The 72,089-nt window shown below is 32.9% G+C and overlaps 1 protein-coding gene and 2 long non-coding RNA genes across 4 annotated transcripts; 1 reads left to right on the top strand and 2 right to left on the bottom strand.

Annotated features, from left to right (window-relative positions):
• Positions 1–5,596: 5,596 nt before the first annotated feature.
• On the bottom strand, positions 5,597–27,284 carry LOC133188375 (uncharacterized). 2 transcript variants are annotated; one of them, XR_009721284.1, is made up of 5 exons: positions 27,228–27,284; positions 19,265–19,423; positions 7,639–7,766; positions 7,430–7,533; positions 5,597–6,752 (listed from the first exon to the last, which is right to left on the bottom strand). It is a non-coding gene; the product is annotated as an uncharacterized LOC133188375 (long non-coding RNA). The 2 variants fall into 2 exon arrangements; XR_009721285.1 differs by lacking the exon at positions 27,228–27,284 and adding an exon at positions 24,878–24,912.
• A 15,539-nt stretch (positions 27,285–42,823) lies between these two features.
• Positions 42,824–43,527, top strand: LOC133188839 (uncharacterized). Its single transcript, XR_009721326.1, has 3 exons — positions 42,824–42,922; positions 43,211–43,304; positions 43,463–43,527. It is a non-coding gene; the product is annotated as an uncharacterized LOC133188839 (long non-coding RNA).
• A 10,468-nt stretch (positions 43,528–53,995) lies between these two features.
• On the bottom strand, positions 53,996–61,119 carry LOC133188754 (cholinesterase-like). Its single transcript, XM_061324241.1, has 5 exons — positions 60,999–61,119; positions 60,646–60,831; positions 58,266–58,459; positions 56,332–56,519; positions 53,996–54,191 (listed from the first exon to the last, which is right to left on the bottom strand). The coding sequence occupies exons 1-5, from the start codon at positions 61,117–61,119 to the stop codon at positions 53,996–53,998; spliced, it is 885 nt and encodes a 294-aa protein (XP_061180225.1).
• Between the last annotated feature and the right edge of the window lie 10,970 nt (positions 61,120–72,089).

The following is a 72,089-nucleotide window of genomic DNA, read 5'->3' on the forward strand; positions in this document are numbered from 1 at the left end:
AAATATATAGATATATATATATATATATATATATATATATATATATATATATATATATATATAATCCTGATTTCTGGGTTAGGGGACCAATGCCATGAAATCTGGCTTAAGTAGACAAAATTTATCTTTTCCCCCTATGCTTTGAAATAAAAACCAAATGCATTTTTGTTGGTACTTGGGCTTATTAATTACCATTTTAACGCTAAATTTTGCAGAAAACTTGTAGGTAAAAATATACAAAAAAATTGGTCTCCCTAATATTTTGTAACCCTTTCACGTGAGTTAAGGTGACCAGTGTATATTTTCGTAAGTACTAAATCTGGCTTATGTGGACATTTTTTTTTCTTACAGTTGTAAGGTTATAGTGAACTAAAATTTAACAGAGAATAGTTAAATGATTCAATTTAAGAATAATATACCGTGGCAGCACAAAATACTTGAAATCTTGCAAGGCACGATAAACAGGAACGCCAGTTACAATATGTACAGCTTCTTGTTGAAGTTTATCAGGCCTTTCAGAGCAGCTGCGGAGATGCTGTTCCATGCTTCTAATGCATATTCCAAAAGTGGTATCGGTCTTACATGTATAAACGTAATACTAGAATACATTTAAGCTAAGAAGTCACGATACGTGACCCTTTTAATTTACGAAAAACTGCAATTTCTTTGGAAGCCTTTTGTATAATACTGTCAGTGTGGTTTTTCCACTCCCCAGGGTTTGAGAATGTAAGTCTAAGATGATAGTGACCAAGAGAAGGATCGATTTGCTGATTATTCAACACTAAGTGCAATTATATATTTTATCTTCATTGCTGAAAAATATTAATAATTTTAGCTTGGTAATTGGGATTAAATTTCACAAGTCGTTTTTAGCCATTCTTCATTTATAAGTCGTGATTGCTCAGCCTTTCTAAGTTCTGCACGTTTTGAAAGGTGTTTGACACGAACATGCATCATATGACAATATCCTAGAGGTACCCAATAGACCACCTGGTAGGTCTTGTATATCAAGTAAGAAAAGTTGAAGTCCAAGAATAGAGCCCTGGGGAACTCCAGCTTCCGTCCTTCTCACTAAATATACTGAAAATTTATTTTCGATCTGTTGCGATTGATTGAAAAGATAATTAGTCAACAAGGTACCAGGGTAAGAACTTCACCCGCAAATCTATGCTGTCTCTTGTTCTTTTAAACAAACCGTATTGAATGTCTTGCTGTTATCACAAAATGCAAAACAAGTTAATTCGAATTCTTTATTGTTAAACACAAACCATTTATTATGATAAATTTCTTTTAACTGGGTGACTGTTTAATGATTTCTTAAAACCCACATAGGCGCGTAGCTGCCTATACGCAAATATGCAAGTGCATACACATAATTGTAAAAAAATAAACAAATAAATATAATAGATGAATAAATAAAATAAAATCTATGGGAGAGAGAGAGAGTTATTCGAAAAAAAAAAATCTCAGTACCATCCAACAAATATTCGGATTTCGAATTATTTTGTGTCACACTGCTGAAGAGCGCTTTGAATTTTATATAATCATGACTATATAATAAAATTTGAAGTCCTTTATTAAATCATTGCCAAATTTAAATAAAGCATTCATGAACTTGTATTCGTTCTTTGATACATTGATAATTTTTGATATTTTTTAAAGATCTTTTGAGAAATAAAATTTCAGACACATCCTTGAATGTCATGATCTACTACATGTAGTATATGATTTAAAATACGATATTTTTTGTTAATAATTAACATTAAGTATACAAGTTGTTGAACGATAGAAAAGAGTATGATACCAAATATCGATTAGATATTTAGCCTAAACTACATGTACACTAAGTTTCCGTAGAAGTATTAACTTTGCGTTAAAACAATAAATATTATGTCTTCTATTTCTAAACAAAAGATAAATAACATAATTTTTATTTTGCAAGAAAATGAATGATATACATGTATTTGGTAAAACTCAGAAACTTCTGGGCCTTCACCAGCAGGCATGTAGTATGGGGGGGGGGGGGGGAGGAGGGTTCCCTGCCTATTCTTTTCCAAACCTAACTTTTGACTATTGAAAATGTTCACTGAAAGGGTGGTTGCCCCCATCCACTTTTTGTTGTAGCATAGTTCATGGGCGGATACAGGATTTCTGATTAGGGGGGGCGTGGATAATTTCGTTCAGGCAGGGGGTCTGGGGGCCGCCTTAAGGCCCCCAGTGGGTCCAGGGGGCGAAGCCCCCGGAAGCTCCTGGTTTTTCGTGAGTTTTAAGAGTAAAACCTGGCACAGAAATAGTGGTATTGATTAGTTATCAGTCTGACTAAAGCCAGCCCCTACTATTTCACTTCGTTCGAACGAAGTGAAATAGTAGGGTTCGAACGAAGTGAAATAGTAGGGGCTGGCTTTAGTCAGACTGGATTAGTTATGTACACATGATATTTCACTTTTTAAAAGAAAAAAATCAAACACAAAAAAAACAACCAAAAAAAAACAACGAACAAACAAGATCAGATTTTAAAAATAGCATTTTACCTAGATATACAAGAAGTCACAGAATGTTTTTCAAAGTACCGTGGTGTAATTTCGACCGATTATTTTTTTTTATATTTAGATTTGTTCAAGTATGTCACTGCCTATTACATGTATTACGCTCAAGTTTACTGGATCCATTTTGCTTCGGAATACCTTTTATTGTTCAGATTACATTGTATTATATGTATTATTCGTCATGATATAAAATAAATGTGTTCGATTTACAAGATATGTGTGTTGGGTAACTTTGACCGCACACGGGGTATTTTCGATCGATGTGCAAATATAAACGAAATTATTCGCGTCATCTCTAATTTAAAAATATATTAATATATTAATTTAAATTATTCTGTTGTAAAACATGAAAGATTGTGAAAAAATGCTGACAAAAAAGAAGTTATTTTCAAAATGTACCTAATTTGAAGACATTAAGTGCACCAGGTGTCTAGAGACTGATTTACCGATTTGTCAAGGCATGCTACAAATGTATATCTAAACCGCATGTAAACAGAACAGATGATTTTGTCACTGTTATAGAACTAGTTTCTACGGAGTATTCTTGTACATAATATTTATCCTAATAATTTTTTAATACGGACGGTGGTCATGATTTTTTTTTTCTGGTAACAAATAGCATTGCGTCATTTTCATTGGTGGAACTGGGTTACCCGCTGAGCCGTATTCTTCGACCGATTTCTGTTCAGCTGATTTGCATTTTATTTGTGAAAACTAAATACTATAAATTAAAAAGGTATGAATTTAATTTGCAAATTAAATATAGTTGATAAATTTCACGCCAGGAATATCCACTGTGTCTTTCTATATATACAAGATATTTTCAGAGGTGATTAACTGATAATTCCCCGCAATGGTTTAAAAATACTCGTCCGTAATTTTTCGGGCGATAAAGTTTCTTCTTGGATGTAATTTTCCAGTGAAGAAATTAATTTATTATCGACATTGATTTGTATATGAAAAATACATTTTCTTTCTGCATAAAATAGATGTGTACACTATAATGGGTTATAAACAAATTATTTTGAGGTATTTATGAACGGTCGAAATTAACCAGGTGGTCGAAGTTACACCATCCTAACCTATATCCTGACGTTAAATTTATTTAAATCCATTTATATGGAAAGATTATGAGATGTGTGTAATTAAAAAAGTTTGTATCCATGTTAGTAAATTACTGCATAGTTACACCATTTGATAAATAAATACATCAATCAGTGGACGGGTTTGTAACGTAGACCGTCTGATTTTAAATTCATTTATTTACCTTCGACCAGCCTTTAGATATTGCAGTATTTTTCCTTGCATCATGATAGGAAATTGACAAGTGCAGTCTACCCTTCAAACGAAATCGGTAGACGTTTTCCGGTTTGAATAATTATGAGATAATATTCATAGCCTAGGGAATGCAAGGTTTTCAGACTTGATTTTTAAAAAAAACCGATACTTGGTCATTAAATAAAATTACCATTTTTTAATTGACCATTAATTATAAAACCAAAGTATGGCATTATTAATATTAGTCATGTCATACTTTGAAAATTTTAGGGGGGGCGTGCGCCCCCCACGCCCCCCCCCCCCTTAAATCCGCCAGTGTAGTTAAACCATGCTAATTTGATAATATTTTTAATATAGTTTTTTGTGAAAACTGGAAATTAACCCCCACCCCACCCCCGTCGTCATCTACGTATACTTCACTTTTATTTGGCTACCCACCTGCCATAATGTAGTTTGTATAACAATTTACAAAGTATTTGAACATTATATTCTTTCAAAGATTTTTCCTATGCAGCATAATAAGGATACCGGTATGTAATTAACTTGATAAATTTGTTTTAAAGACAGAAATCACATGAGTATGTTTCCAAACACCAGGGAATTGTCCGATACGCAAAAATGTTTCAAATAAAATTTTTAGCAAAACTGCAATTTTATTTCTAGTTTTTAAAAACAAAATATGGCTGAATATGTCGAGAAAAGGCTTTTAGGGATCTAAAATTTTAATGTCAATAGTTTGATACACACAAATAACTTTTTAAAGTCGTGGAGCGATGACCTGGAGATAGCAAATGTATAGAAAAACGTGTGTAAATAAAATTTTGTAACAAATTCAAGGTAAATTTTAGTAAAACAACACACAATATCTGGAAAAAAAATTCCCTTTCCTATATCCAAAGAACCCAATTCAACAGTACGTGCTGGATCTAATTCAAAAGCGCTATTGGTCTTTATAATTTTGAAATGTATAATATATAATAATGGGTATTTTTAGAGGTACACAATTATCTAACAGTTGCAAATAGTAGTTTCACATGCGCTAGTTTACTTATGGGCCCCCCATAAGTAAACTAAGTTAAAAATGGCCTAGCGGTTCCTGAGAAGTCGAATGTGAAAAGTTTACAGACAAGTGGATAGTCAGATGGGCAGACACTGGACAACAGGTGATAATAAAAGCTCACTTGAGCTTTCAGCTCATGTGAGATAAAAATCATTAAAGCTCACTTAACTCATAAATTTTTTTAAAAAGAAAAATGCCACTGTCATCACAAAATTTGGGGCACAAATTTTGATTTTACTCTACAACTTTGCAATTTTTAATGTCAACTTCAGACCATATGGTCAGCTGTATAATGTACATGTATATAATTACAAAATTCTCTTGGTCCTTTCCAACATACATCTATCTATATTAGTTGACAAACCATTTGAAATTTGCATTCATATGTTGATTAAAATAGACTATTAGATGTCTCTAGCAGGCCCGTAGAAGGTGGGGGGTGGGGGTTATAGTATTTTGCTATAGTAAGTTTCCCTTTAGATGCTGGATGCCCCCCCCCCCCCCCCCCCACACACACACTTTTTGATGTTGTAAGGTCCAGCACTGGCAAATTCCAGGATTTGGACAGTAAATCACCTTTTCTTTTTTGCTTGTTAGATAATTTCGGGAAGTCCCCCCCCCCCCCCACTTTTGGTCAGTTTGGTTTTTTTTTCTTTTGAAACTGTTGCTACGAGCCTGCTCTAGATAACTCACGAAAACAAAGAGTCAAATAATAGTTTTTAACCTTTATTCATTTGATCTAAAATTGACAGGTTAACGAAATAATAATATAGTACATGTACCAAAACTGAAAAAAAAAAATTCTTGTCTTTTGCCACCACAGTATTTTTAAGGTCATATGCAATGTACATGCACTTTACAGTGAACCTTCCAACTGATAATTTTCAGAGAAAATATAATTGAAAATCATGATACCATTAGGTGTTCTTTGACAAAAAAATCAGCATACATTACATGTATCAGGAGTTTTGAAAAAATATCAAATGATGAAAACCCTTGCATTTTTTAAAAGAAAAATCCCCCCCCCCCAAAAAAAAAAATGTTTTATGTGGTATTTTCTTCAAAATTTGATTCAGATAAGGTGTGCAAGCATTACCAGGTATCATAAAATTGCACAAAGATCTTTCAATTACTGGATTTCTTAAATTATAGAGAGAATAAGAAAATATAGTTCAAACTATACTGCGCATATCCTTAAGCCATATCATGTTAAAGACATGAAAGTCAAACACAAATTTCAGCAAACAGGAAGTCTGTGAGCCAATGCTCACTAGTAATACCCCCGCTCTGATGTGAATATACACTCTCATGAATCCCACAATATGGCATGCCTAGTCAAAGAGAGTGTCAAAATTTCAAGCATCTTTGATGAGTAGTTGCTGAGAAAACTGCAACAAAAAATTGTTACAGACAGACACACAAGGGTAAATGAGTATACCCCCCTACTTCAGAGTGGGGGTATAATTATAAAAACTGTTGCTTACTACTGCAAATGATCAATAAAAGATCTCTCATTACAAATTTTACCTGTTATTAATCTACAAAAATTTTCTTGATTAATATCTTTTAAAAAATAATTTTTATATAATTTCACATCTACATCCCTACTGATACAAAAGCTTCCAGACATTGAAAGTTGCTATTCAAATTCATAATAAAGTTGTTGAATAAAATCCACATATTCCTGGTACTTGACAACAGATAGCTTGAAATGGACAAAGTCTTTTTCACATCCTCTGTTTCTCAAATGCTTTTCCAAATTAAATAAATAACTTTAACTTTATAATATTTAGACAGTACTGTGACTGAATGTCTTGAATTTAAACACTCTTTTTGAAGTGTATCTCTCAAAGGTTGGCAGCCTTGAACTGTAAAAAAAAAAAAAGAAAAGAAAAATCTCTATTAATCTCTAAAACTTAGAACAATCATAATTGAAAAATTTACTTTGCTATAAAATAATTACAAAATAACTTACGCACATGTATAAAAAACAAATCTCCCTAAATGACACATTTCTTAACCAACATAAAATCTTAAATGAATGGAATCTTTGATAATGATGTTCAACACACTCAGTTGTCAAAGCTGAATTAAGCATCTAAGTTAAAAAAAAAAAAATCAAGGCTTAAATAGTACATGCAGAATCATATGATCCTGTCCACAAGTTTTGATGAACTAAAGTAGATGTTAACATTCAGTTGAAGTTACCCCAACATATGTACGTATTTTTTTAAATCAAGAACACAGTCAATGTCAGCTATTTAACATAGAGAAATAAAATTGTTTATCTAGATGCACCCCCTTTCTTCTCTTATGTAGATTTTCCTTATATACATGTATATGCATACAAGTTATTAATCCTAAATCACTTTTTGACCCGAGAACAGCTGCAAGATAATTTTCAATAGGTTGCTTCCCCTTATGTGCATGTGCTCCTTTTCATGAAGTTTTCTTTAGTTAAATTTCTCAAGATTTTTCAGATTAATTTTTTGGTTAACAAATAGTACTGTGTCATACAAAACTCACAACTCCTCTCATATTTTACCTTATCTTCCTTTTGTTAACAAAATCCACTTTCCCAACTTCTCTCTCTGCAGTGAGTCTATCATTAAGTCATTAACTTGTCTTGTCTCCAATACAAAAGTTTTCCTACACAACAGGTATATAAAAAAATAACAACCTTCATACATGTAAGTTGATATGAAAATATTAAATGTACATACATTGTAATTTATTGAAAAAAATAATTCTAACCTGGACAACTTTTAGCTTGGTTGGCATTGTTATCATCTCTGTTGGCATAATGTAATCTGAACTTTCTAATTTACCCTTCTATCAGTTGGCTATAGTTGCTCGACACATACCAATTTTTTATCCATTTCCTGAAAAAAATGAAATTCTAATTTACTATGTGTATCAAAATGTTATTCCTTTTAAAAAGAAACTTACACTAGTGATGCAGGGGACCTAGGTTAAATCCTGGTTTGGTCCATCCCATATTTATTTGGTGCCATTGATCACCCCTCGACTTGCAGGTAAAAGGCTTGCCAGGGGTAAAAAGAACTTGAGTTGTGTCTTCAAGGGCAAATACAATTTAAGGAGGGAGGAATTTGGCAATCAGACAGGCTTGATCCCCATCGCCAGATCACTCAGTTAATAAACATGCTAAAGCACCTGATTAGTGATACAGAGGGCTGGGTTCAAATCCTGTTCTTGCTTATGCAGCATTTTCCTGTTACACACCTAATGTCAATGGCAGAGAAATTCAAGAACTTTCCTGTCATCAATAGACATATATTTTGGTGACTAATTGTCTGAGTTCAGCTATATGGTACATGTTAAATTAAACTTTTTACCTCAAAGGCTAAGAACATAAAAATTACAGTTTTCTTAGAGACAGTATACTAGGCAATCTGGATACATTTCCTTTGTCTGACATGGAAAAAAACTCCCATATTCATGACAGGTTTTCTTAATTTTTCACTGAAAATAACAGCTTAAAATATGATTTTTTTAAATTTTGTTTACCTAAAAGTTATGCCCCAATACACCTTATTTGACCAAGTTATAGTCATTAAAGGAATCTATTTCTCAAATTAAAGAAATTGTAGGCTCCTTTCATTTACTAATTCTTGACCTTAAGAAAAAACCGCAACAAATATGTTTCAAAAATTGACAGAAAAAGCGATGTCGGCCATCCGTATGGAACAGCGTCCAATCATAAAATTATGTATTATCTAAAATATGGTTGAAACGATGTCAGAGACAAACTAATTATTCATTGACAAACATCTAAAAATTATTAGAATATATTTAGGTCATTGATTTGAAATTGGTATATATGATTTTTCAAAGGAGAGTACAATTTGAAAGACAGTACAAAAAGTGGAAAACTACTGTTACTGTTATTTGATGAAAATAAAATTATGACATGATTATATAATAGTGTTGTAATTTGCATGCACTATGCCTAAATAGTAGTCAGGGTTTGACACATGGTGCACGAGCCGGAGGCGAGTGCACTATGTGTCAAACCCTGACTACTATTTAGGCATAGTGCATGCAAAGTACAACACTATTGTTATTATTATGCTGACTGCTGTACAAAAACGACAACATCTTCTCCATTTCCAATGTTTCATCACTTCTTACATTCATGTTAGTACACCCCTATCATGACATCACATTGTGCTACATATACATTATCTTTTTTCTTTAATTTTGAATGATCCATGTACAGATACATGTAGTTTCAGAGAATTTTAGTTGAGTGAAGGGGAAAAAATTGCAAGAAACTATTTTAGAAAATTAATTTCTTTATTTTTTTTTCTTTAAGTGTAAAATATTTGAAACTAAGTTTTTATATATTATAATACAGTGCTTTAGACAATGTCGTCTGTGGCGTAATCGGTAGCGAGTCAGACTGATGATGTCGGGGTCGTGAGTTCGATCCATGGCGTGGGAGCTGTTGGATTTTTTTCAGAAAAAGAAGCCACACACTAGCTATTTCGGCATAGTATGTTTACGATATATAATTCCTTAGAACACTATGCGAAAATAGTTGGGTATTGATTATATAGAGACAAACTGAAAGGAAGCATAATAATGTGTAATAAATAAAACGCAACATCGGACTGGGCTCTGCAGCTATATACAGGAAGTGTGCATACTGATGATACTCTTAAATTATCGTTTATTGAATTTTAAAAATTTACTCCATTATGGTCTATATGTAAATATCACACACACACTAGCAGTGCATGTGGCTAAATCAAGAAAAAATTGTATGTGCACCACAAATACTTGATAATCATAGGTAATAAGAGATAACAGAGCTCACCTCAACGAATGTTGTCTTTAAGTAAGGCAAAGTCCCACACTAAACTAATAATCTAGTAGTCTGCATCCCTACATGTAACATTTATGCAATTTTAGTCTAATAGGGCTTGCAGTTACTTGGGAATGGACTTAACTAAAAAATTTAAACTAGTCACTCATCCAGAAAATGTAAGTCAAATCCACCATCTGAAGCAAGTTTGAGAGTGTTTATCCCATGATGCATCATCATGCAAGTTTGGTCCAGATTGCCCTTATAATTTCTTGGTAATGGACCTGTTAAAAATCTTTAAACCTGGTCACTTATCTGGAAAATGTAGGTCAGATCCAACATCTGAAGCAAGTCCAGTAATGTGCATCCTTAGATGTATCATCCATGCAAGTTTGGTTAACACCAGGCTTATAGTTACTATGAAATGAAATCTGCTCCAAAAACTTTATCCTGGTCACTCATCCGGAAGGAAAATGTAGGTCATATTCAGCATCTGAAGGAAGTCAAGTATAGTGTGCATCCTAAGATGTATCATTTGTACAAGTTTGTTCAACCTAGGGCTTATAGTTACTTGGAAATGAAACCTGCTTAAAAAACTTTAATCTGGTCACTCATCTGGAAAATGTAGGTCAGATCCAGCAATTGAAGCAAGTCCGGTAGTGTGCATCCTTATGTGTATTATCCATGCAAGTCTGGTCAATATAGGGCTTATAGTTACTTGGAAATGCTCCTTTTAGCTGAATTTGCAGCATCTGAAATCTTGACTGGTGTAATGAAACATACTAGAAGCATCCTTCATGCATCTCTGATTAATATAGGGCATAGAAGTACAGCTGACCTTCTGTTTTTTGAACACGGATATATCTCAAATACCATGGATATGTCGAAGTTATATTTTGAAGTCCCATCTGCTTTCAACGTTTTTGGAAATTCTATTTTTGGGAGGCGGGGTGAAGATTCTCTAAGTTTCCAGAATTACCCTGAATATCTTAAATCCTTGGTTATCTCAAAGTATTTTCTTTGTCCCTTTGAGTTCGAGATAATGAGGTTTGACTGTACTTGAAAAGAAATCTGCTCCAAAAACTTTAACCTGGGATGCGGACGCCTGCACTGACGGTATTACATAAGCTCCCCAACTTCGTTGAGGTGAGCTAAAAATTCAAAATCCATATTCTTGACATTATCATGAAACTAACTTAATGTCATACTGGGCTGTGTAGCTTGTATATACAATCTATTCACACCTATAATTTTTGTGAAATAGTGTATATTGTTTAATTTTTATATATTTACTAAATCATGGTCTATATTAAAATTATGTTGTAAACATTTGGCAGAGTGGTCAATATCAAGAAAATTATGGCATTTGTCTAAGAACTTTCTGGACAACCCTCATACAAGTACTCGTTTAACTCAAAAATCTTTATTAAGGTCATAAAATACCCAATTTTCATCTAGAATGTCACAATGATCTGCAAAACTCGAAAGGAAAAAAATTGGTGGTACAATTTGGTGAATGAAAATGTATCAAACAAAAATCTAGCATAAAACCCATTATTAAGGTGACCAGAGATATATATATATGATCCTTGAAATTTAAAATCTTTATTAAGGTGACCAGGTATTCAGGGTTGTCCATAAGAACTGAAATAGAAAGAGGACATTTTAAAAGTGGAAGGCTGTCTTGGATTCCTCTGCTAGTGAGGGTTGAGGGGGCAATGCAAGAATAACTGGGGGGATTATGTCATTACGGGCGGCGAATTTACCTGGCCCCTGAATCTTGAGAACAACCTTGGGTATTCTGCATTTAAGCAACATGATTCCTCACTATTCCTTAACATTGAAGAATAAAACATCCTTAAAAATAAAAAATCTAGCTTACATGCATTAACCCATCATTAAGGGGACCAGAGATATATGCATGATTCTTGAACTTTAAAATCTTTATTAAGGTGACCAGGTATTCAGGTTTGTCCATAAGAACTGAAATAGAAAGGGACATTTCAAAAGTGGAAGGGTGTCTTGGATTCCTCCTCTAGTGGGGTTTGAGGAAGCAATGCCAGAATGACAGGGGGATTAAGTAATTACAGATGGGGAATTTCCCTGGCCCCCACATCTTGAGCACAACCTTGGATATTCTATATTTAAGCAATTACATTTAAGCAATTATTCCTCACTTTTTCTTAAAACTGATGAATAAACTAATCCTATAAATCAAAAATCTAGCTTACATCCATGAAACTATCATTAAAGCTGACATGAATTCTTAAAAGCGCAACATTTGCATCAATGTATGACTTGTTTCATACCAACTAGCCGTATTCTGCCATATTTCTTTCAGATACCTTGTCTTATTGTAACAATATATACCCCAATGCCCTCGTTACACTTGAGTGAGTTTTTGGTTTGGCTATCGACGCGTGCACATCTCCGACAGTAAAGTATCTGGGAACACATGAATTGATGAAAACATTTCAAAACCACAGCAGATATAAAAACAGTCATAAAGATATTTATAAGTATTGTTTTGAATAATATAAATGCAAGTTTGGAAGAAAAAAACATAGTTGTGCATGTTTTTTAAAAGCATGCCAATATACAGATATATAGCATAATTAACTTGGAATAATTCACAGTAAAAATTGTACAAACAATTTGCAATTATCTATTGTAAGAATGGAACAAACAACCAGCATATTTGATATGCATGTCCATATGCAAATATAATGGTGCATACCGAGAGAATGCGTTGAACGCTGTAAACTTATTCATACCTGGAAAATAGACCACTGTACCCGTTCGAAGATGTGCACATGCCGAGTGATTTACACCTTGTATTTCATTGAAATATGCATCGCAGAAAAGTAATAAACTCTATAAATACTCAACAGTAAAGACGTTGTCATGTCATCATACAGCCTAGCACTCAAATACACTTAGTCCGTGCTGATCAGATTTTGGTCAGCTAGGGAAAATATCAAAAGTGAGAAGGGGAATTAGTATTTACGTGACTGAATAAAAAAATAAGAAATCATTAAAAGAAAGTCTGATTGCTGTTCATGAAGTGAAACTGAAAATTGTCTAGATCTAATAAACATACAAACATTCTTTGTGTGTTATATATTGCATTACAGGCTTCATATATAATTTTTTAATTATGAAACAAGTCCTACATTGATGCAAATGTTGCGCTTTTAAGAATTCATGTCAGCTTTAATGATAGCTTCATGCATGTAAGCCAGATTTTCGTAATTATCTAAAAACTAAACTGAGTAGTTTGGTATGAGAAAATTATTTAGAATACAACATCAAAGCATCTAACCAAAACACAAATTAACAAATATACACACACGTGGGGAGTAGGGGGGGGGAGAGATACTCCCTTTTTTGAGAGTGTCTTTCAGACACGTAGCATTGTTTTTGAAAGGGGACAGCCGGAAGAAATAATTGACACTTTACTGAAAAATCTTTGACAAGCTAAAAAAATGCTCTGGAAAAATGGGAGGGGGCATCCCCAATCCCCGCGTTCTACAGGCCTGTCTTTAATGGTTAATTTTGTAAGGATTTTTTTTTTAAAGAATGGCTGGTTCTCCCCACTCTCATCCAACGATACTGTAGTGAATACTCAAATATTTTTCTTCTGAAAATGATAGTATGAATGGAATCTGTCCTCCCCCTGACTACGGATTTTTTTCAATCCCTTTTTTCCTTTTTCATTTTTCCCCCAAGTATTTCGGCATTTTTCTGAACCCCTCCAAATTTTTAAGTGCCGAAAGTTTTGTTTTTGTTTTTTTGGCTTATCAATCATTTTACTGCACCCTGCTCCCCATCGCATATACACATTTTGAGAAACAGTGCTACATGCCTGTTTTATATGTATGTATAGGAAGCCCATCCAGTTTGAAAATTTTCCCTAGGTAGTATAAAATTTGATACCTATACAATTTCTTGTATTTTAAGAGAATCTGTAAGGATTACTTGAAACCCTACCCGCAAGATTGTGGATAAATACTTTTTTGCATTTTCATACAAGTATACACACACACATTCTCTCTCTCTCTCCCCCTCTCATGTAAGCATACATGAGTGGTTTCAAGAATCTCCTCACTTTACATTTGGGTACACGGTTAGAACTATTTCAATTACCAATGTTACTTTCATATATACTAGGGATGTCAATTTTATTCGAACAGCTTAGTCGAATAGTTGGAGGCTTTAGTTGAATGATAGTCGAATATTCGTTGAAATTTAAATTAATTTTTCATGTCATTTTCACTATTTGTCTTTTATAGACTAGTTGTACAATATTTAACCTACGCTATCACCATTATACAACGAATTTCTGATTTGTAAACATTTACGTAGTACAATAAATACTATACATCTACATTTATCCAATGCATTTGATTTCAAAATTGATATAATATTTACTGCACATTTTATCTAAAAGCAGGATATCAAATGCTTGCATTTGTCCTTTCTTGTCATAACGAGACTACATGTACCCGTTAATTGAAGCCATTTCTACGTGTCGTGTCAGTGACCTTTGACTGGTTAAAAATTTAAGCGTGCCTCTTATAAAAACAGAGAGAACTTTTAATTATGAGATTTTGTGCAAATTATCAATACAATCTTAACAAGAGGCCCAGGGGCCACATCGCTCACCTGAGCACTATGGCTAGGAAAAAGCAGAAATCAGTTCAGTCTTGAAAGGTTGAAAAGTTTAAATATAAAAGTGGTTTGGGGGGGGGGGGGGATGAATTGAACAAATTTGAATGTACATTACCTGAGGATGCTTCCAATTAAATATGACCAATCATGGCTTTGCTGTTCTTGAGTAGAAGATTTTTACAGATTTTTCCTATGTATTCCTATGTAAAACTTAAATAACCCATTGTGGCCCCATCCTACCCCCAGGGGTCATGATTTGAACAAACTTGAACCAATATCACCTGAGGATGCTTCCAAATAAATATGACCAATCAAAAGTTTGCTGTTCTCGAGAAGAAGATTTTTGAAGATTTTTCCTATATACTCATATGTAAAACTTTGATCGTCCATTGTGGCCCAACCCTATCCCCGGGGGTCATGATTTGAACACTACCTGAGGATGCTCCATTGTGAATATGACCAATGATAGCTTTGCTGTTCTTGAGAAAAAGATTTTTGAAGATTTTTCCTATATATTCCTACGTAAAACTTTGATCGTCCATTGTGGCCCCACCCTACCCCCAGGGGTCATGATTTGAACAAACTTGAATCTACACCACCAGATTATGCTTCCAAATAAATATGACCAATCAAAAGTTGGCTGTTCTCGAGAAGAAGATTTTTGAATATTTTTCCTATATACTCCTATTTAAAACTTTGATCATCCATTGTGGCCCCATCCAACCCCCAGGGGTCATGATTTGAACAAATTTGAATCTACACCACCTACAGATGCTTCCATATAAATATTACTAATCATAGCTTTGCTGTTTTTGAGAAGAAGATTTTTGAAGATTTTTCCTATATACTTTTATGTTAATTAAAACTTTAATCTTCCATTGTGGCCCCACCCTACCCCGGGGTCATGATTTGAACAAACTTGAACCAATATCACCTGAGGATGCTTCCATATAAATATGACCAATCATAGCTTTGCTGTTCTTGAGAAGAAGATTTTTGAAGATTTTTCCTATATACACCTAATAGATGTTAAACTTTGATCGTCCATTGTGACCCCACCCTACCCCTGGGGGTCATGATTTGAACAAACTTGAATCTACACCCCCTGAGGATGCTTCCATATAAATATTACCAATCACTGCTTTGCTGTTCTTGAGAAGAAGATTTTTGAAGATTTTTCCTATATATTCCTACGTAAAACTTTGATCGTCCATTGTGGCCCCACCCTAACCCCAGGGGTCATGATTTGTACAAACTTGAAACTACACCACCTGAGGATGCTTCCATATAAATATGACCAATCATAGCTTTGCTGTTCTTGAGAAGAAGATTTTTGAAGATTTTTCCTCTATATCCCTATGTAAAACTTTGATCGTCCATTGGGGCCCCACCTTACCCCCGGGGGTCATGATTTGAACAAATTTGAGTCTACACTACCTGACAATAATTCCACATGAGTTTCATCTTTCCTGGCCCATTGGTTCTTGAGAAGAAGATTTTTCAATAATGCCATTAATTTTTTGCTATTTCGTAATTATCTCCCCTTGGAGGGGGGCGTGGCCCTTCATTTGAACAAACTTGAATCCCCTTCACCCAATGATACTTTGTTTGATTGAAATTGGCCCAGTAGATCTAGAGAAGAAGATGAAAATGTGAAAAGTTTACGACAACGCCAACGACGACAGACAACGGACAAATTTCGATCAGAAAAGCTCACTTGAGCCTTCGGCTCAGGTGAGCTAAAAAGACTGCATGATATTAATATCCATTTAATTACACTCATAACTGTCCCCCAGTTTACATGTATTTACAATTTTGTAACAGCTGTTTAATATTCTTTATGAATAGTTGCATCACGTCAGATCTTATGGAATTGCAGGTTGAAGCTTTATAATTTGAATCTACAAAACCAAACAATTCTTGAACGTCCTCTCCATTTACAACAATCAGTGGTAAACAATCCTTGATAATCATGTTTGTGATAGCAACATTTTTATTTCCGGCTCTGACATCCCTAATATATACTAATAGTGTAATACATGTACTTACTCAACTTCAATTTAAACCAAAACATGTACTGTAGATTATTTTATATACACATAATTATGTCTGTTCTTGTCGGTAATTGTATCAATCATGCTTGTAATTTGTGATGCCTGAAAGGGCCCCGATTTGAAAATAATCTATGTACAGAAACAAATTGTTCAGTGTTGCTTAAATTTACGATATATTAGTTTTAGTTTTATATCTAAAACAGTTGAAGCCAGTTCATTGTACGTATTTAAATATATTTGATCAAGGAAAATCCAACTTTTTTCCGACGTTTGTTTAAAATATGTTGAAGAATGTATTATACATATTCCACCCCCACCCCCTCCTTTTATTTTCTTTAAAAGATGTAAGATCTGTAACAAGAATGTATGTTTATGTATTAAATTTGATGTAATGAAGCCACATTCATGAACTATTAATACATATATCGAAACAGTTATTTTGATTTCTGAAACATTTTATTTGCGTGACTATTTTGTGTAATCAGGCAAAATACCAGTGTCACTTTCACCTTTGATATTTTCCCTGACCAAAAATACTGATCAACAGGGACCACATGTGTTTAAGTGCTAGTGACTATGTGTTTACCGTTGAGTAACAAATGGATTTATTTCTTCCGTGATGCATATTTCATTAAAAAGGAAGTTATTCTCTCGACATGTGCACATCCCTGTACCGATAGCAGTATTTCAGGTAGATTTTAAAGCATTCGATGCGTTTTCTCGGCATGCATGCATGTACATCTGAATTTGTTATACTTGAATGCATAAGTTGCATAGTATGTGCATATACCGTGTAGCAGGCATAATGCTCAATAGTACAGTGTTATTTGAAAAATGAGGTAGCATGTGGTAGCCTTTTCTTGTTTATTGTTCAAGTATATGTGTGAATCAAACTTGCACGTGCTATTTTGATTTTAATGCATTGCATCTAAATTATTCAAAATTTAAATACTTCTTTATGGTTTTCAGTAAAATTCCTAGTTTTTCAGATTTATGGTATGTTCCAAAACTGCTTTATCAGAGATGTGTACAGGTCTACATGTTTTTATGTCAGTTCATGGCGTGTTCCAAGACTTTGCTATCAGAGATGTGTACATGTCGACAGCCAGGTTAGAAAATCACTCAAGTGTAACAAAGGCATCAGGGTCATCAGGGTTTATATAGCCGGTAAAATAAGAGAGCGAATCTGAAAGAAATATGGCGGAAAAAGGGAGTACGAGAATGAAATAAGTTGTACCAGGATGAAAATATCGCATATTTAAGAGTTCGTGTCAGCTTTAAGGGGACCAGAGATATATGTATGATCCTTGAAATTTAAAATAATTATTGAGGTGACCAGGTATTCAGGGTTATCCATAAGAAATGAAATAGAAATGGGACATTTTAAAAGTAGAAGGGTGTCTTGGATTCCTCTAGCTATGCTAAAGGGGGCTGAGGGGGGAATGCCAGAATAACAGGGGGATTATGTCATTACAGGTATGAAAATTCTCAGATATTATAAAGTTAAGCAACACATTTCCTTACTACAGGCAACTCCAAATGGCTCAAACTTCGATCTTTCGACGTTCTTGATTGCTTGAAATATTAGCCTTAGGTCTAGTAGCCCTTTTCACAAAAAAACTTAAGTTTTTGCGTAAGATTTTAACTTAAGAATTTCTTACGACAAGAACACATTCGTAGCAGATTGAAGTTAAGATTTTATTTACGACAGATTTCATCCCTAGCAACGACTTCAATATGCTTTATAATCCTTAAATAAGTGGGTGAAAATAAAAATAAAACTTAGTTTTTAACATTTGTCAGCATAACAAACATTATTGACAACAAATATCGAATGCAATCGTTTGTGAAGCAAGGAAGTTTAAAATCTATGTCACAATCAAAAGTCTGACATAAAAGAAGGTCATAAGTGAAACTTACATCATAAATATTTTGTAGTGTAATTCACTTAAATTTTTGACAATGATTGTGAAAAAAAATATAAAATATTATTGTAAGTTGCTTTACAAAGTTCAATTTAACGTGTATTTTGGTTTTTGCGGTTATATTTTTACAATAAAATCATTTTTAAAATACTTAAGAGAGGGTTGGGGCTCTCGTAAAGTTATGACAGATTTTGCACTTACGACTTTCTTAAGAATTTTTGTAAAAACGATTTTTATCATAAGTTTTCACTTAAGATAAAAATATGTTGTAAGATTTTTTGTGAAAAGATCCACAGATTTTTTCCCTATATAACTTAGCAAATTTTCTCTTGATCTCTTAACTCTCAATCTCTCAAAACCCTCAAAGTTAAAATGCAGACCCGCTGTGCATAATCTATTGTATTTTACCATTGATACCTCAAAGTGGATATGTGTACAGCGTTACATAATTAACAACTTTACCTTCACCTTTAGAATATATTTCTTTACAGTGTAACTAAAAGATCTTTAAGGTGACCAGATTCTGAAATTATATATCATTCTTTCTACATGCAGTAAAACACGCTTATAGCTAACACACTTATAATGAATTGACTCTTAGAGCAAAGTGATTTTTATTCCCTGTGATTTTAAAATATATTGTAAACTTAATGGATATATAAACGAATTACACTTATAATGAAGCAAAATTTTCCATCCCTGGCACTTTGTTATAAGCATGTTTTACTGTAATTCTTACAAAATTTTGTGATAAAATATCAGGAAAAAGATGACTTTTGGTCACAAAACTTACCTGAATGGAATTGCATGCATAATTTTATTTTAAATTTCTTCAAAACTAAATATTCTAATGGTTAAATTTCATCAAACAAACAGCCCTAGGAATCAACACTTTAAATTACCTCAATTAAACACCAAATCCTCCTTCCATTCTCATAGTTGTACAACACTTCTTCTTCATGTAAGTCCTTTCTTGTTAGCATGTATATGCAACTGTTTTCTTTTACCAAAACTTTTAATTCGATCCACTGATTGGTTTGTTTCATTTTCATTGTTGACATCTGTAGGGAAATAAAAGCTTCATAATTACAGGTATTTTAATCAAACTCAAAAGTACCTCTCTTAACAGATTATTAATCACTCTAAAATCTAAATGTTTTCCTTAACATGTAAATAAGTCATAACAAACACATTTTTAAAATATAAATATATATATTTTTTTAATCTGTAACCTACTGTAGTAGAAAAGGAATGTATAAAGAAAATAAAAGGTTGGAATCGAACTAAGGACACCTGTTTCACTAGTCAAATGTTCTAACCATTGAACTATCATGGCTGATTCATATAGTCTAAACTACTATTTTGTTCACTCCTTCAACAGTCTTTGATCTCAAAGACACGTAACAAGTTCACCTATCTGGAATTAATCACAAGCCCCCACCCCCACCCCCCCATCACACCTTTGTTTGAATTAAAGGAAGCTTTAAACACTGCTCACTGAAGAGTTCTACATTTAGTATAGGTATCTCTCAATACCTCAAAGTATGCAGGACTGCAATCATGTGTTGTGGGTTTGTGTTCAGTAAAGTGTGCAGAGTTATGCCTAGGTCACATTTAAGCTGATGGTCAGGCAAATCAAATTTTTGTCGTATCGTCAGCTTAAAAACATGATCAGCCGACAGTAGTATCGAGCGACGTGGAGCAGTCACATTAATTCCTAAGAACACTGGTAATTTTCAAAATTTAGATAATTCTAAGTTGGCCAATAGTCACCCAATCATCGTTCACTAAGCCACAGTTTGATTTTCACCATCAGCCAACATTTACAAAAACCCAATTCCAATAATGTTGACCCATCGACGACCGACTTTAAGAACTGTCTACCAATGTTCGGATGATGATTGAAGGTTGGTCGACAGACTATTGTACGACTGCTTCAATTGAAGGAATCGACCACCAATGCAGAGAAAATTATAACATGGCCCAACAGACACAAAATTGGTAGGCTGACAAAAAAAGAGGTCAAATTCGGGCAAGACAATGGCAGATGAACAGCTGACTGTTGCCTGAAGAAGGTATTTTTGCCTCAAAAACTGTCACCTGTTGGTCTTTCTTGGAAATGTGACTGGGGTTTTTGAAAACATGTAAACATTAAAACATAGACACTTCAAGGTATTGAGAGTAAATAACAACAGATTATGCATATCAAGACTGCATTCTGACTTGGAGGGATCATGGATTTCTGAATCAAGAGACTGAGAGTTCAAGAGATCAAACGTATTGCTTAGTTATAGAAGTAAAAATATCTTTGTAGTCACCTTTTCATCACCTGAAAGATTGGAATTTCCCTACTACCATTTTGCTTTCTTCTTTGTTTCGTTCAAAATTCATTTAATTTTCCCTTTTTTCTCACCATTTTTGCAATGAGGTCAGTCTTATTTGTTAAAGGATTTTGTGTCTAATACAAGGAGTAACATAACCACAATTCAGATCATAATAGAATTTGGCATACATATTACATTTAAGGAGGCTGGGGGATCAACAAATTCAGGGTTAGAAACTCCTTAAAACTACAACTCACAAATAATTGCGAGTACCAAGAAAGTGAACTCGCAATTTTATAAGACTACTCGCATTTTTCATATAAAGTTAAATTCATATAAATTAAATACATGTAACTTAAGGAAAAAGTAACTACTGTACAATACACAAAACACAACTACAGTGTGACTTTTATTTAAATTACTGATTTAAATCAAAGGCATTGTGTTCTGTCATATTATATAATTTTGCTACAATTTCAATGCAAAAAAAATCAACTCGCAAGTTTTTGCGAGTTACTTAATTTTTAACTCGCAATTGGGGAATTCTAACTCGCGTTTTGCGAGTTGTATATAGTGAATTTCGAACCCTGAAATTAACCACAAATTAACATCCAGATTTAACTCAATTTTTTAGATATGGTATCTTAAGCTGTGAACTATCATTTGGCAAAGAAAAATTTCAAAAATTTTAGTTTTAAAATTTGATCATTTTTTATATCTTCATATGGAGCTCTTCTTCTAATGGAGATCAATATAGTCTAAAAATGGCCACAACCCCCCAGCCTCTTTAAATCTTCACATTTTGCTGCATGTTTATGACATCATGGTATGAAAATGAAGTCAATATGTTGATGACTTGTGTCAAAACCAGAAGTCTCTGATGAGACTGTAGCTCTGCTGGTTTGTACTTTAACAATTTTTTTTTAAAATAAATAATTTTTAATTAGACAATTTCAATATTATTGTGTGTGTTAATTAATTTCACATGTTATAATGAATATTGGACCATAATCTGTCATTGTAAGCTGGCAACAAAGAGAAAAGTATAAATTCGAAATGCAAGTCATGTACACAAAACGAAAGTAGGGTCCTGAATAAGTCCCGTGCATCTTGTTATATCCGGAGTCCACTGTACTGGGTTTCTGGTCTTTGTTATGAACTAAATTTTTGTTTTGTAATACAGAGGAATATGAATAGCAAGTTTAGTTATTACAGATCCAACCATATTTTCATTAATTTTGGGGATAAATGACTATTGGGAAAATTAACACATTCAATTGGGAAGAAAGGTACCTCTTTTGAATTAGGAATGGGGCCCTTGAATGGCCCTAATTATAGACAATCGAGAGCCCTAAGGCATCCAGGTGTGGTTCCCCGACAGCTTGGCGAAACGAATTGAATAACTATCCTACCCCCCCCCCCCCCTTGGGATCCCTAATTCTAAATGTTATATGCAAAGCCAGCTGTTATAATACTGCTAATTTCTTTTCCAAAACTGGTTGTTTTACCATTACTTTCATCACCATGCCTCAAAGAAAAATCCAAAAAATTTCAAGAGTGAGAATAAAAATTCTTTCTGATGGTCATGAACATACACCTGCCTACCAATACATAGCTATACACATGTGGTAAGCACTTTTTATGGCTGTAATGTATTACCGAACATTTTCTAATGTAGTAGGTTATCATTACAGAAAAAGTTAAAACCTGCAGTTTTTAACACACCGAAATTGGATTCCACGTAAAAATACTAATTACAGTTTGTGTACACAATGTGGCATGATTATCTCATGCAGAAAGACGATGGGATTGGTTAGTTACGCTTCATTGCATATGATACCTGTGAAATTGATTTCAAATTAATGACATTGTTACATAATTTAGCTAATAAAAAAGAAATATTACCTCTTTACTTGACTACTGACGACATATTTATTATTCATTTGGCACATTATCAGGTCTGGACGATTTTCAAAAATGGAAGTCAAGAACGATAACTGAAAGTTGCCATAAGTATACATCATATACACGTAAATATTTTTCTGCCCAATCAGAACACAGCATTTTTACACATCCCAAAACATATTTCAAAGGGGTTAAAGTTAAAACTGAATATGTATCCAATATTCCACCATCTGTGCTCACCCAACGGTGATACATGTACTGTTAACATACAGGGTTTTTTCTAGGTCTTTAAATCAAGAGCCTGGGCTTTTCTATTTGGAAAAAATAGCAAAATTTGGTTGTAATTAGCAGCAGGGACCTATATATTGTTAGTATATAGGTCGCTGTTAGCAGATTAGAGAAAATATCATATTTAACACTTTTTTTTCTAAATGAATTCGAGTTTTTCTTCATTTGCAAGGTATTAATTGATTTATTTTACATTCAGTTAATCAGTTTATGGAGCATGCCTTTTAAATTTTTTTTAGCATCATTCCTGTTACATGTATACATGTTACTGAGTTCGATGGACATTATTCTAACCATACTTGTTTGTTTCGATTGTCTTGTGTGCAGGGGTGTGCAATTACCATCGCCCGACGCCCGGGGCTACCAATTTTAGAGATCGGGCTATCATAAATCTATATGATACTGCGTTAGCCCGTCGGGCTAGTAAACACTGGTAAATCTAAAACGAAAGTATACATATATTTACGGCGACTGAAATGATGTATGAATTAAATTTGTTGTAAAATCATAATCTTTAATTCGTTTTAACCTATATGTTTTGTGTGTTGCTATCGCCAGTCGTTTCAGTGACATAATAATTACAGCAGGGACCTAGTATATAAGTCCCTGATTATCATAGTCGATAAAAATAGGGAGAAAAAAGCGCAAACCATTATTTGTTTTATTTATTTCAACTTAAAGTGGCAGTACGGCGCATCTCATCAAAAAACTGACTTGATAAAACTTTCCGACAAGATTTGGAATTTTTTTACTACTCATAAATGTATAAACTTTCAGAAAATTACAACTTTCACAATTAAATAATTTTGATTATTTCATTAAAATTAAAAGTTATTTATGGGACGTAAATATATACATCGCAACGTGTTCGGGGTTCCACATTCCATGCTATACACGCATGCGTAGTTTTCATAAACAAAACAGCATGGTTAGATGGTAAGAGAAGGAAGCCCGGTAGAGCCTGCTACATTGACAAAGTCGACCAAAAAGAAACTGAAAATAGAGCTTGAAAAAGCAACTTTCCTGACTAAAATTTAGTTTGGGGATTTATATTAATTGTTGGATAAGGAAGAAACAGGAACTCGGCGACACTCACGCAGCTCAGGGCTCGTGAAGGTTCTACTTGACAGGTTTGTTGATACTTATTATCATTTCTCATTTTTCCATCGCTTTCAAAGAAAAAAAAATTAGTGTAAACTCAACATAAAAATACACCTATGACTTATAAACAATGTTGCCGTTTGAAGTGCTAATTTTTTTAACTGTGCGGAAAAATATTTTGTTTGACATTTGCCGCGATAATGTATGATTTGGTGGTTTTTCCTTTCTCGGACCCCAATACACAAAACGTCAACATTTGTACTTTCAATCCTGTTAAATTGCCTGAAAGCAGACTAAAATCTTTACGATTTTTATTTTAGATTATTTTATCAGAAAGTTATGATAATCTGCTTTTGACAATTGCTTTTACCTCATATTCCCTGTTATTGTAAACTCTACAGTGTAGGCACGTGCTATTTTAGAATTCACGTGGTACAAATAAAGAGATCTAAATTGCTCCAGTTCGTACGACCCTTTGATTTCCGGCAGATTCTAATTAGGTTAATTTTGTATGAAGAGAGAATATTTCTGTTTCTCAAACTGCTTACATCAACTTTATACCTCATTTCTTAATGATATATTGGGTAAATTTGAATAAAAAAGCACACGTTTTGCAGCCGTACTGTCGCTTTAAATGTTTTTTTTTAACCTTTTTGTTATACTTATACATGTATTGTTTTCGGTAGTTAATGGGCTAGTGACTGGCAACCTCGGGCTAGTAACTTTGTTACTGCCACTAGCCCGACGGCCTAGTAACTAATTTTTGTAATTGCACACCCCTGCTGTGTGAGTTTTTACGTCCACTGTTCTTGGCAACTTAGCCCATCTTCCCGTTTCTGACCACTCCATATTGACTTCGGTACAAATTATGAGAGCAATAAATTCCTAATAACTTACCATTTTTTTTGGTTCTCTCCAAATCTTTGCATTTACTTAGGCGCCATATTGAGAACATTAAGAATTTCGAACCCGATCTAAATTCAACGGATTTCTCTAAAATCCATATCTTCTGAGTAATTTTTAATAAAATTTTAAGCTCCTTCAAATTTTCATTAATCATATAAATCACATTTCTCCCATTATTTTGAGTACAACTGGAAGTACATGTTTCTCATTTATTCTCATTTATTCCTTGTAAATAAAATTTCACATCAAATATTTATCTTTGTTTTACTTTGTGTTGCTGGAATTCAGTTCAACCTGACTATCCCAAGAGCAGACTATTATCCCCTCTTAGGGTAGCAGTACAGTAGAATAGAGGGCCGTAGGAACAGAGAAGTGGTAATGGTGGGGAATGTTGGACACAAGCCCCCCCCCCCCTCCCCTGAAGAAACACTCAAAAATATCATTTTTGAAACAGAGTAGATCATAATTCATTTGTTTAAAGTAACACTGCTAGACTTTCTTTATTTTATATGTGAAAAATGACTTCAAGGATGCACCAGAACCCACCAAAATGCATATTCATTTATTAATGATTTTAATTTAAGGATTGCACAGGATTGAGTCCTGGAAAAATCTTGTGGGTGGCATATGCCCCCCCCCCCCCCCAAAAGGTATATGTAACACAGGCACTTGATTCGATAAAAAAAAATTAACCCATAGTATAATAATATTGCGTTATTACTACACTATGGGTTAAAAAATTTATTACTGAAACAAGTGCCTGTGATAAGTAAGTAGTAAGTAAAAATACTAATAAAAGTACTTCATAACACACTAATTGGTACAGTGTGCCCCAAAGAGGCATATAAGTAAGAAGTAAGTACAAGTAAACCCAATTTTATTTATACACCAATTAGCAGAGTTTTCATACATGTAAGTACATGTATCATACAACAAAAATATGTATGTATACTTATCTTGAAGCTTTTTTGACATTTAAATCTTCTATTTAGAATTTTATTGATTTTTTTTTTTTAAATTGGGTAGTTGTGGTACACTACCCCCGTTTTATATCCTTTTTCTTTTGCTAATAAATACATTTTATCATTTCATATAAAGACTTCAAAATTATCTTTGGTAGACCCAGGATTTTTTAAAGGGGGGTTCAACAGGCTAATAATGGGGTCTGAGCCAGTGAGGGCCACCTTGTGGCCCCAGTGGGTAAAGGACAAAAGCCCCTTTAAGCTCCCAGGATTTGGGTCCTTTTTAAATCAGTTTTGTGAGTTGTGTTATGTATATTTTATGTATAATAAAAGCAATATCTAACCAAAAAAAAAAAAATGATTATTTCACCTTTACTAAATTTTGGCACACATGAGGGGGAAGGGGTATATAGAAACTGTTTTAAGAACAGTTTTTTACGGTTACAGAAATTTCATATTCATCCAGGATTTTAAATTTAAAATACGAATAATAGATTTACCTCCTAAAATTATGTTTCTGGGGAACATAACAAATTTTATTTTAATGCTTTATAGGCAGTGAAAAGGAATTATACACTTAAAGACCTTGAAGACTCAGATTCATATTTGAGTTGTTATTTATATAATTATGATATATGCTGATAAAACAGATTATGACATAATATTAAAAAATAATATTTATACCTAAAAATTATAAAATGTAGTACCTAAGAAAATTACATGAATTAATAGCAAATTATTGTTACTACAAAATAACATATCTTTACTTATAATATCTAAAATTACAGACAGAAACTGTTTACATCATTGAAAACTGCAGAATAGAGTAAAAACCTCTGCAATACCTTAAATTCTTGAACATGTAATTGTAGAAGTAGTCTTTGACAATATATGACAATGTAAGTCTTGTTCAAATCTTAAACCAAATTTTACTCATTGTTCAAAAACTAAAGAGTGTCATAAAAGGAAGGAAGTGGTTTGTGTTGCATTAATTTTTGTAGAATCGTTTGTTATTGTATCTCAAAACACAAATTTCAGATTCTCGTACACAAGAAACCCCCCCCCCCCCCCCGCGCGCGCTTACTATCAGCTTCTTTAAATAATGCGTCAATCATATCCATGTTTCGAACGTCAAACCATGAGCATCCACAAACTTAATAATTAATTAAAATAAATATTTGATGATTTTTAAAAAGATGTATCATTATGAATGAAAAGAAATTAAAAATGTGTATTCAGAATTTCCTCGACGTTCGCTGTTAGTCAATATTGACGCTATGCAAGCGCGTCGTATAAAAAAGGGGAAAATAATATACAAAAGACGTATAAAACATAAAAAAACAGCTGCAAATGATAGTAAGTAACAGATTTATACTTACGAAAAAGGATCCAAAGCACTTCGAGGCGTCTGCCATCGTCTTCTTTTCTGGTTCTCCAGGTCGACCGGAAACCAGGCAACTTATTGCCAGACAAACATGAGTCATTTGTAGACAATGAATTTTCGAAATTTTAAATACTGAACTCACGAATGAATGAAGGGTAAGAAAATATAGGAAATGATTAAACTAAATGGGATATTAATTAAAACTATTCATATATAGCGGATTTTGATTAATATTACACATTTTCTCTGGGCGACTTAATAGATATATATATTCCTATGAAAATATATGCCGGGTTATAAATAATTTAATTATTTCTCGCTATGCGAATAAAAAATGCAGAAATTATAATTGCATTGAAAAAAATAATTACGAAAGAGTCTTATTTCAGGACATCAGTCATCTTACCACAAAGTACACTGCCTTAATGATCAGTTAAAATATTAGGGAGACCGGAAAAAGTCTGCTTAATCCATCGGGGTCCCAGACCGATATATAAATGCTTAACTGGGTTCCCTAACCAAGAAGTCCGGATTATATATATATATATATATATATATATATATATATATATATATATATATATATATATACGAGGGTTGTCCGTAAAGTTCGTGAACAACCTTGATAATAACTGACAAACATTGATAAAATATATTAAACTATTATTTTCATTAAATTCATGCTTCATTTCATTAATACGCAAGTTTTCATCACAAGCAAAGCACAAATAGTTATATTTTAACAAATACAAAAAAAAAGACACACACTCATACCCGGAGCACTAAAATGAAAATTCTTGACGTTACCCAAAGTCAAAAGCTAAATACATTTAACTTTTCTCAACGTAGTCACCGTTTAACTCATCACATTTCTTATGTCGTTTTAACCAGTTATCAAAAAATGTGCACAAACTGTTATGGTTTCATACGTGAAATAATATTTAACACTTCCTGTCTCAGATCCTGCAAAACATTATACCTCTGTCCGCGTAAAACGACTTTATGTATGGAAATAGAACTGATAGTCGCCGATCACTGTCAATCACACCACGTATTTTGTACAGCACTGCAGTCTCGGAAAGATGGTCTTCCTTCACGTGTGCCATCCTGTAAGCTGTTCCTTCCGTCCAAAAAATCTTCTATGCCACTTATACACTAAAGAAGGGTTTATTATACTATGTTTTTCCGACTGTTTAAGGAATTTATGGGTGTCTGTTGGTTTTTTTCCGATGTCTACACAAAATTCTATCACTGCTCTCTGCTCCATCTTTTCCAAAAACGTTTCTTTTTCGAACAATGGCGATCCTGTCTTAATAGATTCTAACCTCGATTCCTCTGCCATTTCAAAACTTTCAACACTCAAATTTTACAGGTTTGACGCTAAAACTTTTATCAATGTCATAATGTGAAAGTCATCCAAATTTTTGCAGAATTTTACAAAATACAAATGAAATGTATAAAGTGATAAATAACGTTTTAATTAAAACTTCGCAGTGCTCCGGGTCACCATCCCAAGTATAATAACGAGATTATAAATGTAATTATACATTTACAATTGAATAAAATTCTATATTTTGTAATTCACATATAGTAAAGGATTATAAATATGCTAATAATAAATATCTTTAACACAACTTTTATTTAAACTTTACCTTGTCCACGAACTTTACGGACAACCCTCGTATATATATATATATATATATATATATATATATATATATATATATATATATATATATATATATATATATATATATATATATATATATATATATATATATATATATATATAATCCGTTTTGTTTTTTTTTTCTTGGTTTTTGGCTTTTTTCTACAGGTTTTGTTCCGAAAATGACATGATATGTTTCTGACAACGATATACCTGTATGGAATGGATATTACCGGAAACTATTTAAAGGACAAGTTTGTGGCCCAATACATCTAGCTTAAAATTTGTGCCCGCTTTCAACCTGCCTCCATCCCCAGCTTTTACATGTGTTAGTTTCTGGTTACACCATTGCATTGAAGCAACAAAAAAAAAAAAAAAAAAAAAAAAGAGATATACTAATCCACCAATCCTATTTGTGACAAATGGGCTATTCTTGTTATAAAAAATAATTTGCATTGTAATAAATATAAGACTCGCAAAAATCTTTTAATTTCTGCGAAGAGAACGCTACGGAGCATGTCACGTGAACACCTGGATCACGTGATTCGCCCATGGGCAGATCGATGGCGGATGTGCATTCAAATCGGAGAGGACCACTTTAAAAGATAATAAACATCGAAATCTGATTTTATTTCTTTTATGGAAGTAATTCAATTAGTTCGCGAAGTTTTTGATTACCCCTCGTATTTCTTGTTCATTAACATATCATCCCAAAATTTTACATTATTGATATCAATTAAAGAAAGTTTCAGCTTTGAAATCTCAAAAAAGTTCCAAACAAAGTTTCATATTTAATCAAAGTTTCAAAGTATTTACTATAGTTAATAATAGTAAACTATAGCTAACTATAGTTTACTATATAGTAAATGTTTGTTAGGAGTGCCCTTGTGATAGAAATACTGGCAATATACTCCTCTTCCTTGATCATTATATAGATACATGTATAATTACATCATCATGCACATGTGCATTATGTAACTCCTTATAAGTAGGATTTTTCATGTAAGAAAAAACGATTTTTGTTTACTTTTATCCTAAAAACTCTTATAATATTAAAACCTCGTATCACACAACAAGATCGCTTAATTTGTGTTTAGGAAAGACATGGCCAGATTCTTTTTCTATAGGCTAGAAAATTTAAAGAGTGGGTTACATCCTCGTTACCCACTCCCTCAAAACTTAATACTATATATACGCTGACACAATTCACGTACTTGATTCGAACACAATATGTGTTACAATATTTTTTGGCACAGTTCTATGTAGACTTGCAAATACATGTACAACTTCAATGGTGCTAATATTGCCAATTATACTTAGGGAAAAAATAATATGTAAATTTGGCAGAGAAGTTTTTTCATAATGCAATATTCGGTTTTTCTATTGGTAAAAATTATTACACGTAACTAGAAAGGGGAAATACGTACTTGTCTACTGTATATAAACTTGTGTTAATTCTTAGTATACCAAACACCTCTTTTACAGTATTAATTAATCAATTTTTTTTATATAAAAAGCCTCATTTTGTTTATAGACTTTGTTGACACTAGCAAACCACAAAAGACATTGGTAAAGATTTTGAGCTAACCATTTTTGGTGTCTCTGAGATCGAATATCAGAAGAATATTGATTTAGTCCTGTCTGTTATTTTTACACAAATTTAATCTTCCTTATATTTTTTTTTACCAGAAAATCAAAGATATATATGAGATCTAATTTTCTCAACAATTGTCCATTTTTTTCATGCAGATTTATTTGAGTAGGATTCGAGAACATTAATCTTTCTTGTAACTTTTTAAGAAAAAAAAACGCTTGAGACTTTATTTTCATTCTTTATTTTTTTTTTTTTTTTTACATTATTACCCAGAGTAAAATTTAAAGAGGATCATTACAATTATACACAAAAACCCTGCATTTTTATTCATATATAAGTTTCTCTCTCTGACACCAGCATAGTAAATAATCTTTTTTTTTTTTAAATGACGACTCTGGAAACTTTTTTTAATGAAATTTGATAAAACAAATCTAAGAACACGTGAATTTTTGCTCTTATAGTCATCGAACAGCATAATAGCCTATAGTTACAGATGTATTTGTTTTCCTTTAATGGGATAAAACATCTTGTATTATTGATGTACATCTAAGGTATAGGGTATTCTTTTGTTACTTGAACTTTAAAGCTTTTCGGCTGCGTGATTTTACCTCTACGTATTTGACTAACAAGAATATTCCTACCAAAACCAGTTTTTTGTATAAAAAAAAAAAAGAGACACAGGGCCACTCGAGAAAAATGACTACCAGGCCATAATTTTTGAGAAAAGGTGGTCATTTTTCTACGTAGAATATTGACCAGGTGGTCAAATTTCTACGTAGAAAAATGACCCCCGGTCAATATTCTACGGGGGTCACTTTTCGTCGTTACATCAATTGTACTATTTGACGCGTCTGAAACAACGCTAGGTTAAAACGAATGCGAAGACCAAGTAGGTTGGGCCTCGTTAAATAATACATTTAAATAAATTAATTCTATATTTGTTGAAAAAAATATAAAAATAATTAAAGTTGATATACATTGAAAATGCAAAACATCCTACCATTTTGGTAAATCTCTGAGGAAAATCTAAATCAGGAAAATATAATATAATTGAACATACAAATACTTTTTATTTCCATTATATATATATATATATATATATATATATATATATATATATATATATATATATATATATATATATATATATATATATATGATTTTGCATTTATTTAAGACTTATGTCGTCTTTAAATTATAGATCTTTGACCTTATTTTGCACTGACTCCTTTTATTAAAGAATGTGATTTCTAAGTATAAAAATAGAAAAAAATAATCAATTTTAAATACGTTTGTCATTTTTCATAAAAATTAAGTCTTGCCAAAAACCGTCCCCTAAAATAACAACAACATGCATCTCAGCACAATGAAAACACATACATGTAGCCATTATTCACTAATATTATAGAAGCAGTTTTTTTTAATCATTCTGGAAAGAATTCAACACTGAAATCTTAAAAGCAAATTGGAAAAGTATAGTAATTTAAGGGAAAAAAGTAAATGTGCAAGGTAATAGGTATTGGGTTTATAATTTGACGTCAAACGATTATGGCTTCATTTTAAGATACGGTGGATAAGGCCTGACAGAGGGACGGACAGACAAACACAGACAGACAGCTAGATAGACGAACAGCTACAGATAGACAGGCAGGCAGACAAACAGATGGGACAGGCAGACTGACAGACAAAGAATGAGACAGGCGCCGGGTTTACTGATTCCTAAGTATCTCTCTACTCTAACAAGCTCCACAGTAATGTGGATACTTCTCCACAGGGGGTCTGCAGCCGCCTCAATGCCCCCTAACGAGTCCTTGGTATGACTCTCGGTGGGTCCAAGGGGTCAAAGTCCAAAATTGACTATTTAGAAGTTTCGCGACGAATCTGCAAATGTGCAAAGTAAAAATAGTAAATCATCATTTATCTTCTAAAAATAAGATTATACATGTATCATTTTGTTCAGCAACCTTTCTTTAATTTAACGATTGCGATATTGTTGATAACTATTGTGATGCAAATACATCTCCCTTATTTTCCGAATCAACAACAGAGGTGTTTGAATTACTTTTCATATATTTACTTTGGCAAATATATTCTACTTAGTTGAAACAACTGAAGAGCAATAATGTTTTATGTTTTTAACTTGGAGGTCAGAGGTTATGTCTGAATCACAGGGTGCAATGTTATCTAGTATATTAAGGTAATTGTAACAGGAAATGACATAATATAACAATTCAGTACAGTTAAAGTGCCCAAAAGAAATATTGGCGACTTTTTCAAGATAGAAAATACTTTCGTTACAAGGATGAATGTTTCTTTATGGTATTTTACTAACATCGGATAAATGTAAGATTTTTTTTTTTACTTTTTTTATTTAGACTTGTCATGTAATGTGACAATCACGTGGTTTAATCAAATATACTTGGAGTACTGAGGTCATCGATGAATTCCAATACCGCACGGGCATAACCAAGTTAGAAATCTAGGTATAATTTATAATTATTTTCAACACTCTTTAGCTGCTTTGTGAAAAGTGCTTAGAACCTAATATTTAGATCCTACTAATTGCTAAAATTACTTTAGTTAATGGTATGATAAATAATGTGCTGGTCAATACATAAAAAAAAAGAAAATGGAAGAATCTTGATTACCACTGCATTCAATTTTGTCCCTTTGTAGATCCTTCATAACAAGGTGTTATAAAAGTAACTAATCTCAATGTACTTGTTAATATGACGCCATCTTGGTAAAATTTGAAATTTAGTATTTTTGCAAAGATGTATTTTTTTTTTCAGTAAAAAATATATTATATATATATAATTAAAGTAAATATTATTTACAGGTGTTTAAAAGAAATATATTTTCAAATATATTACTTTTGTTAAATGCTTATTTTGATTTATATAGAAATCCTTTATTGAATTTATTCCAACTAGATTTGTATGAAGCAATATGGCATATTCAAAGGGAGTCTTGACACAGTTGCATTGCCGTTTTTTATCTACAATTTTGATTTTTCTTTTTTATTCAAAAAATAATCTAAGTTTAATAAATTGAACTTACATGAAAAATCTTATAATTCAAAGAGTCAAAAAAAAAAAAAAAAAAAAAAAAAAAAAAAAAAAAAAAATTCATGACATCTATTTGTAAACATGGACACGAGTTGCTTTAATTTTAACGTTTACGTTTATCCAGTTTACATGTATTTCAATTCAATTACAAATGTGTTCAATTTACATGTATTTAGTTTGCACACATCACTAAGCAAGGACTGACGATACTGGAGAGTTGGATTTGCTCTCTCTCGTTTCTTTTCTGAATTTTCTGGATTATGATTTTAATGTTTTTCATCAATACATAGATAATTTATGATTTGTAGCTGGATATGGAGTTTCAAGAGTGGGACAGGTTTTTTTTAATATATATATATATATATATATATATATATATATATATATATATATATATATATATATATATATATATATATATATATATATATATATATATATATATACATATATATATATATATATATATATATTCACGAGTGTGAAGCACAAGTCAAAAAATCCTGTCTCACAAGTGAAATAAATTCCATATCTAACTACAAGACATTGAATTTTCTGTTTATTACGTTTTCTTTAATTTTCCCTCTGCCTCTGTCTTTTCGCAGCACAGAGTCAGAGGCTGTGACGTCATGGATGAGCAGTTAAGACGGCATAACTTAGCAGTTTGAGATTGAAAACATTGTTATATGGATTTTAGCAACTTATTTGGGAAGACATTTGCAATTTTAGTCTCCGTCAAATGGTTCATTTAGTATCTCTATCTTTTGACAGCTCAGAGATTATTTTTTTACTTACTTTTTTATCTTTTCACACTGTGAGAGAATATCACTTTGATATTCTTTCACACTGTGAGAGAATATCACTTTTATTCAATAAATAAATCAAAGTATTTTACCCTTGAAAATGTAATCAAAGGTTTGTAGTTGGATATGGAATTTATTTCACGAGTGGAACAGCAGTTGAGACGTTGTAGCCTAGTAATTGTGAGATTAACATTGTAACATGAATTTTAGCAACATATTTGGGAAGAAATTGGCAGTTTTAGTCTCTATCAAGAAGGTTTAGCTACTATTTCTATCTTATGACAGGTGAGAAATTAATAATTATTATTTACTTAATGTAACGTTGTAAAATTAATGTTCATAATCTGAACTTGTACTTCTCGTACGGGCGTTAAGCTTATAGAGCCCTCCCTCCTCCATCATATTCAACTGAAGAACTATAATTTTAAGATCATTTTAATTTTCGCATCCAATAATAAGACAGAAGACAGTTAAGATATACCCCCTTTTTTATTGAATTCGGAAGGTTATTAATCGTCAGTTCATCTACTGACTTCTATTATTGTTTGGATAGGGGAATGTCTTTTGGCTGAATTGAATTTTTTTTTCTTCATTTATTCGGATAAATCGTTGATGAAAGTAATATTCTCATGTCGCATTGAAAATTTAATCTGTCTCATTTATTTATGAATTAATATGAGTTCTTGATAAGGTTTTGTTCTCATGTCAAATTCTACATTTTTATTATGTGAATCGTTGATAGATTAAATTTATTTTCAATCGATGTGTTTTCTCTGTGCGTTTTTTTAAAATTATCTGCAGATTATAATCTGAATCAATAAAATTAGTCAAGGGATGATGTGTGATCCATCCGAACGTTCGAGCTGAAAAAATATTACTCCCGCATTTGTAATAGTTTTAAAGATGATATGAATGAATAATTCCCAGTTCTCTGATCCTGCTGAGGTCTTACATTGTAGATATCATACTAAGGTCCCCTGCAAGAGACATTCCAGGTGATATTAAGATTTGATTTTTTTTTTTCTATATTAGACGAAAAATAGATCTTTTACTTCCAGATTGAGATTCCAGGTGAACATAATTTTTTTTTTCATCATCTACAAATTTTTTTTTTAGTAAAAGCGTTTGTATCTTTTAATCATTCGATTATATAATACAACAATTTTTTTTTTTTCAGTCAATGCGATGATGTAGCTACCGTCGAAGTACAATATTGTAATCCTCAGGTAGATAAATCATCGTAATGACCTCAAAACAACAAAAATTATAAAATATTACTCTTCAAATTTTTAATCAGTTGTACAATACAAGATTTGTATGCATATTTTGGTATAAAAAAGACAGAAAAAATCATTTATTCTAGTCCTTCTTTGCATAAGAAAACTACTCATAAAGGGAATCTGAGAAATGATGTTTGAACCCCCTCTGAACGTTAAAACTGAACAAATACTACAGTAACTATATATATGTAGTATCTTCAGCAAAAACGTGGGAGCATCGGTCGCTCGATATTGAACGTCAACCTCATATAAAGACATTCATTGAGGTGATTGTTTTATTGTGTAAAGTTGCAAAATGATACCAGCTGCGCAAAATATGATTGTCAAGAAAAGAAAATATTTCTAGAAAATTAATCTAATAAAAGGTCAGAAATAAAGGCGTTCTAGCTTCTTCTAAAAAAAAAAACTTCTCTTTGAAAATATGTAAATATTGTATGTTTTTAGCGACAATGTTTTCTCTGATGAGAAAAAAAAATCTTATTAATGACTTTTTAATGTATGAGGGTTGATTCAAAAGTATTGTCACAACCGCTATAAAGTCTTTGATAATTAGATGTTATCAACCTATACGTTCCCCTATCTGTTTAGATTTTTGCCTTAAAATTTCATTCGATTATAGAAAATAATTTATAAAGTATTGCATATATCTGAATAAAATTTTCAGGCAAAACTCGAAATAGATTGTGGTATTAATATGCAAAGTTTTTATAAAAAATTTTCGATTTTTATAAAATTCAATAGTATTTTTGACATTAATTTTGATTCAAACCACGTATTTATTAGTACGAAACGATGGTAATCATAAATAGAATTATTTCCCCTAACTAGAAACACTGTCTATTTATCGGTTTATTAAATCAGTTACTGTTTATTTATCGGTTTAATAAATCAGTTATACGGACACCTTCGTAGTCCAATAACAATATAAAAGCAAAAAAATCAAACATGTTAAAAAAAAAGCACAAAAAAGCCTCACTATCCCAACTATATGTTGTATTTACAAACAAGGTCATTATAATGATCGTAGAATCTGCGATAAGCATGTCCTGAGTACATTTTTTTAAACCAGGGCAAGCTACTGACAAATAAATTGACGTTACAAGGATTTTAACAACCCTGTTTAAAGTCAGCTTATCAGGAAAGAATTCTTATCTAATCCAGAAAGCAATCAACATTTCAACAAAGCAGTACATCTAAACGACATTTATTATATTCTTTATACATACATTGTACATGTGCAAGTATTTCTCGAAGTGATTAAGGGGGATCGTCTGTTTCAAACAACTATTGGCAGTCTATGCCGTTTCTTTGATTTCTTAAAAAGCATGTTTGTAAATTATTCTAAGGTTTGGGTTCACACAACGATAAAGTATGAAGTACACAGAATCCATAACAAAAGAACAATATCAAAATGTAGAAAAAATATTATTCTAAAATTTATGACATAATTTGAAAAAAAGAGCATTCGTATTTTATTTCTATATTACATAATAGATGACCTAAATGACACGACATATTCTACAATAAAAGAAAAAATATTATTATAACAGTTATAAAATTCAATTTGTTTGACTGTCTTGTTTAAGTTAACTACAAACTCAAATGAATAGAAGCACCCAAATAGCTGTTTAAATTATCAGAACATTTTACTCACATATTAAACATCACATCAAAATAAATACACTTAAAAATCATATCAAACATTCTTTTCACATTATTATTTATTTATGCTAAAGAAATGAAGTTACATTTTTTATTTTCACCTTTTTCTGGTTATCTGCAAAAAAGACATTCCTTTCTTAAACCATAAATAAAGACTAAAAGGGGTGTTACTCTAAGAACAATAGATTAAAAGAGATGGTTTGTTTGTTTTTATGTTGTTTAACGTCCCTCTCGAGAATTTTTCACTCATATGGAGACGCCACCACTTGCCGGTGGAGAGCTGCAAATTTTGTCCTATACTCGGCACTTACGGCCATTGAGCAGTGAGGGATCTTTTTCGTGCCAGCACCTACTGCGACACGGGACCTCGGTTTATACGGTCTCATTCGAAGAACCGGTCTCCACGTCTCATAGTGGGATTCGAACCTGCGACGTAAGGATCAACTTCTTACTTCGCGACTCTAGAGCAGACGCACTAACCACTGCGCCACGCGGGCGACAAAAGAGATGGTATAATGCTATTTAAGTTTTTTTTTTTTTTATAACGAATCTAAATTTCTTAAAGTAGAAAAACTATTATATTCTTGAAACATAAAATAATCGTTTTATTATAACATGATTTTCAAAATGGTCGTAATTAGATGATTAGACGCCCGTATTGTAGGGTCCTCGGAGTACAAATTTCCACTAAGTAGAAAGAGTCACGTGGCACTGAAACGTCATAGGTGTCCATTGTTAATAAGTACTCCAAAAGTTCCTACAAGTACTCCTAAAGCTAATCATAAGAATGAATATATCGAATAGATTTGACGTTACATTAGATAGACTACACATTATGTTTGCGGAAAATTTTGACGTCGACGATATTCCTTTGGTTACGGACGTTCAATCTTTTAGCACCGATAAATGACGACCTGCAAAAGGGACAGTGAAAACAAAGCCGTTGACAATTCGTGACTTTGTGACTAAAAAGAACGATTTGCTACATTTTGACTTCTTAATTATTTATAAATAAGCGAATATAAATTTTCCTCCATTCAGTATTTTGATAAATGATATATGAATAAATTCCTTATAACTTCTTTCTTTTCCAGTAGTAAATATCAAGAAATGACACTCCTTCAGTGTCACTGTACATCATTACGAATTTTACCAGATTCTGCGCGACTTTTTTTTAAAATGCATATTAGTTATTATTTTTTGTTCAAAAAAGAAATATAATATTTCCTTAGAATATTCAATTTGGTAAGAACAAAAAAGGAAAAAAGAAAGAAAGAAAAAAGAAAGAAAAAATTGCGATTGAGGCATAAACAATAGTTCTGAATGATGATAAAGCCATTTGCAGAAAAAAGCCCCACCTCCCTTTCACCTCCGACTAAAGTCTCGGAAATGTGTAAAAACTTCATAAATCCTTTCTTGTGCACATTTGTGATTTCAAACGCCACAAGTTATACCTTGCACTGGAGTCGATCATTAATCCAGTTATTACTGTGTCATCATCTAACAGATTTAATACACTCTACAATTTAGTCGATTGAAAACACAATAGGCAATTTACACCCATGACGTCAGAGTGATGGCGCATAACACCGGTGATTTAAAAGCATATTAAGAAATTCAAATTTGTGTCGCTGAAACATAAAGAATATTCATTTTCTAGGAGAGAAATAGAAGATTTAGGAAAAATATCCTGTATTATTGCATTATGTATATGTAAACTCTGATCTTACGTTTTAGCCCCATCCTAGCCAAGGGGTTAACAAAGGATAAAAACACACTTTGGAACGCTTGCATGTTATGTTGTCCTATTACATGTACTCTTGAAAATTACATATGTAGATCTTAATTTCTTATATATTTTACATTTCAAATATATTCTACATTCCAGAAAGAAAGTTTTTATTCCCTATTGTGGCCTGGAGACCGTGATTTGAACAAACATGAATTTCAATCATTTTCTGACTATGTTTGCATTTTAATATAACTAATCATGGGCTAAATGTTCGGGAGAAAAAAAAAATCATTATATATTTTGAATAGATTCAAAACAAATAAATTGAACAAATCCAACAGCTGTTTTGCCGATGGTACTCACATATTTAAGCGTATATGCAAATTAATATACTGCTGAATAAACACCCTTCACTTAATTAATTGTGATCACTGAAACGCTAACCAAAAAGAAATTGAAGCAAATTATTTCAGAGGGACAATGAGGAAGTATGTCACTCCTACCGTTTACGAAAGTGTTAATATCTTAAGTTAGTTTGTTGTTTAACGTCCCTCTCGAGAATATTTCCCTCATATGGAGACGACAACACTTTAAGATGGAGAGGGCTGTAAATTTAGACCTATGCTCGGAACCCAGGGCCATTGAGTAGTAAAGGATCTTTTTCGTGCCAGCACCTAAGTCCTGCGACACGGGAATTCGGTTTATAAGGTCTCATCCGAAGGACTGGCCTCCACGTCCCACAGTGGGATTCGAACCCGCGACGTAAGGATGAACTCTTTACTCCGCGACTCTAGAGCAGACGCTCTATAACCCTGCGCCACGCTGGCGACTTTACGGAAGTGAAAAACTACGATCGAAGAGAATGTTCATCAGTATGGTTCAAACTCAACTTTTACAATGTATTTCTTATTATTCGTGCACATCGGGTGATTAAATCTTTAACAATAGAACGCACAATTCTGATTTTTTAACAATACAGTACAGGATTTACGATAGAATTAATTCCACAAAAACAACCAGCAATAAAAAGGTAAAGGACGGAGGCTTCATTAAAGAAGAAGAAAGACACCATAAGTGAGGTAGATAGAACTAATAAGAGACATAATAACATTTCAAGCAGTACCACAGTATCAACGATTTTTTTCCTCTTTAAATCTGTTAAGTGTTGATACAAAGATGATGTAGCCTCAGGTTTTACATGACCATCATTTTTTGATCCATGGGGTGAGCTAAAATATCTAAAGGTATGTTAATCGGTTGAACTTTGACATTTTGAACTTTACCTTTTGTTATTTGATCTCTCATGTAACCATTTTTAAACGAAGTGTTTTTATGTACTGCTGACGAGCTAGTTGAGCATCCGTTACCCAAGATTTCACAATTGTTGCGTACAGTTTTAGGAGTTATTTTCCTGTTCATTTTGATCACATATCGCAGAGGTACGCAATATAATCCAATGGTCGCAATGACTAAAATAACAATAAACTGCATATAATGTATAAAAATATGAAAATTGTTTTTGTAGACTTGTTGGACATTACAATCTTGCAATGGATCATCTGGCGGTGAAATTAAACCCACCGTGAAAATTAATATCATCGACCAACTTAAAAAGCAAACTATATATTTTCTGGAGTTTCGAAACAAATTTTAACTCCACGATGTATGACAGATAACTAAGTATCCTTGTAAACCAATCAGAAACGTCTGAAGTAGAGACAAGAAAACACCATTTACAGCAAAAAAAGTTTTGATTATACATGTTACCTTGAAAAAGTCTTTCTCCTCTGAAATATTAATTTGGATGGCAGTTATCAAATATCCAAGTCCGACCAAAAAATCAGACATAGACAACATCAGAACGAGAAAATGGTATGTAATTTTGTCTAAGGACTCTTCTTGTGAACAAGATAATGAATATGAACGTGTTGAGAAAAACGCAAGGTAATCCTAGAAGCAGACAAACGGAAGTTGAAAAGATTTTTCTAGATGTCATTGGGTTTTTTTCTGTGTTATTTTCCATTTGACAAGTTATTGGTCTACACAGCTAATTGTGCCACGTACGTGTAACGTATGGTAGCACATACCATATGTTACACGTATGTGAAACATACGTAACACATATGTGTATTCCAACCGCACGTTTCACGTACGTGGTACAACGTATGGATAACATGCGTGTGACAACATACGTTTCACATAACGTACGTGAAACATGCGGTTGGAATACACGTATGTGTTACGTACGTTTCACGTACGTGTAACATATGGTATGTGCTACCATACGTTACACGTACGTTTATAAACGCATGGTTTACATGTGTATTGTCAACCACACGTTAAACGTACGTTAATGAACGCGTGGTTTACATATGTATTGTCAACCATATGTTACACATACGTTAATAAACGCATTGTTTATATGTGTATTATAAACCATACATTACACATATTTCACACACATGGTTTACATTTATTATCAACCACACGTTACACATGCGTTAATATATGCATGGTTTACATGTATTATAAACCACACATTACATGAACGTTAATGACAAGTATGAGTATTATCAGCTATGTTACATGTATGTTAATAAAAATTGTTTTACATGTGTGTGAAAAGATAGCTGTGTTTGAGAAGGCTGTATATTTTCTATATTAATGGTACTTTTACATACATGTACAATAAATGTAGGTCAACTATAATTAAATTCAATCCTTTTTATTTTTTTTAATTTCAATTTCGTTTAATTAATTAGTAAAATTAGTATTGAATTTTAGTCAGTAAGTGAAAAAAATCCATAAAAGTTTTATTGTTGCCGGGACTATAATATTCTTAAATTGGTGACATTTTCAAATACACAGGAACTATTTGTACAAAAGTACTCAGGCCAAATTCTTTTTTTTTTTTACTTAATAGTTCAAATTGAATTTGGAGAACTAATCAAGATAATGTTTAACAATCAATAACCTGTAAATTTGTAATTCATGAAACAGAGTATTGAGACCAACTTGGTCTAAGTATAAAATCCCTCTTAAAACGGGACTCTAGATCATAAGTTGTCTGGATTTTAATGATTATACTGTAATATGTTTTAAAGATTCAACTATTTTTTTTTTCAAAAAATAATATCATATCATGATCTATGATTAAAACCCATTCACCTCTGAAAGCTCACAGGTGTGTGCGTTGTTGACTTGTGCGTGTTTTGCGTCTTTAATGTTTCAATTTATTTCACATTGTTTACCTTACGTCCACTTGCATATCTGTCATGGAGTAATCAGTTCGCATTGGTGTATAGTTTACTCTTAGAGCAGTAAAACATAGTCTACATACAACTACAAGTACATCAATCTCGTAACGTGTATATCGGATATCGGTAGAGGCACATAAAATTGAACTCGATCATCGGAGATATAATCATTCCGAATTCAGGAGCAAAAGCTGAATTAAAAAAAAAAATCACGATAATTTCACAACAAACTCAAATGGAATTCACATAAATAGATATTAGATAATTATACAGTAGGTAGCGTCCGTATAACACTAAAATATGTAATATATACGTTCCGGAATTTTCACCTCCAATTTAGTATTTACGTTACGGGTGACGTCACTGTTAAAGTTAAGAAGTCTGATGTCTGCAAGACAGTGTCTGAAGTTAGGCTAGGATAACGGTGAGGAATATATAACATCAACACTTATTTAATTACTTTATATTTCAGACTGTGTTGCATATAAACTAACGGGCGTGTTTCTTTTATTTTAGTGTATAACGTAATGTAAACTAAGTAAGAAAATATTGACGCAGTCAGCTGTCTTGGTCAGCACCCCAGCCCAGGTGTGAATCAACACTGGCACACTATATCAAAATTCAGGTGAGGTTTAAAACATTCTGTTAGGCCTATAAAAAATATTTATTGTAACTGATTTTTTTTTTAGCCTACCAATAAGATGCAAATAAAACCCTTGATGGAAAAAGTTCCACCCACCCAAATGTATTTCTTTACAAAACATGTAGAGGATATATAAATTATCTTTTAGGGCAATTAGGGTGTAACACTTATTTTTCAGATGTCTTTTTCATACAGTCCTTATGAATAAAAATAATGTATTTTAATGAGATTGTGATTTTTTTTTTATGTGATTTTAAATGTACACTCCAGGATGGTGGCTGAAGCTCTGACATCTCCTATGTAAACACCTAAATGCCAAGTCTGGACTTCAAAAACAGATTCTGAAAGTTTAACCAGCATTATGGTAATAATCTTATTGTAATTACATATATCATGTAATGATGTGCATTACATTTCAATTACAAGAGGAGAAAATGTTAAATGTTATCAGTAAAATAAGTAATTTTTCATCTTGTTTGTTTTGCTTTACAAATCTGAAATGCAATTTTTTTTTACCTCAAGGACAAAAAGTATACACTTCGAACAGACACAAAAACATATAGGTCCATGCCAAGCTATGAAAGATTTAAGTTGAGGGTAAGTTCTATTATTAGATCTACATGTATTATATAGAATTTAATTGTCAGACATATGGTTATGTCTAAAATTTTACTGTTGTATTTATATCTGTGATAAGCAATATTTGCACCTGAGCTGACTTATATGTTAAATCACAAAAAAAAATGTTTTAACTAATTAGGTAACCTGAGTCAGTCATGACCTATTGCTATCTGTTTTTAGCTCACCTGAACTGAAAGCTCAAGCGAGCTTTTCTGATCACATTTTGTCTGTAGTCTGTCTGTCTAGCTGTCCGTCTGTCTGTAAACTTTTCACATTTTCGATTTCTTCTCAAGAACCACTGGCCCTATATTGGTGAGGAATACATAACATCAACAGTTATTTAATTACTTTATATTTCAGATTGTGTTGCATTTAAACTAACGGGTGTGTTTCTTTTATTTCAGTGTATAACAATGTAGATTTAGTTTACCAAATAATTAAGAAAATGTTGACAAAGCACCGCAGCCCAGGAGTGAATCAACACTGGCACTTTATATCAAATTGCAGGTGAGGTTTAAAACATACTCTTATAACAGGTATTTATCATAAATATATTTTTAAGCCTACCAATAAGATGCAAATAAAACCCTCGATGGAAAAGTTTCACCCACACCATGTATTTCTTCATAGAGCATGTAGAGGAAATTAATATCTTTTAGGGCAATATTAGGGTGTAACACTTATTTTTAAGATGTCTTTGCCTTTTTCATCCTTATGAATATTAATAATATATTTTGAGATTGTGATTTTTTATGTGATTTTAATGTACACTCCAGGATGGTAGCTGAAGCTCATATGTATCTCCTATGTTAACACCTAAATGCCATGATTGGACTTCAAAACAGATTCTGATAGTTTTACTAGCATTATGGTAATACAATGTACTCTTAAAAAAGAAATCAGATTTTCTGATCCCATTGCTTTTAGACTTGCAATTACATATCATATAATCATGGTAATGATGTGCATTATACATTTCAATCAAGAGAAGAAAATGTTAAATGTTATCAGTAAAATAAGTAATTTTTCATCTTGTTTGTTTTGCTTTACAAGTCTGAAATGCAGTTTTTTTTAACATATATTTTTTTTTTACCTCAAGGACAAGAAGTACATGTATATACTTCGAACAGACACAAAAACTAATAGGTCCATGCCAAACTTTGAAAGATTTATGCTGAGGGTAAGTTTTATTATTATATAGAATTGTCAGACACATGGTTATGTCTAAAATTTAACTGTTGTCATTTATATCAGTGATAAGCAATATTTTGTATTAGCTCACCTGAGCTGACATAATCACAAAAAAATGTTTTTTTAAAACTAATTTAAAAGTAACCTGAGTCAGTCATGACTTATTGCTATCTGTTTTTGTCCATCATCATTCACTGTGCATTGTCTTGTAAAATTTGAACATTTTCAGTTTCTCTAAAACTGTTGAACTCATATTGACCAATTTTGGCATAAATAAATGCAGCATATGTGGGTGAATGGGAACAAAAATAGCAAATTTCATGGTCCCTGCTTCCTCTGGGGCCTAGGGGATGGAGCTATATAAAACCATCAAAATTAATGCATTAATCTTTAAATCTGGACATCAAGCAAACTGTTTAGAATGGTTGTAATGAGCATTGAGTCTTCTACTAAAATTATGGAATTTATGGCCCAGGGTAAGTGATTCAGGGCTTTATTGATCATATAGTGAAAATGCAATGATTCATTGAAAATCCAAATAATATTCCTGGCCAGGAGTTTAAAGCAAACAAACTAAATTCATGACTATGATGAACAAGTTTTGCTTTCTGAGTTCGCTCACAATGCTTCTATTTTAAATTTGTCATGTAGAGAATTATAAGGTAGATACTTGAGGATAGTGAAAAGTCTAGTTTAAAAGATCAATGTTATTAATACTACAAAAAACTGTAGTTATTCGACACTATTAGTTTCCCCCTGCAAACAAAGTTTGGGGGAATATGTAGGAATCACCTTGTTCATATGTCTGTTTGTCTGTCTGTGCAAACATGTCTGGTCCATATATTTCTTACGGAGGAACATTAGAATCTACTACTTAACACAAAGATTATTCATGACCTGAGGGTGTGTCATGACCCTGACCCATGGCCAAGGTCATTTTGGCAAGTTCAAGGTCACTGGAAGAAGAAGTTCATAATTTGTGTCCAGTCCATATATTTCTTACGGATAAACTTGGCAAGCTCCCATTTTGCACAAATATTGCTTATGGCCTGAGGGTGTGTCATCACCTTGACACAAGGTCATTTGGGCAAGTTCAAGGTCACTGACAGAAAAAATTCATAATTCGTGTCTGGTCCATATCTTTCTTATGGAGAATAATTTTGGATGTTGGGAGTATCCACTTCACACAAAGATTGTTTATGACCTGAGGGTACATGTGTCATAATCCTGACCTATATAGTCACTGTAGAAAAAATGGATAAATAATGCATCCATACTTTCCAACAGAGAAATACTTGAAAACTCTTAATGTTTAAACAAATTGTGAATACCTCTTAGATCCTCAAATACTAGTATTAGTGACTTGATATCTTCTCTGAAAAACTCAGTGGGAGGTATTTGTCCATTTTGGACAGTTCTTGTTTAGTTCTGAAGGGAATCAACCAAGAGTTATATGTGGAAAATAATAATGTTCAGAAAAAAACTGTGTTTTTCCATATGCAAATTCATTTAATATTTTCTTTTTCTTTACAGATGAAAGGGAATTGCAGAAGAATGAATTGATGTTAAAATCTCAACATTAAATATGGCTTAAATTTGAAAATGTCTTTCGTTGTGATTGCCTAAAGAGCAATTAGGATCAGGAAATTTGAGGTGAAGGATATCCAGATATGTACCTTCAAAATGTGGATCATTCAACAGATGAAAAGAAAATAAGCCCTTGAAGAAAATTATGTCAAATGCATGAAATGAATATTTTTGTTTCACATGTTTACAATATGTGAAAAAGAATTTTCAAAACATATGTTTAACCATGGTTTGACAGATGTATGGTACTTATACAATTATCATATGAGCAGTGTATACAAACCATGTTAAACGCATGTTTCTCAAAACATATGTTACACACACGTTGCACGTACGTTATTCATACGTGAACCGTATGAATAACGTACGTGTGCAACATGTGTGTAACGTATGGTAGTCAATACATATGTGTAACGTACGTGTCACGCATGATATTCATACGTGTGAAAACGTATGTTTAACGTACGTGGTGCTTTTTTCATGTGATACGTACGTGAAGTCACGTATGTATCACATACGTTTAACGTATGTGATACATACGTGGCACATTTTGCTGTGTAGATGATTCTTTCAATTCGATTCAGGTGTTACACCAACATCCTTACGATCTTTGAAAATAAGAAAATACACAAAAAATTGATTGCAAAAGTATGAATTATGAAGTATATAATGTCGATTTCGAGCTATATATGATTTATATGCGCTAAGAGCTGCTAGGACATACTTTAGAGTCTCGATTTACATGTAGCGCTTAAGGATGCCATGGTGTTTTCAACGCAGCTAGAAATTTCATCAGGGAATTAATTTGAGAGGTCAGAGAATTGAAGGATCAAACTTGATAATGACTAGGCTTTGTTAAGCAAATATAATACATGGAAGCCTTCAAAAGTGAATTCGATGTCGCAGTTACATATGCACTGTAATCAGATTTAATGGAAAAAAATATATGAAACATACTGTAATCTATTGTGATGATAAATATTCATTTCTGATAATAATGAAAAACCAAACCAAAAGTCAAAACCCAAATGTTCATAAACCAGATTTTGTTTTATCATATAGAAGGTTCATTTTAATTAACAAAAGAAAAACACTAATCATTTAGTTTCTTCTCCGTGTGTTCTTTACACGGACAAGTATTTGAATCTTATTCAAATACCTTATTGGAAAGGGATTTGCCGGTAAATCTAATGTAAATCCTTCTACATTATTACTCTAGAGATTATTCTCTAAAGATATGACTTTCACGATATGATCTCCAAGACATTGTGCATCAATTAACATGTTTATATTCATGCAAGTTGGAATCATACACCTATCCAAATGTTTTTTGGACATGCAGAAGGTATTAACTTATTAAATGTCAATAAATGATGCAAAAATGCACGGTTTGAAATTTTGAACATATTTGTACTTTTCATTTATTGTAATTGCTTATCGTCATACATTAATTGTTGTCCGTTTTACATGTGTGTGATAATATGAGAATGTATTACTAATTTTTGGACGCTAGAAACTACTTATATAGCCAAAGAGCAGTGAAGAATCTTCGCCATGTCAGCATCTAATCAGACTAACTCAGTATTGATTCAGTGACAATGAAACTAAACCCATTGGATATAATAATGTTTTCAGCTTTCAAATGACTATGACTTTTTAAAGATTTTAGTTAAAAAGGAACATAAAACTGCATCGATAATCTTGTATTAACAGAATATTTACGTTTGTTACAAATAAATCAGATTTAAAGTAAATCTTACCATAAGATTGCTTATTTGGCTGTTGGCTAAAATTATACTTTCGGTTTTAAAATCTCATGAAGTTCAGAACCTGTTTCTTCAATAAACCGACGAATTTAGATAACGTCTAATGTAGTAGTGTGTAAATGCTTAAGTTTTCTTATATGTGTCTTCCGATGGAAAAATAGGAAGTCCAAAGAGAAACTTATAAGAAGAGATGAATTAGTACCAATTTACCATTAGAGATCAATGCTTTACGCGGTTTCCTATCTCAAAATACGATATCAGGTTCGGTGGCCATAAAACTTACACGAGCTCACTTTTGATCTCAGTCTCACTTTTGCAAAAGGAATTAATCGTTGAAAAGTGAGACTGAAATCAAACGTGAGCTTGTCTTAGTTTTATGGCCCCAGAGCTAGATCTATTTCTTAGTGAAAACTTTCATAATGGATATATTGTATCTGAAATAGCCATGCTTAAATATCAGTCTTACTGTATGTCATGTCACAATCAGTAAATATCCATTTAAACAAGGTTCACTAAAAGTTCAATATACGATAGGGATGCCTCAGATATTTCTACAACAGCATAATATGTAATTGAATTACCCATTCGTGTAATTCAATCATATGCTTTTCATTTTGAACCTAATGTTAAAGGTAGATAGAAATCCCTCATATCACCTCCCTCCCCATTATGAAAAAAAGAAAGTAGTAAAACCGAAGTTTTAGTTCTGGAAAATAATGAAGCAATTGACGATTAACGTACTTTTTTATTTTTATTTTTCATTGATTGTTAAGAATGGACGTAGGATAGTACATGTACGTGATCCATGCTTTATCAAGTCATGGTTTGGTTTGCGCTGACATTAATCTGTTGGAGGTAGCTTTTAATATATTTTGTAAATTTACCTGATCTGTGTATGTTTCTTCAATTTATTGTTGATGGTCTGAGTAAAAAAAAAAATAGCTCTTTTTTTTTTTTACATAATTCACTTTTGTTAGGAAATTAAACAATCATTTTAAAATTGTGTGTGCATCTGTATGTTGCACCAATATTATACTTTTTACCTTTGACGCAGTATTTCGTTCTTTTCATTTAGTATCTTGTTTTTCGACTTATGTCATTTGTTTGATTTATTATCTCTTTATAACGACTGTTTCTTCGTAGGTACATGTACAACTTAGTTTTTAGAGAGCGTAAGCCTTTTTTATTTATTTTTTTATTTTTTTTTTTTTTGTCGATCGTACGATGATTATTGTGCGGTCAATCTATTCCTCATTTCCATCTGAACCTTTATCTTAGACTTGTGACATCAAAATCAATAAAAAATCATGGCCTGGACTCCTTACCAAGAACTAATGTACTAAATTTTATGTCTCCCTAGCACAGAGTTAGCAAGATATTGAGTAGTCAATATCTTCTTTGTACATGTACATTAATAAAACGTCGCCCGCGTGACGCAATGGTTAGAGCTCTAGAATCGCGGAGTAAGGAGTCTATCCTTACGTCGCGGGTTCGAATCCCACTGTGGGACGTGGAGACCGGTCCTTCAGATGAGATTGTATAAACCGAGCTCCCGTGTCCTGTAGGTGCTAACACGTAAAAGATCCCTCACTGCTAAATGGCCCTGACTGCCGAGTATAGGTCAAAATTTGTAGCTCTCCACCGACAAGTGGTGGCGTCTCCATATGAGTGAAAAATTCTCGAGAGGGACGTTAAACAATAAACAAACAAAACAGAAAAAAAATAATAATAATAATAAAACTTGACCTTTGATCCTGTGATCTTATAAGCAATGGGTTCATCTACTGCTTAAAGGGAAGCAGTGTTATAAGTTTGTTGTTCGTCAAGCAAATGATTCTCAACGTATTAAACGCTCATTATCTTAGTGTGCCCAGTTTGAGCCCTGGCGTTTGACCTTGTAACCTTATAACCAATAGTTGTCATTCAGAAAAATAGTGTACCTAGTTTGATGTATGTCAAGCAGATTATATTGAGCGGACAATATCTTCATTTGGCTTGACCCTTGAACTTTTACGTTTTGCCCTCAAAATTGAGGAGGGTCTTTTACTCTTTAGAGGATACTAGAGTCTAGTTCCAGTCAAGCAAAAGGTGTTTAAGATATAAAACATTTAGTGTCGAAAAACCAACCGACCGACTGACCTACGGATGCAAAGCACCATTCCTTCTCTTTTTTCAAGGTGGACATGAAAATTATTTCAACTTGCAGCAAAACACTCCCGTGAACTTCTTATCATAAATCATTCCAAAATTGTTATGATATCCTTCTCTGTGACCAAGGGCGGGAGTCAGAATCTTTATTTTTGGCCATTTAAGATTTACACGTTTAGACTTTTTAAAGAATATCTAGCTTTTCTAAACTATGATCAGCCTACTTCAAAATGGTCAAAATGGTGTAATTTAGTTTTTAAAATATCAATATTCAACAGTGAGAAAAAATATATTTTGTTAAAAGGTATTTAAAACAATTTTATTTGAAAGGCATATTACACATTACGTACGTACTATTTAAGTTCATATAATTTAAAATTACTCATTTCCAGAAGTTTTTTTTATGCTTTATTTATGACACCTTTTCGAAATCTATATATACAAACACATACCAAACAATTTCCAGACACTCGCCGCTACACTTCCACACACTCACCACCACATTTCCACACACTCACCACCATATTTCAACATACTTACCGCCACATTTCCAAATACTCACCGCCACATTTCTACACACTCACTGCCACATTTCCACACACTAACCACCTTATTTCCACACACTCTACACCACACTTCCACACACTCTACACCACACTTCCATGCACCCACACAGTACACTTTCAAAAAATATCTTTTTCTCTACATAGTTTTCATTTCAATGCTTTTGTAAAATACTGATTAGCGACTTTACAACAACAATCACATATACCAAGACCTCCATCAGCTACTTTATAAATAAGATACCAACATTAAAAATGCCTGAGACTTATGCTAATTCCTTGAAAAATCTTAATCTTACCAACTCCTACCAATGTCCTAGATTTTATTTTATAAACTGTCTGCTGAGACAATCGTGATACAGAGAGATGACAAAAGTATTTTCATGAATTACCTCTTGTCAATATTTATCGCACGATTTTATAATCAGGGCATTGACTGTCTGGATTGAAATCCAGTTTCCGCTGTACACAAGCTTCATTTCTAATCTGTTATCGTCTTAATTTAAAAAAAAAATTGAAAATAACACTTTATATATATATATATATATATATATATATATATATATATATATATATATATATATATATATATATATATATATATATATATATATATATATATATATGTGTGTGTGTGTGTGTGTGTGTGTGTGTGAGGGTGTGTGTGTGTGTGTAGAGGGTGTGTGTGTGTGTGTGTGTGTGTAACAGCTGTAGCGTTATTATCCGTACTGTCAAACAAAACATTTTATTCTTTAAAACACTTGTACTCTGAACGACGTATTGTTTTTTTCATATTCAAAATAACATTTTTCATCTTTAAAAAATTAATATTGAAATTGGGAAAAATCTACGCAGGTTATAAAGTGCCTTTAAGACTTATTTTTGTAATCGCATTTGAAAATTGAAATGTTTGAACGTCATGCATGTAATAAAAAAAATACGAGATTCGCCGTGAGAGAAAGAAATTTGTAACAGCAAAAAAATTAAGGAGCGTTATTGATAGAAAAATTCATGAACTTTTATTTACCGTGGTAACCAATGGTTTACAATTGTGAATTGTCGATCAACATAATTGTATCTTTTGCTGCTGAAGATTACCGCTTATCCTCAAGCGATAAACGGCTTTTTTTTTTTACTATTTTGACGGGGAAAAAATTTGTGATTTACAATTTTGAACTAAGTTAGGAATTGCACCTACTCCCATTAAACTTTATAAGGCGATGAAATATGGTTACAAATGATAGGTATATTTAGCAAAACTTATCAGAGTTCGTATGGTACCGTTAATGAAGATCAGATGCTAGGTCAAATACATGTCCAATTAGTATGTTTTATTAAAAAGAAATATACACTCTTATCTAAAATTTAAATAAAAGTAATGCAATTATTACCAGATACCATTACCAAATTGAAAATTAACACATTGTATCACGAAAATATATGTAAACATGATGTTAGAATTTGAAATGAGAGAGTTTCGTGGCTTCTTTGGAAGTCATTGTTTGGACTAAATGATAAAATAAGTTAAGTTGATTTTTTTAGATAGTACTGGGTTTCGATATCACGAACTCTGATATCTCGAATACCATAGGTATCTCGAACTCAGTTGGAAATTCTAACTACGTTATGCTTCATCGGAATAATGAAAAGATCTTGAGGGAACATTATTTCAGTTATTATGTGAAATACTATATGATTTGTGTGCGTTTATGATTTAAATAAATAATTATTAAAATCTTATTCTATTCTTTTATTTAAATATTTATTTAATTATCATTTATTTATTTTGCTAATCAAAAAAGTTCGGAGTCTGATATTAGTTACAGTTGATTTGGAATCCCCCCGGTAAAAATCCTTGATCCACCCCTGAAAGATAATAGATACATATGCATATACATGTACAATGTACAATACTATTCACTAATTTCCACTGGGCATTTCATGTTCAAACAGAGTAATGATTTTTGTTGTTGTTGTTGTTTAACTTCCCTCTCGAGAATTTTTCACTCATATGTAGACGCCGCCACTTGCCGGTGGTGAGCTTTAAATTTATACCTATATTCGGCATTTAGGGCCATTGATCAATGAGGGATCTTTTTCTTAACAGCACCTACTACGACATGGGACCTCGGTTTATACAGTCTCATCGGAAGGACCGATCTCCACGTATCACAGTGGATTCGATCCTGCGACCAAAGGATCACCTTCTTACACCGCGACTCTAAAGCAAACCCTATAACTACTGCGGACGACAATGATTGTTTGATATAACAAGAAGAAATGGAAGTAAAAAGTCGAGACTCGTGTATGAAGTAATTTTTTTTTACTTAGCATTTCCTTTTAAAATACTATGCTATGAATGCTATGAGTTTTTGAAATGCTATCCAAATCTGTGAAACTAAGGCACTTGCCACTCTATTTTTTCTTATCACTAATATAAATGAGGAAGATATTCCACGTCTTGTACAGTGGTTCGACAAGGAATATACTTCTATCAGAGTTTTAAAAAAATCAAAAATGCAAAGCATGATTGAATTTTCTTTTTATAATAGAATTCTTTGATTGTCTCTATGACATATTTGAGGGAAAAGTAACCCGATATTATAAATTTTGAATAATATATGCTTATAATTTATTTATTTATTTATTTTTACCAATAACTGGAAAAAGCATTTAATTTTGCAAACTCAAAATTCTTTTATTGTTTTGAATGAAAATTTGTATTTGAAAAGATTGTTTTTTTAGGGCAGGTCAGATTGCATCTGATCTGAATATTAATTCGTTTGCAGATATAATAAACACTTTAATAATACATGTAATACCAAAGTTTACACTCATTGCGGGATTTTGCCCCACATAGACGCTTTCATAGTGATGGGCTAACTATACAATAAACATGTATCCTGTATGCATCTTTTGAAATCTCTCTATATAGCTTTCATCAATTTATATAGTTTTTTAAAATGTTTTAAGGCAATAAATCAATTATCAAATTTCTTTAAAAAACATGAACAAAGCTTTCCCAGAACAACAGTGTTTTAAACTAAAAACAATAATGAAAACATAGTGCATTCCATGATTTTTTTCCCCCTATATTTAACGTAAACAGAAATTTTCAAAAGTTATTTCATAATTTATCTGCATGTCCACGAAAATGTTAAAATTTAAAACTTCGAACATTACACCAGATTGCCAGGATCGTCCGGGTTAGCACAAAAGTCCAGAAAATTGAAATGTTCCCAAAACGCCAGCGTGTGATTCCTTGGATTTTTTCTGAGTTCCAAAGAGTTTTTGAAAAGGAGATATTCCTTGTTTTCTCCAAACGTGTTCCAGTTACTTCCATCGGGAATGGTTATAGAAGAATTATGCTTGGATCTACAAATGGCGGAATACAAGATTAACAACTAACAATAACCAAAATGATTAAGATTGCTTTAAAAATATCCTTTGAAGATGTATATACACCAGAATGTGAAAACAGATTCTTTCAAGCAGGTTTGTTATTGGCATGTCATTTTTGTCAAGAATTTCAAATTTTCTTTTTTAAATTGACACACATTATCACAGAATAATAGAATATTTGTATCTCATTATACATTTCATTTCATTTCCCTTCGTAATAAGCAATTCTAAGTCCATTTTTAAAAACTAGTTTTGAGTACAATTTCTGAACAATACAGAGGCCCTATCGTAGATGTGACGGGTCGGAAGGGAAGCTTACTCCTCCATCCTGCTAGGCACCTACTCTCAACTTTAATGTTTCCAGTGTCTTTCTCCCATGTCACATTTTCACATTTAAACGGTTTTTGAATCGTCTTAAATTTATGTATGCACTGAAGTATATATTATAGTAGTGACAGATGCATTCACTAGTTTAAAATTACCCAATTTTTGCAAAGTTGCTCCAAACAGCAATGATAGTATTGCTTATTTTTGTATCGACATCACTCCACTTCGGAGAGGTTTCCCAGATTTGGGGACAGGTAAATTGTGGTTCTCCCGGACATAGTTCCGAAGAAAATAGAGGTGCTCCGAACAGGAAAAACAACTCACTTGAATGGTAAACACCTATAAGTACATGTATTTTGTTAGCTGAGTAAATCAAAGAAGTCGTACATGTATAAACAGTTGAACTTCGTTATCTCTAACTCTAATATCTCGAATACATTGGACATATCGAAGAGATGAACAAGTCCCAAACATTGACTTTTAAAGGTGTCTCAAATCCTCGAATATGTCCAATTAAGTTTTTTTTTTCTCGGGCCCCCTAATGTTCGAGATATCGAGATTCGACTGTATACTATTATTACTAAATGCCCAGACAATAATTGTTTATTTGCCTAGAAAAACATCTTACAAAATATTTCATAAATATGTTATTTCTATGTTGCTATTCATTGCCTGTTTACAATATGACAGAAAGTATTGCATATTGAAATGTTGGTGGAATTAACAACTTTTACAAGTTATCAACAACTATCTCTTAAGTAAGAAATTAAGAGAGAGAGAGAGAGAGAGAGAGAGAGAGAGAGAGAGAGAGAGAGAGATTTTAACCTTTCCAGTTTGGTCCTGGGTAGTTTTCAGAGAGATAGCTGAACTCGTAAAGCCATGTCGTTGTGCCTTTTGAATTTAGCTCAGTTGCCATCTTGATATGAGGAATTTTAAACTCATAGTCAGAAACCAGCTGAGGATTATTTGGAACATAAAAAGATAATTTATACAATGAAGAAAAACAATAATATTATTTTACTTATAAATTAAGCTGCCATCCAACTGCAAAAATACATTAAGACAATTTGAGCTAATACAATGTATAAATATTAATTTTTACTATGGTTCAATCATTGGAGAGAGCAGAATACGTCATTGTAAAATTGTCCACCAGACCACGAGAATAGCAAAGGTAAACATGGTAAACAAAACTAAATAACATGTTTCTCAAGCGACCCTTTTTGCATACTTGTACCATGATATGTACAACTAACTGAAAACTTTAGCTTATTTCCAGACATATTAAAGTGTGAAAATATCAAATTTTGGAATTACTGCTTATTGTTTAGGTTTTAATACACACTAAGAACACAGTATAGATAAGCATTTAGATTGCCCTATATATTCAGCAGGCATGCCATAATATGTTCATGAAAAAAGATGAAGATAACGGACAGTAATCGATCTAAAAAGTTAGAAATACAAATCTTTGAACGAGGCATAAAATAAGGATTCCCGGAAAATCTAGAGGTGGTATCAGGTGCCTAGGAGGAGTAAGCATCCCCTGTCGACCTGTCACACCGTGAACCCTATTTATTGATCAGTAGACGGAATATTCCGTAATCAAATTTAGTATTAAACTATTATATAATGTTCCAAGTTTATATATGTACGTACGTTCATATATGTTTGAAGATTCTCTTTAGAACCATTTCGCACCGACGGATAGTAGTGCAATATGGATGACTTAACCGTATCGTTGTGAAGAAATCGAGTAGTCAAATCGTCCAGTAAAATGTTGTACTGTGTGATGTTATATCCACCTTGTTCATCGAAGTCATCGGGAATGAAGATGGAAGATTCATCGCGAACGTAACCAGTCAAAACCTTTACGTTTCTATTATAATCACCTCTTTGGAGGATTTTTTCGGGGACGTCATGTAGGAAATATCCATCAACTCTCGGTGCAAACGATATAACATTCCGACTGTCCTGTTTAAAAAAAAAACATAAATTTAAAGTTTCAAATTTCAGAAAGATATAAAAGTATATATTGAACACAAATAAAATAAACTTATATCTGATAGTTATTACTTATCGTTCTACATTAACATCTGTCACTGGCTAGCTTTTATCACTACAATAAGCGCAAAATAGTATTGTGTGTTTGTTTTAATTCAATTAGGTATTTGCTTTAAAAATTGTATTTTAAGGATATATAACACAAGCAAAAAATCGATGCATAGATTAATATATACCATTTAACTGTTTTTAATCGAATTGTCATAAATAATAAATCCCTAAATGATAAAGAAACCTTATGTTTCTTCTATGGTGCTGGAATATGCACTTTGTATCTTTTTTTTTTTTTTTTTTTGGTTAATCTTTGCAAAATTTCCCACATATTTTTAAACGTTATTTGAAATTCTTAAAATTATCCACAATTACTCCGGCAATCACTAATTGGGTTAAATGTACCTATATGAATACAATCTATGTGATATATTGCTCATTTCTGAAAAAAAAATGTTTTCTTTATGCTTCAGAAAGATATAAACTTATTATTTCTAAAGCTGTTGCTTTAAGATATAATTTGAAACACTTCTTTGAATTTCATTTCAGCCGGCATGCCATAATCTGTGCATGAACAATTGTAAATATTATAGCTTTTTAACCCTTTTTTAATAAAAACAACATGGGCGATGTGTTATTCTATATTTTATAAAGAAATATGTGCACGTTAATACATATGTAAAGGGCATGTATACTATGTACAATTATAAATTGTTTTTGAGGACAAAACTGTCAGATTTGGATGCTTATTGTTTTCGCAAAATATACTTCATGAAATATGTGGAGATAACGAACAGTATTCGAGCTCAAATGTCCATTAAACATTCAAAATAGGAGCAAAGCAAACACGGACTTCTAAAACATCAGAGGTGGGATCAGATGCCATTGAGGGTTGAGCATCCCCTGCCAACCGGTCACTCCCGCCGTGTGCTCCTTGTCATATTCGGGAAATAACGGAAAAATACGTCGACAATTCAGTGTGTAAATAATGGCCTAACAATTAGTATAAAAAATGTCATTCAGCATTTGACTTAATGAAAGATTGTATTTCTTTTTTTTCAGGAATACAAAAGAATGCCATGTTTTTGTGTCATGATGAATCTATCGGAACATCTATCTGTGTTTGAGAACATCTGAAATGTCTTTATCTTCGTTTACACTTTCGGGAAAATGGTAAAAAGAAAACAAACAACCTTGATCAGTAAACATGAAATAAATCATAAAATCCCATGGTATCAATTTCATACTTTATTAATGGTAAAAATTATTAGGAAAAAAATATTTTCTCCGATTTTCTAATTTTAATCATTGGTTAATTTTAAAGAACTGATATACTTTGTCAGATGATACACAGTAAGTTACATGCACTGTATAATCATTATTGTTCGTGGGGGACAAATGTTCATGACTATTTTAAGTCACTCTAACCCACGAATTGAAATTCCCACGAACAATCACATTTACTTTTCTTTATACATCAAAGTTATTTATATAAGTTAACCATGAAATAACATTTAAATGAATCAGTAAAATGTTGCTTGCCCATTAACGTTGAACCCACGAATCAAAATGATCCCACAATATACGACAACCTAACTTTGATCAGAATATTTTTTTTTACATCTGGCCCTAATAAGATTAAAACGTTTTGACAGTTATACATACAGGTGCTTCTATGTTAACGATTTCATAGGCGTATTTATGTCTTAAACAGTCCACCATAATTTTGGATGAGAGTACTGGACAGCCCAATTTCAATGCTAGGTTTCTAGTACTGACGTACAAGGAATGGGGAGGCCTTTTTACAGCAAATGGACTGAGAGCACATCCACTTTGTGAGATTATCCCTTGAAACAGTCCTGAAATTATCATACCTTGTTACCAATATAATTCATATATTTCCAGCCAATGGAAAATTTTATTTTTAAACACATGCAAGTACAGTACCAACCAGACCCAACCTGACACAAAGCAGCCCCAGAGCAGTCCCGGGGACTGCTTTCTGGGACTCCTAAAGCAGTCCCAGAGCAGTCCCACAGCGGTCCCAGAGCAGTCCCAAAGCGGTCCCAGCGGTCCCAGAAAGCAGTCTCAGCGGTCCCAGAAAGCAGTCCCAGCAGTCCCAGTGGGTGGGGTTAATTAATTTAATGGGCGGAGCTTACTCAGAAATGAGATTACCAATAAACAATGTAACTATAAAAGGCAGTTGAAATTGATGATCCATTTCTTTCTGAACAGTATCAATTCTCATGCGACAGTTATTTTTGAACTTTTAAGAAAATCACACTACGCGTATAGAAACAAATAATAAATATTGAACAAAGAAGACGTTCACACCTACTAATAACATGAATATTTAAACACAGTTTTGTGGTATATTATTTTTTCACCAAAATAAATCAATTTGTTAATTTACTGTGATTGATATTGGTTTCCATATTTATTTATTTATTTTTTATAGAAAATTAAGCTTGAGTTATTTATTTTCTATCAAAACTAGCTTTAAATAGACCTTATAATTATAGAGCAAGGCCGATTTCCATACTATACTCTGAATGCAGTTTTCTTAAGTACTGGAGCTTTTGAAAAATTCTTTGAGTATTATATTTCAGTCATGATTATTTTCACTGACTTGCCAATTTAATTATCGTTAGATTATCTATGTAACAGAAAACAATAATACTTTTATTATATAAACGTTTGAGAGTACATCTGTAAATCACGCTAATGGAACCCTCAGATGATGTTCAAAGTTAATTAATCCCGAAATAAACGAAGATTTTTTGCAGAACGTAGATTGAAATTAGTGTCATTGTTGACCAGCATGTTCAGTGATGAGTAACACTGATACCCAAATAACATGCATTGACTTTCTGCTAATCATGCCCGAAGGCCATGGAAACCTCAGGTGTTGACACCATTTTATACATTTGTATTGCTTTTTATTAATCGGCCAGGAAAACACAAACAAAACAAATAAGAAATAAGTCACAATTCCCAATAATTAAAAAAAAATGTTTATAAATTTACTCTTTTAATGACTTGTTTATAAATCAAAAACAAATTCAGAAATAGATCCCCCAGTAATTGTTCACAAATATAATTGTTTAAATGTCTGAAGAATGGTAGAATAATTTCATCCATTGGTCATTTAATAAATTATTAGGTTTTATTTGAGGGCGTTAAAAAATTGCATGGAATGCTCTTTTTTAGCATGGTTTTTAGCTTTTTCAAGTTAAAAAAAAAATCCAGTACAGTACGTCCCTCTAAGTATCTTATTGTAATGACAAGTTTGTTTTTTTTTAAATAGTGCTAATGCAAACTTTGAGTACATACCGTAACTTGACAGCATTAATTAATTAAATAGGCCTAGATATTTTTTTCAATCACCTGTATAAAAGTTTTGATTAGCATTAATTAATTAAATAGGCCTTAGAGATATATTTTTTCAAACACCTGTATTAATGCTTAATTCAAGGGATAAAAGTCATCTTCTGATTTCCCTTTTAACTAATTTCATTTTTAAAAATTAATTCTAGACTACAATTGTGTAAATTTACAGCCCCTGAAGACATTTAGTAATTACATGTATATCTATCTCTACTTATTAAAATGTTATAAGAAATCCTTGGGTATTTTTATTCTTTATTTTTAACACCTCTCTGTTGAAAGTAAACAAAACAACAACAGGGAGCCTGCAAATTCAGAATACTCAAGGGGCGGAGCTATCATGTCACTCAGAACCTTTTTCATGCATGAGTGAACAAAGCAGTCCCAGAAAGCAGTCCCAGGGACTGCTGGGTCTGCTTTCTAGAGCAGTCCCACAGCAGTCCCAGAGCAGTCCCACAGCGGTCCCAGAGCAGTCCCAGAGTGGTCCCAAAGCAGTCCCGGAGACTGCTTTCTGGGACTGCTTAGGTGTCAGGTTGGGTCTGTAATTTGTAAAATGTGTTAATAACTGCGATATTTAAGGGAATAAAAGCACGTGACTTGCTCCTTTTATTTCTAATACCATTACCCTCTTTTTGGAAAGATACTGTATGTAATTTACCAGACGACAATGGGGAAAACATGTGGAGTGAAACAGAGGCCCCTCCAGCACTCTCTCCAAATAGGGTCACCTGGCGGGGATTCCCACCAAATCGATGTATGTTTCTGTTTACCCACTTTAATGCAAGCGACTGATCCAGAAGTGCTTGATTACCGCTTGTTACCGAATCATCTGTTGATAGAAATCCTGCAATAAACAAACGCATAGATCACCTGAATTAACAACCCACATCTTAATGTACACAATGCATTCATATAGAATTCCATTGTATCATTATCTGATTTATTCAGTAAGTAAATCGCAATTGCTATAATTTAATGTGGAGAATTGCTGATACGTTAGAAATGGCAAACCTAAAGCTCCAAGTCTATAATTTATGGTCACGACAATGACTCCTCCCTTTGACGCAAGTATTCGACCGTCGTACACCGATCCCGATCCAAATTTGAAGTATCCTCCATGCACCCAGACCATCACAGGAAAACTTGGATCGGAACCATTAATATTCTATATTGATGTATATTGTGCATAAACCTGTATATAACGTTATTGTTAATACTCTGGTATTTCGTACGGAACATCTATCTATTTATTTTCATATTGTTGTTGTTACAAAACGTCATAATTCCCATATATACTCATGACTAAGAATTTATGTATGTTCATATCATAACTAACCGTCGGCGAATATACATTGAGATACAAGCAATCTTCTTGTATATTTGTGAAATATTCCCCAAGGTTTTTTTCTGAAATACAAAATATCAAAATTCAGCTTGACAGTTTCCTACTTAGAATGCATTTAATGTATTTTTGTGTCAAAATTAACACGTTCAAATTGATAAGTATACTTGTATAACTACATACATTAAAATTACCAAACTTTCAATAATTTTAATATTACACATCTTACTGTTGACATTGACCGACCTGCTCTCACACAAGCAACAACATGCTTAAGAGAAATTAACAAGATTGGCATCAGAAACTCAAAAGACTGGCCTTAAAATAAACACCAAGAAGACAGAGGTGATGAGAATCAATAACAAACAGGAGGTATCTATCCAGTTAAGGGGAAGAAGGACCTTGAGCTGATAAAATACTTGTCATTCAATTATTTTCATATTTTGTAAATTTCTTATCAAGTATGTCCCACATATCATAAAGCAGTTATATCATTAGGTTTCTTATCTTATTTTAGAGATACTGATGACAAATACCTTGCCCTACTGTATCTAAGTGGACTTTTAATTCTCCATGTTTTCGGACCCATTACTCTGTCCATAATGGGATTTTTTAAGCATAAATAAAAAAAATGTAAGTGGACACGTATTTTTAAAAAAATATTCAGAGTATGAATAGGGCATAAAATTCGAAAGAAAAGCAAATTTCGTCAATCACACTGCATCTAGATAGGGAAAATAACGCACTTTTTAAGACAACTTAAACGACAAAAAAAATTAATTTGCAAAAAAATTGAATAACAGTAAAAATTTCGAATGGTGAAACTGACCGCAATTTTGCACAGGACATCGTTAAAGATTACATAAACAGGACAAAAACGTGTTCTCGAGTACAGGAATAATCAACTATGACGTCAAACGTAAGCTAAATAAGCGAAATAAGATATATATACAAAAGATTCCTGTCATCGATCATGCAAAAATTATTTTTGTGTTCCCCTTTTCTCAAATTACTTCATGATATACTGATTATGACCTGATTTTACACAATAATACCGCCCCTGTATTCACCGAATATAATCTTCCTGTACTAACAGATAGTGTATGACGTTACCGACTTGTTGGACGCGCAGTTTAGGGAAACAGAGGGTTGGATCAATCTATTTCATGATTTGTTAATGTTTTCAAGAATGTTTAAACTTTTCATTTTTTTATTTAAGGTGGTAATTAAAGTAAAAAAAAATATACAAGAACTGATGGTTTTCACGTTTTGCTTACATAAACGGGGACTGTGACGAAGTTGAACAGTCATGTGACCATGTGCCCTGAATCCCCTTAAATGGGGAGAACATTAACTGACAGATTCACTTATCTTGAGAGTATTGTCAACAAGAACGGTGCGCAGATGATGATGTCAAAAGCCGAATTAATAAGGCAAGATATGCTTTCAGTACCCTTCGCAAATCTGGAATTCTGAAGTACTCTCCATCAACAGCAAAATCAGGATCTTTAACACAAATGTTAAAGCAGTTCTCTTATATGGTTCTGAGACCTAGAAGGTAACTAAAACTATAAATAACAAACTACAGTCTTTCGTCAATAAATGTTTCCGCCATATCTTTAACATCAGATGGCCCAACACAATATCAAACAGCCTATGATAGAGAACCAACCAAAATCCCATCTACATCGACATAAAGAAGAGAAATGGGGTTGGGTAGGCCACACTCTACATAAATCTCCAAACAACATCACAAAACAGGCTCTGGAATGGAACCAACAAGGAAAGAGAAGGGTTGGGAGACCCAGGCAAACATGGAGAATATGGAAATGGAAATGGACGCAAAACAGGCAGGTTTTACCTGGGCCCAATTGAATAACATAACCCAGAACAGAGTCCACTGTCGCGGTGCGGCCCTATGCTCCCCAAGGAGCGAACAGGAATGTAAGTCAAGTCATCTTACTGTAATTAATTATTGGGCAATATGTTTAGTACTATACCTTGACTACTTAATATTAGGAATATTACTGCAATTTATATAATGAGTATTGCTTCCAATCTTTAGCTACATGATAATGAAACTTCTACAACCATAATTTTATATAATAGCTTCTACACCCAGCCTTGATCCACTTTAACTATTTATCAATTAATATTGAGTCTTACTGCAATGATTATCATGATTATTAATTTTAGTGCTACAGTTTAATTATATAAGGTTTAGAATCTTACTGCAATGGCCTTAGTGGTTGAGGACAAGCAGGTCCAAATTGCGTTGCATTCAAAATTTTTGGCCTCCAGCTTCTTTTTTCCACAGGTGGTGCAAAGCGGAGACTTCCTATTGGAGCCTCAGCAAATGGTATCCCTAGGTAAATATCTAGGGACCCCCCGGAGCTTGTAGGGATGCGGAAACCCCGTACTTCCCCTGCGTGTGTATCTGTAGTAACAAATAATCCATGTGACTCACAGGCTAACGATATCAGAATTATAAGAAAGATCGTCACCTGCAATGTCAAACTTTATCTAACAAAGAAAGAAAAAAAAGGTCAAACTGTCTGATTATTGTACGTGCTTATTTAGAGTTTCCGTTACAACAGCACTGAATTAACTGTCTGCAATTCTTTGTAAATGAGGCAAATTCACTTAGGTTGTACATCCTGACGTTTAATGACATGGGCGGTATTTTGTGGTATAATTCATCAAATATTTGTTTAAATGTACACTGTCTTTAAAGGGGCCCGGACACAGTTGCACTGCTTACAATTTTAAATGTCTATTTATTTTAATAATAACTTCAATTTAATGATTTGAACTTTGCATTAACATTCTAAGCATTCAATTACAACGTTTACGACATTCTTCATAACATCACGTCAAACACCTGTTTCTGTATACAAGGCAGAGCTCTGTTATTGTTTCTATTTACGTATTACCATGTGTTTTCAATTTGTTTAATCTGCACATATCACTGAACATGGACTGACAATATTCTTGAGTTGGTTTTGCTTTCTCGCATTTTGTCTTTAGATCTGAACTTTCTGGATTATATTTTTCATTATCCCCCAGAAGATCTACTACAGTAGATTCCGTCTAATCCGACCACAACTGGCTCCAAAAATGACCGGATTAGGAAACAATCTAGATTAGATAATATTTCAAACTGTTGAATATACTAACGGGGCCGAAATTTTACATATTTTTTTTTACAAAAAAATATTTTAAATTATTTTATAAATTAATAAATAAAATATAAATTATTTTACAAAATTTTTATACATTTACGTATGAGGCAAAACATCGGAATACATCCGGATTAGATTAGATTCACTGTATGTATTAAAAATTCCCTATTATATCCCTGCCACTTTGTTAGTATTTCCACCAAACCGTAATCCGTTGGGATCTCAGTATGTTATTTTCAGTATGTATATTAACCTGTGTGTGAAATAAGTATTGTGAGTTTCATCTCTTTAAAATTATTTATGTTGAAGGAGAATTTGTTGAATTCCTTTGAAATAAATGTAGAATCTCATTTTTGTGGTCATTTTGCGCATTACATACTGACCTCAGTACTATATTTTCAAGATCACAACATTTTTTTCAATATTATACAATGACAAGCATGTTTCCTCATATTCACAAAAGATTATATCTATATGCTATAAAATTTTGTCTACATGCAAGATATCAAGTGATAGTGGAAGCTTTTTTTAAGTTTGCCATTTTTCTTACATGTATGTTAGCGATTGTAATATAACCACAAACTACAGTTAGGTACAGTATCTGACAACAGACCTGTAAAATGCAAGTCATTTATGTTTACAAGCTACATTGTTTTCGGAATTTTTCGAACGAACTGAACTATTTGCTTGGTTAACCTAGCGAGTTAAATATATGTTTAAGCGGATTTGACCTTTCTTCAGTGGACCATCTTCCCAAGTCAAGGGTTTCTGATCCACTCTTTTCCAAATAAATCTTTGACCGAATGACTGAAGGGGTTTACTATCGCGCCATCTATACACTGTAGCTAGTGAGATTACACATATTTTTATCTCTGTTGACCTCTGCTATTGACCGATCAGAGTAAGCCATTTAAAGGGGGATGCGAAACAATTTCGAAAGTCGGTATGGATTTCAAAATAATTTGAACTGCAATGCTGAGACAGCATTTAACTGGGTTATTTAATGGTAAAGACGTTTTCGTTGGGACTAAAACTGGCATGTTTTTTTTTTCTGTTTACGATTTAGTTTCAGATTAAATAAACAATGTCTTTGATTGGCTCACGCAAACTTTTATGAGGTCAATCAGCTGCAGAGAACGTATTTCTAATACCGTCAAACTCTGTCTATTCGATTAAGGATTTATGTGGAGAGGAGTGGATCAGAAACTCCGTGATTCTGGAAGATGCTGTGGACATGACATAATTCCTTTGATAAAAAAGAGCATCCAGAAAATCAAAGATTGTACACGTACAAAGCACATGGATCAAGTGCTGTTGGTCCGAAAATTACATGCATGTGTACTACGCTTTTAAATTATTGACCCTCAAAAGGAACCTACTCAGTCTTTATGTCATCGCCCGAGTTTGCTTAAACAGGCATTAAAATATTTATCTTCGTCTGCAACTTTTTTTATGTCGACATCCACCACAATGATGCTGACTTGCAGGTAAATCATGTTTAGAAACCACATGATTAATTTCACGCATACATAATTAACTCTCGCACCCAAACAAATGTTAACGCTAGATGGTACAATGTACAGGTAGGCGTTTATAGTACGAGTTATCGTTCATTATGTAGTAGATCTATTCACTCGTACATGGAATATTCGACATGTGTTAAAATACATGTATACGGAAATAAATGAAATATTCTTAATTAATATTAATATTCACAGGTAATTTACATTTATTTCACTGGCAATTTACAATTGGTAATTATATATTAAGTCGTACAGGTAAAAGTAGAAATAATAATCCATATAAACAATGTATCCATTTGAATTAATCATCAAATATGGATAAATTGATGACAAGCGTGGATTTATTCAAATTCAAAATAAAATTCGTTGAACTATATTATTAGATATAATTTTTTTTTCAATATTCATTTATATTTCGATTGATGCAATGTTTATGTGTATTGGGAATAGAAAATCCGGGGGGGGGGGGGGGTTATTATCCCCTGCAAACAGGCACGGATCGTTACAAATGAACATTTAAAAAAACATATGTCTAGAGGCTGCTTTAAGATCCCGCCCCCATTTTTACAGCCAATCCAACCCTGATGACCTATGCTCGGCACTTAGGTCAATTGAGCAGTGAGGGATCTTTTTCGTGCCAGCACCTAGTGGGATACGGGACCTCGGTTTATATGGTCTCATCCGGAGGACCGGTCTCCACGTCCCGCAGTGGACCACTTCGAACGTAACGATCAACTCCTTACTCCACGACTCTAGAGCAAACGCTCTTACAACTGCCCCATGCAGGCGACGATTCCATAATTGAAAGATGGATTTTTTTAATCGACTCAAGTTGCAAGATAGAAATTACTGTAGTATTACTTTTCTTTATTTTAATAATATACTCATACCTAAACTACCACTGAGAAATATGCCCATATTAGTAAAGAAACATTTTCTAATTTCTTTTGATTTCAAGTTTTTTTTTTTTTATTTTTATTTTACCTGAATGTCTAACTTAGCGCCAAGATTTTATTTTCACACAAAACTCACGGTTTACCGAGGTATATCCGAACGCAGTACAGCAAGACATTTGTTAATCTATCAACTTATATTCCTCGTCATTTGCTACTCCCAACTTTTCTAGCTCATGTACATTTCACACCAGGTGATTTCGAGCTATTTTTTTCCCTCGAAAGTACAAATATATATATTTCTAAACAATGCACCTAATTTCTCTACCTATTTTTGACAGGTATCAGATTAATGTTAGACATTTGTTTGTTTGTTTAACGCCCCTTCGAGATTGTTCACTCATATTGAGAAAAGAGCATTTATCGGTGGAGGGCTGTAAATTTAGACCTGAACTTGGCACTCAGGGCCTTTTTAGCAGTGAGGGATTTTTTTTCTTCTACCGCGACTCGGGACTTCTGTTTATACCGCATCGTCCGAAGAACCAACCTCTACGTCCCGTGAAGAGAATGGAACTCGTGACGAAAGGATCAACTCCTTTCTCCACGACTCAAGACTTAGTCGCTCTAACCCCTGCGCCACACGGGCGACAATTTAAACAAATGATATAGATGTCATTATCCCAAAATCCCTGAATTATGTATCATCTGAGAGTACCTCATAAAATACGCTTAACCTACATCGCACAAACATAGGGATACTGTCTTGATCCCAGATGGTTTTTTCCATGCTATCCGTACCTTTGAACCAGCTAAAAACTAGCACAAAAAACACTATTCACCTATATATTTTGGATAGTCCCAGATTAATTAACGTTGCAGATATATACTAGATTTCAGATGATTTCTCTTATCTACGCAGTGATGAAGCATCGTTTTTGAAAGGGGGGGGGCAGCCAGAGAAAAAAAAATTACTTACCCGAAAAAGTTGACAAGCAGATAAAAATAGGAAAAATTTGCCCAAACTCTATTAAAATCTATTTCGGGGGGGGGGGGGGGGTATAATTACAACATCTTGCAGTACCAAATTTTATAAATACAATACTACTTAATCCGTATTTGACCTTTACTGTAACAAAAAAAAAGAGGGGGCAACTGGCCTTTCAAAGAACATTTTCAATAGAAAGTAGTTATGTTTGGAAAAAAGTGGGGGATGGGGACCCCCCCCCCATCCCTGTTCCTACGTGCCTGCTACGTTAGTTTGTTCATGTTTCAGCTAATATTCCTGCAAAAAAGGCTAATTTTCTTACAGACCTATGACAGTCAAATGGTTAATTAAACATAAAGATATTACGCTCTCTCAAAATGTTTCTCCCATGCATATACGAAGAATGTGCATGCTGAATTCATTTTATCATATCCTGGAAAAATTACGATCTGAAATACTTTTGCTTTTTACAAGATTAACATGAAAATATAGGCCTGATCGCAGATAATTGTAGCTTGTACCAGCTTAAAAAACTGTACAATATCCACCATTTTTCTACGTACTCTGGATAGAAACAATATTTATTTTATTTTAAAAAAAATAACCTTGATCCCAGATGTTTTTTTCTTCAAACTAATAGTCCAAGACAAAACTCGGTAATACAATACCTTCTATGGAGAGTTAAAAATAAATTTAACCTACAGATATGTCCCTGATCTCAGAGCTTTCTCCCACCTACCTGTACTTTGTACCAGATAATATCCCTGTTAAATATACGCCACAATCCTATCTGCCATTGGATGATACATGCAGAATATATTTGGTATTGACAATATTACCCTGATTTCGAAGGGTTTCTCCAACCTACCTGTAGCTTGTACCAGCAAATAGTTTAGGTCAATACTTGGTAATAACCTACCTTCTATGGAAAGCCACTAGATAAATTTAACATGAAGATATGTCCCTGATGTCAGAGCTTTCTCCCACCTACCTGTACTTTGTACCAGATAATATCCCTGTTAAATATACACCATAATCCTGCTTTAGATTAATTGATACAGGATTTATTTGGTATTGAAAATATATTCCTGATCTCGCAGGGTTTCCCCAAACTACCTGTATCTTGTACCAGCTAAAAGTCTAGGTCAAAACTCGATAATACCCTACCTTCTATGGAATGTCAAAAGTTAAAACTTACATCAAGATATGTCCCTGATCTCAGTGTTTTCTCCCACCTAAGTACTTTGTAACAGATAATATAATATTCCTCTTAAATATATGCCACAATCCTACCTGCCATTGATAGATGCAGAATATATTTGTTATTGATAATATTACCCTGATCTCAAAGGGTTTCCCCAACCTACCTGTAGCTTGTACCAGCTAATAGTTCAGGTCAAAATTCGGTAATACTCTACCTTCTATGGAAACTCAAAAGTTAAAACTTACATCAAGATACGTCCCTGATCTCAGAGCTTTCTCCCACCTACCTGTACTTTGTACCAGATAATATCCCTGTTAAATATACGCCATAATCCTGATTTATATTAATTGATATAGGATTTATTTGGTATTGAAAATATATCCTGATCTCGCAGAGTTTCCCCAACCTACCTGTATCTTGTACCAGCTAAAAGTCTAGGTCAAAACTCGGTAATACCCTACCTTTTATGAAAAGTAACTTGATAAATTTTACATGAAGATATGTCTCTGATCTCAGAGCTTTCTCCCACCTACCTGGACTTTGTACCAGATAATATCCCTGTTAAATATACACCACAATTCTACCTGCCATTGATACATGCAGAATATATTTGGTATTGATAATATTACCCTGATCTCGATTGGTTTCCTCAACCTACCTGTAGCTTGTACCAGCTAATTGTCCAGGTCAAAACTCGGTAATACTCTTCCTTTTATGGAAAGTCAAAAGTTAAAACTTACATCAAGATATGTCCCTGATCTCAGTGCTTTCTCCCACCTACCTGTACTTTGTACCAGATAATATCCCTGTTAAATATACGCCAGAATCCTACCTGCCATTGATAGATGCAGAATATATTTGTTATTGATAATATTACCTTCATCTCAAAGTGTTTCCTCAACCTACCTGTAGCTTGTACCAGCTAAAAGTCTAGGTCAAAACTCGGTAATACCCTACCTTTTATGAAAAGTAACTTGATAAATTTTACATGAAGATATGTCCCTGATCGCAGTGCTCTTAGAAAACAGACTACAGCAATCTCCTGTTTATTGCCAATTTTATTTATAAAACCGGTTATTCCCTAAATAACCTATGAATGGGTCAACCTACACCACGTGTCTTGAATTTAACTCACAACAAGCAAATTCAAAGAATTGTGGTTACCCCTTTCGGTGTCTTTGTGGGTGAGGAGTCATTATTCATGGCATATCGTTCAGAAGTTATCACCAAAGTTGAACTTTTTGAAAATTAGGTCAAACGTGAGGGTAAAGATCAAGGGGTCAGAAATCATAGAATGGTCGGAAATATCTAGTCACAGTTATGTAGAGTTCAAATATGAAAGGTTGGTCTCTTCTCAATCAGAAGTTACAAGAAAAATTAACATTTTTGAAAAGTAGGTCAAACTTCAAGGTCAAGGTCACGAGATCAAAAACCATAGTGTGTTTAGAAAGGTCTTGTCACAGGCAATAAACAGGTTTAAAATGAAAGCCCTATCTCTTCTCATTTAAAAGTCGTGACCAAGTTAAAAGTTTTTGAAAAATAGGTCAAACTTCAAGGTCCAGGTCACGATATCAAAAATCATAGTGTATTCAGAAAGGTCTTTTCATAGGTAATATAAATCAAAAGTTATAGCCTATTCAAAGTAATGTTTAAATTTTTTAAATGTAGGTCAAACTTCAAGGTCCAGGGGTCAAAAATCATAGTGTTTTTATAAAGGTCTTGTCACAAGCAATACTCAGCTTTAATATGAAAGCCCTATCTCTTCTCATTCAAAAGTTATGGCCAATTCAAAGTAATGTTTAATTTTTTTTTTAAAGTAGGTCAAACATTAAGGTGAAGGTGAAGGGGTCAAAAATCATAGTGCATTTAAAAAGGTCTTATCACAGGCAATACACATGTGTAATATGAAAGCCCTATCTCTTTTCATTCAAAAGATATGACCAAGGTTAAAGTTTTTGTGACGGACGGACAGACTGACAGACAAATGAGATTTAATGTCCCCTCGCTTTCGTGAAAGCGGGGGACAATAACATTAGTAGGGGTGCATTTGGCAAAACACTGCCATTCTTTCTATTAAAATGAGGGGTACCCATTTCTTATCCGCAACTCCTCCTAAATAGTTATGGGCTAGGTTAAAGTTGACAACAGACAGAGAGACAAACAGATAAACAGACAAACAGACAGACAGACAGGACAAAAACAATACACCCCCGGGATTTTTCGATCCGGGGCATAAGAAGTAGAATCAATTGGACATGTTTTATGTAATATTTATATTGTAATACTAGTACTCCCCACAATCGAAGTTTAGTGAGATGTTGGAATAACCTTGCCCGTCTGTTCTTGAAATTTTGTCCAAGATATTGATCATACCTTGTACAGCGATTGTTTATAACCCGAGTGTCTTAACCTTAACACAAGGTTATTCTGGTAATATCAAGGTCATTCACAGAAAAGCTATATGTTTAAAAATTTTTGGCAGGTCTGGAACTTCTTTGTCCAGAAATATTGGAGTTACTTACTTCATACACAGATTTCTTATGACCTGAAGTTGTGTCATGATCTTCACCTAAGGTCATTTGATCGAGTTCAAAGTCAATTATAGAATTTTTTTTTACTACTGTCCTTAACATATCTGGTAATGGAAAACATTAAGGCTATACTTATTTCTTATATTGCATGAAATATATAGAAATAACGAACAGTATTCAAGCTGCATGCATTATATAGAAATAACGAACAGTATTTAAGCTCAAAAGTCCATTAAAACAACACAATTCAGGAGCAGAGCAAACACGGACCTCTTAAACATCAGAGGTGGGATCGGATCAGGTGCCATGAAGGAGTGAGCATCCCCTGCCGATCTGATCTAAGAGCATGTATTAATCATGACTGAGTAATAATACTTATGTTTTGTGGAATGACCCAAGATCATTTCGTCAAGGTCACTGCTAAAAGTGGTATGAATGGTTT

The sequence above is a fragment of the Saccostrea echinata genome, unplaced genomic scaffold, assembly GCF_033153115.1.
Source record: "Saccostrea echinata isolate AGI-Se365-2 ecotype Australia unplaced genomic scaffold, CSIRO_AGI_Sech_v1 ptg000016l, whole genome shotgun sequence".
Classification (NCBI taxonomy): domain Eukaryota; kingdom Metazoa; phylum Mollusca; class Bivalvia; order Ostreida; family Ostreidae; genus Saccostrea; species Saccostrea echinata.

Coding starts and splice junctions, on each gene's coding strand:
- LOC133188754 (XM_061324241.1), bottom strand. CDS start 61,119: ATGGTCTGGGTGCATGGAGGATACTTCAAATTTGGATCGGGATCGGTG. Junction 60,832..60,998: donor TTATAGACTTGGAGCTTTAG/GTTTGCCATTTC, acceptor TGTTTATTGCAG/GATTTCTATCAACAGATGAT. Junction 58,460..60,645: donor GTTTTCCCCATTGTCGTCTG/GTAAATTACATA, acceptor TGATAATTTCAG/GACTGTTTCAAGGGATAATC.